Source organism: Triticum urartu, chromosome 1 (assembly GCF_003073215.2).
Source record: "Triticum urartu cultivar G1812 chromosome 1, Tu2.1, whole genome shotgun sequence".
NCBI classification, from domain to species: Eukaryota; Viridiplantae; Streptophyta; class Magnoliopsida; order Poales; family Poaceae; genus Triticum; species Triticum urartu.
The window spans coordinates 78,358,561-78,430,649 of record NC_053022.1 but is presented as its reverse complement, the minus strand read 5'-3'; the positions used below and the strand labels follow the sequence as shown (position 1 = coordinate 78,430,649).

At 47.1% G+C, this 72,089-nt stretch overlaps 2 protein-coding genes across 2 annotated transcripts; one reads left to right on the top strand and one right to left on the bottom strand.

Annotated features, from left to right (window-relative positions):
• Nucleotides 1-15,573: 15,573 nt before the first annotated feature.
• On the top strand, nucleotides 15,574-27,481 carry LOC125548972 (VIN3-like protein 1). Its single transcript, XM_048712481.1, has 4 exons — nucleotides 15,574-15,632; nucleotides 18,984-19,594; nucleotides 25,453-25,760; nucleotides 25,863-27,481. The coding sequence occupies exons 2-4, from the start codon at nucleotides 19,164-19,166 to the stop codon at nucleotides 26,969-26,971; spliced, it is 1,848 nt and encodes a 615-aa protein (XP_048568438.1). The 5' UTR covers nucleotides 15,574-15,632; nucleotides 18,984-19,163; the 3' UTR covers nucleotides 26,972-27,481.
• Nucleotides 27,482-28,390: 909 nt separating this feature from the next.
• Nucleotides 28,391-33,609, bottom strand: LOC125548984 (CRM-domain containing factor CFM9, mitochondrial). The gene is given in 4 exon segments (XM_048712489.1): nucleotides 28,391-30,991; nucleotides 31,367-31,768; nucleotides 33,131-33,260; nucleotides 33,262-33,609. Coding segments are annotated over 4 exon segments (1,830 nt in total). The 5' UTR covers nucleotides 33,474-33,609; the 3' UTR covers nucleotides 28,391-29,905.
• Between the last annotated feature and the right edge of the window lie 38,480 nt (nucleotides 33,610-72,089).

Below are 72,089 nucleotides of genomic sequence, written 5' to 3'. Positions count from 1 at the left end.
CCATAATAGTATCAACATGCATATCAGGTACCTCAGATTTAACCACTAAAATCTATAGCCAACGCTACGCTGAGCATAGCCTAGAAAGATACAATGTACTGTCTTTGGTCTCAGTTTGCATTTCTTCGGTATTGGAACATTGACCTTAGCCAAACATCTCCAAGTGCGCAAATACGAAAGTGATGGTTTTCTCCCAACCCACTCCTCATAAGGGGTCTTTTCTTTATTCTTGTTTGGAATTCTATTCAGGACATGACACGAAGTCAACAAAGCCTCCCCCCACCATGCCTTAGATAAACCAGCAGTGTCCAACATGGCATTCACCAAATCAATCAGCGTGCGGTTTTTCCTCTCAGCAACCCCATTTTATTGGGGCGAGTAAGGAGGCGTCCTCTCGTGAATAATACCATGTTCCTCACAGAATTCATCAAATATTTTGGGAAAAATACTCCCCATCACGATCCGACCTAAGACGTTTGATCTTTCTCTCTAATTGATTTTCAACTTCAGCCTTATAGATTTTGAAGTAGCTTCATCTTTAGTTTGCAACAAATAAACATAGAAAAACCTAGTGGCATCATCAATCAACGTCATGAAATATCTTTTTCCACCTTTTGTCAACACACCATTCATCTCGCATAGATCAGAATGTATGAGTTCTAGAGGTGCCAAGTTTCTCTCCTCGACTGCCTTGTGAGGCTTCCGAGATTTCTTAGATTGCACACAATTAGGGCACTTAGAACCTTTGGCAATGGTGAAATTCGGAATTAAGCTCAAACTGCATAACCGAGACAGTAGACCAAAATTAACATGACATAAACGAGAGTGCCAAACATCAGCCTCTGAATCAACATTGCCATAAATATGGTTTACTGACTTATTGCAAAATTCAGAAAGTGAAAAGTGGAACATGCCTCCGCACTCATAGCCTTTAGCAATAAATTGTCCAAATCTCGACATAACTACTTTATTGGACTCAAACACTACTTTAAACCCATCTCTGCAAAGAAGGGAGCCGCTAACAAGTTTCTTGTTCATAGTAGAGACATGTTGCACGTTCCTCAGCTGCACGATCTTCCTCGAAGTAAACTTCAGATCTACCGTGCCAACACCACGAACAGTAGCATGTGATCCATTCCCCATTAGGACGGAAGAATCCCGAGCGACCTGATAAGAAGTGAACATAGAGATGTCAGTACACACATGAACAGTAGCACCCGTATGAATCCACCAACATGGAGACTGAAAGACTGAAAGTATCATCGGAAAATTACCGTACCCATCAGTGTTGCTAGTGGTCACGACGTTGACATTCTTTGTGCCATTTTTCCCTCTCTTGTCTGCACGATCAGGACACTCCTTGAAAAAGTGGCCGAGCAGTCCACATGCATAGCACTCGAGCCCAGCTTTGTTCAGCACCTTCTTCTTCTTATTCTTGAAGGTAGTAGTATTGACATGACCATTGAACTGGGGCTTGTAGTTCCCTTTGTTCTTGTTGTTGTTCTTGACGTGGTTATTCTTCTGCACCTTGTTGGCGCTAGCCTGAATCTCACCACCTTTGTCACTCGTGTCCCTTTGCCCTTGCTTTCTCCTCAACATCAAGAGACGCTATCAGATTTTCAACCGATATCTCTTGTCTCTTGTGTTTGAGAGATGTGGCAAAGTTCCTCCATGAAGAAGGCAACTTTGCAATAATGCACCCAACCACAAATTTGTCAGGCAACATAACCTTGAGGAATTCGAGCTCTTTTGCAATGCACTGTATTTCATGAGCCTGTTCAACTACAGAGCGGTTATTCACCATCTTGTAGTCGTGAAAGCTCTCCATGACGTACAACTCACTGCCTGCATCGGTTGCACCGAACTTAGTATTCAATGCATCCCAGAGATCCTTAGCATCTTCGATGTGCATATACACATCGCACAGACGCCCATCAAGGACACTCAGAACACAGCCTCTGAAATTAGTATTGGCTTCCTTGTGCTTATTCCGATCTTCATCAGATGCACTATCGGTGTCAAAACCGGCGGATCTCGGGTAGGGGGTCCCGAACTGTGCGTCTAGGCCGGATGGTAACAGGAGGCAAGGGACACGAAGTTTTACCCAGGTTTGGGCCCTCTCGATGGAGGTAAAACCCTACGTCCTGCTTGATTAATATTGATGATATGGGTAGTACAAGAGTAGATCTACCACGAGATCAGAGAGGCTAAACCCTAGAAGCTAGCCTATGGTATGATTGTGTTGTCCTATGGACTAAAACCCTCCGGTTTATATAGACACCGGATAGGGTTAGGGTTACATAGAGTCGGTTACAATGGTAGGAGATCTACATATCTGTATCGCCAAGCTTGCCTTCCACGCCAAGGAAAGTCCCATCCAGACACGGGACGAAGTCTTCAATCTTGTATCTTCATAGTCCAACAGTCCGGCCAAAGGATATAGTCCGGCTGTCCGGAGACCCCCTAATCCAGGACTCCCTCAGCTATGTAGCCCCTGAACCAGGCTTCAATGACGACGAGTCCGGCGCGCAGATTGTCTTGGCATTGCAAGGCGGGTTCCTCCTCCAAGTACTTCATAGAAGATTTTGAACACAAAGATAGTGTCCGGCTCTGCAAAATAAGTTTCCACATATTGCCATAGAGAGAATAATATTTACACAAATCTAATCTGCTGACGTATTCCATAGTGTGACACACCACGGCCAACCTTTATTTCGTTTTACTGTCCCATCTCAGCGTGTATGCGAGGCGGTTTCCTTGGCACGTCTTGTTAAAGCAGAGATCGTGTCCCCTTATTCCGGGATTCTCATCAATACGGGCGTGGGTAACCCAACCACGCCATTGATTACGGCGCTTGGGAGATAAGCGAGTTTTACCAGGCTGGTGGGGACGCATAGTCGCATCCACCCATATAAGGGGATAAGGATCCACCTTTTCACCTACGCCTTCTTCCTCCCTTGCTCATCCATTCTCACGCACTCGAGCTCCAGCGCCCAAGTCCGCACTCCCTACCTCAACCTTCTCCAGCCATGTCCGGAGCGGGAGGCAAGTGGATGGTCTCTTCCATCACGGAGGGACACATCAAAAAACTGAGGACGGCCGGATACTTGTCTAACGACATCGCGTACCGGCTTCCCGAAAAGGGGCAGCTCCTCCCCACCCCAAGGCCCCATGAGAGGGTAGTGTTTCTTCCCCACTTCCTCCGCGGACTGGGCTTTCCGATCCACCCATTCGTCCGGGGACTCATGTTCTACTACGGCCTGGATTTCCATGATCTGGCCCCGAACTTCATCCTCAACATCTCGGCGTTTATCGTCGTGTGCGAGGCTTTCCTCTGCATCCGCCCCCATTTCGGCCTATGGCTCAAGACTTTCAATGTCAAGCCGAAGGTGGTGCGCGGCAACCAGGCAGAGTGCGGAGGCGCCATGGTGGGCAAGATGCCCAACGTCTTATGGCTCGAGGGCTCCTTTGTGGAGACCCTGAAGGGGTGGCAATCGGGGTGGTTTTACATCACCGAGCCGTGCGACCCTGAGTGGGTCGCAGCCCCCGAGTTCCGGTCCGGACCCCCAACGCGGCTCACGTCCTGGCAAGAGACGGGCCTGTCGTGGGGCAACAAAGGAGAGGTAACTGGACTGCAAACATGCATCCAAACCCTGGTGGACAAGCAGCTCAAGCTCGTCAACGTAGTCCAGGTTATGCTCATCCGCCTGATCCTCCCGTGTCAACAACGGGCCTTCAATCTGTGGGAGTTCAACCCGGCGCAGCACCGAACTCTGAGCAGGCTCTTTGACACTACGTACGAAGATGTCTGGAAGGTGCTTTTCAAGGGCGCCGAGGCTCCTGCATCCGCCACCGAGGATCGCGGATTCAGCGCGCAGCGTCACGCTAGCACGGTAAGTTGTTTGTACCTTTTTACAGGGTATTGGTTTTCCATAGTTTAACTCAATGTGGGATCTAAGCTCCCTTCCCTTTGACAGAGTTGGAAGGCGAAGTCCGGACAGATCAACTGTCCAGCCCCCTTGCCCGAAGACCCAGCTGATGCCCGCTTGGCGAAGCTGCTGGTTCCGGCACCCTATGTGGTGCCGGAGAAGAAGGCCGCGAAAAAGGCCACGGGGACTCGAAAGAGTGCCCGGTGCCAGGAGGTGTCGGACCCATCATCCGACGGTTCCGAGGCGCATTCCTCCCGTGAAGACGAGGAGGAAGAAGAAGAGACCTCTCCCCCTCCAGCGGGAGGAGAAAAGAAAAGGAAGGCCGCCCTCTCTGGGGAGGCTGGAGGGTCCAAGAAGGGGAAAACCCTTCCTCCGGACTATTCCACCAACGCCGACGACGGCGGAGAGGAGTGGCCGCCCAGGGCCAAGCCTCTGGCAAAATCGTAAGTATCCGGATACCAGAGTAATTCATAGTATTCGTTTATTGCACAGCTTTCCCTTATGTCGAATATGTTTATGCAGCCCACCCAAAGACCGGCTCGACGTGTCGTCGAGCGGCTCACTGGACTCGTCGGATGTGAACTCGCTTCCGACGGCTTCCTCCCCCCGCCCTACGGACGACACCGAAGTGTTGTCCCAACAGGTTCCAAGCCAGGAGGAGGTGGTCCTCGAGGCGCCGCAAGGCGACCTCCCGGACTCCAGGAGTAAAGGGGATGAAACCCCCCAGGGCTCCAAGTCCGGCTCTAGGCCGGACACCACTCCGGAACCTTCAAAGGTTCCAGAGTCCGGCGGGGGACCTCCTTCCAAGAGGAGCAAGCCCACCGTGCCGGTGACCCCCGTCCAACCGGAGGCGCCGGACAATCTGTTGGAGGCGCTCCAAGGCGCCTCCATCGACGAGGAGCACTGCACCATTATGAGTGCGGTGGTCCAGAAGGTTCAGTCCGCCAAGAGCGGACTGACTGAAGCTTGTACTAGCCTTTTAACAGGCTTTGAGGTAAGTAAAGAATGTGTAAATAATATTACCGCATAGATAGTAGCCCCTGATGCTCTGTTTGGCGTTCGGGAAGAAAAGCCAAATAGAGGATCAAATAAAATTCGCAGGAGTCTAACAAAAAGGAGTCAATATGCGTATGCAGGCTTCTCTGCTTGCGTCCGCCGCACTGACTGCGGAAGTGGACACGCTAAAGCAGAACCTTGAGCGGTCAGAGCAAGAGCTCGGGCGTGCCAAGAAGCAGCTCGAGGACAATGAAGGTAAGAAATACCTTGTTTCAATATATATATAAAGGTGCAATTGCAAAAAATGACAGGATTATCGTGGCTATTGTAGGGGCCACGTCTGAGGTGGCGACCCTTAAGCAAGCGTTGTTCGAGGCCAAGAAGAGAGCGACCACGGAGCGCACCGAGCGGGAGAAGTATGAGGCCGAGGTTGGCAAGGTGCGGCAAGAGATCCAGGCTCTTATGGAAAAACATGAGAGTTTGGAGCTTGACTCAAAGATGCGAGCGTCCGAGCTCGCGGTGGCTATTGAAAATGCCAAGTCTGCCAAGGCCGAATCCCAGAAGACCCTCCAGGAGTTGGATGAGGCGAAAAAGATAGCGGCGGGTAAGGCATTCTTTATGCAAAGCAAACACATAAATGTGAGTTACTTGTTACTTACCCGAATCCGGAGCTCTCCAGGAGCGTTCGCAGATCTTCCCCGGAGTGTGTCCGATGTCGCCGCATTCTATCGAGCCGAGGAAGGCAGCTCGACGGAGAAGGTGTTCTGGTCTCAGTATGCTGAGGCCGGACACCCCGTGCCCTGAGAGACCAGCTGAAGCAACTGGTCGAGCTCCACAAGGCGGCCAAACAGGCCATGAAGGGCCTCATAGTTCGGCTGTGGCCTGGAGAGGCTCAGCCTGAGAGCTATTTCGGGCTGGTGCGGCGGCTGGTGGAGGCCTGTCCAAGGCTCGAAGTCATCAAGCGCTCCGTCTGCATTGAAGGTGCCCGTAGGGCCCTTGCCCGTGCTAAGGTGCACTGGGGCAAGCTGGATGCTGAGAAGCTTGTGAAGGACGGGCCACCGCCGGGGAAAGAGCATCGCAAGCCCGAAAATTATTATAAGGATGTTCTGAAGGGTGTCTGCCTTGTGGCGGATGAATGTTCCATAGATGTAATTTTTGAGTGAAACTTGCTCGTTTTGTCCTGTGCGCTGAAAACTTGTTCATATGCGCTAAGCAATGCTGTTGGAATTTAAAATATTACCTTCTGTGCGGCTGTTTATCAATTCTGAGAGATGGCAAGTCGTCGGCTTCTGCCCCGTTGCCGCTAGTGCTGGGGTGTTCAAGGATAAACCTGAGCGCTCTTTTTCCCATGTTTGGGTCCTTCGAGGGAGGCGCTCAGCCCAACGAACAAGGCAATCGGACTATAATGCGTGAACACTCTCACTTAGCCATAGAATACTATAATTTTAAATTTCGGCGAAGCCCCTGGTATTTGGAAGACCGAGTTCGGGGCGCTATCCACGCCTTGGCCGGACAGAGCCGACTCCTCGCTCTAAGCGGCATAAGTCTTTAGGGACTCGAAAAACCTCTCGAACGGCGACCAGCTCTCGCTTCATCATGACAGTCAGTTTTAGCTTTCTCCACTGAGGTGCTCGACCCAGCTCAACTGGGGCACAATCGCAGTGGTTCTCCTAGTGCTACCTTAGCCGATATAGCGGAACATAAGGCACCAAAACATAGGAGCCGGGCAAACCCAACTATTGACCCAAGACATGATTCGGAGCCGATGCATATAATGCTATAAGTTCAAGGTGCCGCACTTGTTAAAGTGTTCGGACTTCTCACACCATATTGAGGGGTACTAAAGCCCCTGGCGTATTTTGGTCGTACCAAAGTGTACAGATGCAACATGTTGTTAAGGAACATATATTAAAAAAGAGTAATGCAAAAATAGACAAAAGCTATGCATTGTTTATTAAAGAGGGCTGCGATCAACGCAGAACGATACAAATAATGCGATAAGCAAAAGGTTGGACTATGTAACATGTCCGTTCCAGGGGCAAGCTGCGGAATAGTATGCGAAACAGGTATACTGCTCGTGATAGAGACCACCTGGGAGTTCCGTAATGCGGCGTGGCTTGTCTGCTTCTCTGGTTCTTGCATCGTTTGTGCGGCAATTGAACTGCCGAACAGGCCTTCCAAAGAGTGGAGTCCTGAAAGTAAGAGAAAATTAAAAAATCGGCAGCCCCTGGTGCGGTTTAAGCCGTGTTTCAGGCGTGCCGTGATGGTGCCCCTCCCCCTGTACCCATGGTATTTCTAGAGCGTAGTTATGTACGCGAAGTACTGGTATCGCATTTTTGCTAGGGCTGGGGTTGGGGCCGCATTGCTACGCCTGCTCGGGTCGTGCCAGGCGGTCTTGTTGTAGGTTACTCCGGGCGCGCTTGACGGTGTCCGATCGTTTAATGGCCGGACTGGAGAACTGCCTGGAGAGGCTGCTTTGTACTTCTGCTGCAAGGGCCGCCGTGTGCTCCTCCGTTCGGAGGGAGCGTTCGGTGTTTCCATTGACCGTAATTACTCCTCGACGGCCTGGCATTTTGAGCTTAAGGTATGCGTAGTGCGGTACCGCATTGAACTTGGCGAATGCGGTTCGCCCGAGCAGTGCGTGATAGCCACTGCGGAATGGGACTATGTCGAAGGTTAACTCCTCGCTTCGGAAATTATCCGGAGATCCGAAGACCACTTCAAGTGTGACTGAGCCTGTACAGTTGGCCTCTACACCTGGTATTACGCCTTTAAAGGTCGTTTTGGTGGGCTTAATCCTCGAGGGATCTATGCCCATTTTCCGCACTGTATCCTGGTAAAGCAGGTTCAGACTGCTGCCGCCGTCCATAAGGACTCTAGTGAGATGAAATCCGTCAATAATTAGGTCTAGAACCAATGCGGCGAATCCGCCATGACGGATGCTAGTGGGATGGTCCCTTCGATCAAAGGTGATCGGGTAGGAGGACCATGGGTTGAACTTTGGGGCGACTGGCTCTACCGCGTATACGTCCCTTAACGCGCGCTTCCGCTCCCTTTTGGGGACGTGGGTTGCGTATATCATGTTCACCGTCCGCACTTGTGGGGGAAACCCTTCTGTCCACTGTTGTTCGGCGGCCGGGGCTCCTCGTCGTCATCGCTATGCAACCCCTTGTCTTCATTTTCGGCATTTAACTTGCCTGCCTGCTTGAACACCCAACAATCCCTGTTGGTGTGATTGGCCGGCTTTTCGGGGGTGCCATGTATCTGGCATAAGCGGTCGAGTATTCGGTCCAAACTGGACGGGCCCCTGGGATTCCTTTTGAATGGCTTTTTTCGCTGACCGGATTTAGAGCCTCTGAATCCGGCATTAACTGTCGTATCCTCAGTATTGTCGCCGTTAATGCGGCGCTTCTGCTTGTTGCGACGCGACCTGCCACTACTGTCCCTGGTATCCGAATTACCAGGGTTCTTGGTCATATTGTTGCTACGAGCAAGCCAGCTGTCTTCTCCCGCGCAAAAGCGGGTCATGAGTGTCGTGAGTGCTGCCATAGACTTCGGCTTTTCCTGTCCAAGGTGCCGGGCAAGCCACTCATCACGGATATTGTGCTTGAAGGCTGCTAGGGCCTCAGCGTCCGGACAGTCGACTATTTGATTTTTCTTTCTTAGGAACCGTGTCCAGAATTGCCTGGCCGATTCCTCTGGCTACTGAATTACGTGACTTAGGTCATTGGCGTCTGGGGGTCGCACATAAGTGCCTTGGAAATTGTCGAGGAATGTGGCTTCGAGGTCCTCCCAACAACTGATTGATCCTGTTGGCAAGCTGTTAAGCTAATGCCGAGCTGGTCCTTTAAGCTTGAGTGGGAGGTATTTGATGGCGTGGAAATCATCGCCGCGGGCCATGTGGATATGAAGGAGATAATCCTCGATCCATACCGAAGGATCTGTTGTGCCATCATATGATTCGATGTTTACGGGTTTGAAACCCTCGGGGATTTGATGATCCATTATTTCGTCTGTGAAGCATAGTGGGTGTGCGGCGCCTCTGTACTGGGCTATATCACGACGTAGCTCCAATGAGCTTTGTCTACTGTGTTCGGCCCTACCGAATTTGTGGCCGGCGTGACGGTTACCGTCTCGAGTCGTGGGGCGCCCACGTGATCCGTAGATCGATCTTGTTTGCCTTGCCTTGTCCTCCAACATATCTCGTAAGTCCGGCGCATATTCCTGTGCCTTGGTACGGGGTGCAGCTTGAGTGGAGGGCCGAGAGGCCTCTCTGTCACGGCCACGAGGTGGCCGGTCGGCCGCATCAAGTGCTTCCTCCTCTAATCGGGGTAGCAACCTGCGCTTTGGGTAGCTCTTGGAGGGGCGTTCGAGTTTATGCTCTTCGGCCGCAAGGACTTCAGTCCATCTGTCGACTAGCAAATCTTGGTCAGCTCTAAGTTGTCGCTGTTTTTTCTTGAGGCTTCTTGCCGTGGCCATAAGCCTGCGTTGAAAACGCTCTTGCTCGACGGGATCCTCTAGCACGACGAATTCATCATCGTCGAGGCTTGCCTCGTCTTCGGAGGGAGGCATATAATTATCGTTCTCGACCTCTCTGTCTGCCGCTCTCTCATGAGGGCTGGTTTCTCCATCCTCCTGTGCTAAATCTTGCTGGAGGGGGTTTTCTTCGACACTTTCCGGAGTATTATTATCTCCCGTGCTGGAATCACCGTATTTGTTTTGGCGGGATTTTGAGCGGCGCCGCTGACGTCGGCGCTTAGGCTGTTTCTTGGAGGGGTCATCCTCCGTTGTTCCATCGCCATCTCCTTATTTTGGGGTGTCCACCATGTATATGTCATATGACGAGATGGCTTTCTAGGGCCTGATAGGCACTGGTTCTTCATCGTCTCCTTCATCGGCGTCCATACCGTCGATGTCTTCGGAGTCGAAGTCGAGCATGTCGGTTAAGTCATCGACAGTGGCTACAAAGTGGGTGGTGGGTGGGCTTTGAATTTCTTCATCGTCCGAATCCCAACCTTGCTGACCGTAGTCCGGCCAGGGCTCTCCTGATGAAGAGAGAGACTTCAGTGTCTTCAGAATATCGCCGAAAGGCGAGTGCTGAAAGATGTCCGCGGCAGTAAACTCCATGATCGGCGCCCAATCGGATTCGATCAGCAGGGGCGCGGAGGGTTTGGAGTCCGGAGAGGAGTCCGGCTCCTTGGAGTCATGAGTCTCGCAAAGTGCAGGGCTGGTGTTCGGCTCGATCGCCGTTGGGATCACAGCCCCCGAGGCGGTGTCCAACCACCCATCCTCGATCGGCGCAGTTGGCTCCGAATTAAGGGTCGAAGCCGATGCGGGTGCAGCCTCCAGGGCACTGTTCGGCGGCAGAGCTAGATCATGCTCGTTGTGACAGTGCGGCGCGCTCGACAGTGGCTCGCATCCGTCGAAGATCAAGTCCCCGCGGATGTCAGCCGTGTAGTTTAAGCTTCCAAATTTGACCTGACGGCCAGGGGCATAGCTTTCGATCTGCTCCAGATGGCCAAGTGAATTAGCCCGCAGTGCGAAGCCGCCGAAGACGAAGATCTGTCCGTGGAGGAAGGTCTCACCCTGGACTGCATCGCCATTGATGATCGTAGGAGCCATCAAGCCTGACGGCGACGACACAGAGGAACTCTCAATGAAAGCACCAATGTCGGTGCCAAAACCGGCGGATCTCGGGTAGGGGGTCCCGAACTGTGCGTCTAGGCCGGATGGTAACAGGAGGCAAGGGACACGAAGTTTTACCCAGGTTTGGGCCCTCTCGATGGAGGTAAAACCCTACGTCCTGCTTGATTAATATTGATGATATGGGTAGTACAAGAGTAGACCTACCACGAGATCAGAGAGGCTAAACCCTAGAAGCTAGCCTATGGTATGATTGTGTTGTCCTACGGACTAAAACCCTCCGGTTTATATAGACACCGGATAGGGTTAGGGTTACATAGAGTCGGTTACAATGGTAGGAGATCTACATATCCGTATCGCCAAGCTTGCCTTCCACGCCAAGGAAAGTCCCTTCCGGACACGGGACGAAGTCTTCAATCTTGTATCTTCATAGTCCAGGAGTTCGGCTGAAGGTATAGTCCGGTCATCCGGACACCTCCTAATCCAGGACTCCCTCGTGCACCTTCAGGAAGACCATTACTGATTAGGTCCCAAACTTTCATGGACTCGAGCCAAAGTTGGCATCTCACTTGCCATCTCTTAAAGTTGGTACCCTTAAAACTTTCCGGCCTCATAGCATCGGCAAAACCAGCCATGGTAAGTTCAGGAAATTGTCGATCGTTTGCAGAAGAGGTATCCATTGGAGCAGCGATGTTGTTGATGATGACGTTGGCGACGACCGATCGCAGAAGACGACGTTGCAGACGACGACGAGCAAGATCGCCCGACCTGGACGGTAGGCGAGCCGTGATGAAGACAGCGAGCAGTCGCGCGCGTGGCGCTTCCCAAAAACCTTATTCGCCCTCTCCCGTACAGGATCACAAAGGCAAGTGGTTCCAGAGACCTGCTCTCCCGTTCGCCGGTGCACGCCGACGCTCGGGATGGGGTGGACTACGGTGGCGGCGCAAGAAACAAGGCGGTGGCAATACCTAGATTGGTTTTCTGTGCGTTGCGGCGCCCGCGTCGTGTCTTTATATAGCAGTTTGGAAAAACCCTAATGGGTGCAACGTGGGAGGCTCACGTCGCACGTCCGAGTCGATTGCGGGAGCGACCCAAACCGACTAGGCTGTGACGCGTCCGTCACGACTCCAGATTCAGTTTTCCTAAGCAGCAAAAATAAAGACATAATTTGTCTCGGCTTGAGGCTCGATTCACGAGATGCGATCACGACGTGTCGTGTCGAGTCGAGACGAGCGATCGGCGGTGGAGGAGGAGTGCGCGAGTGGCTCTATTATTCTCAACGCCAAGATGGCAACCGTGGGCGATGGGGCAAGAAGATTAACTCCGACAGCGACTAGGGCTCACTACCATACAGATCTAAATAGCACTAACCCCTCATCATTGACCGTCCAATGACCATGCGTCAGTGATGAGCACTAGCTAGCACTGATTGGCCATGCGAGACGCGCCAGTGATAACACATTTGGTGCTCGGCTTGATGCTTATCGCAAACTGGCCAAATAATGACCAGTCATAGATCGTGTGTAGCTACGATCAAAATGGGCTAACAATTTTCATAGCGCAATAGACAACACATGTCAGGAACAATGCAACACGAATCTCAAAGCAAAAATCAACGACCAAGAAGTTGACAGACTCAAAATCTAGTTGGCTGACATATAGCTAAAGTGTTGAATGATAGGGTATCACTGGTTAACAAGGTATTCTCTTTTTCTTTCTGAGAAAACATAGGGTATTTACTCCAAAATCACACGGTTACAATCGTTCATGAGAAGTTTAGCTATAAAAGAGGAAGGTTGGTTAAGCCAGCATGCAATGTTATTCCAACTAGGACCATAGTTTGCTAAGCAATGTGCAATCCTATTTTGTTCACGAGATATTTTAACCGGATTAAACACCATATTCTCTAACAAGATTTCGGGAAATATTTTTTTTATGATATAGCATCTAACCTTTGTTAATAAGATGGATGCATGCATCATTTTAATGCAGGAGGATAATCTTCTTTTGAAAAAAAAGCCTCTACACTATGTTTTCTTTGAACACGATACATACGCAAGCGCGCCTCTGCACTATGTCGGGGCATACCATGCACGTATGGTAGTTGAAGTAGCCGACCCGTTCGAGTACGTGTCCTGGGACGGGGTGCACTTCACGGAGGCCGCCAACAGGCACACGGCCTGCGCCACGCTGAAGGCCAACTCGCCTGCTCTGCTCAACACGTGGACGGCAGAGGCGAGACGAAGGATTGGGTGCACCTAAGACAGCGACAAGGATTAGAGCAGTTCCGGCTAAATTAATCCTTGGCGCACGTGGAGGCATCTAACTACACTTTTTGACTAGGCAGGCTGCTGGTGTTGCCGTGTGGGGTGCATTTGTAAAAGAAAATGTGTTTCAATTAGATGCACACCGTGATTGTTTAAAGGAATTGAGAAATTCAGTGATCGTGCTTTATAAAGTTGTATCTGCATGCTCACTCATTTTGATTCATTGTATTTGTCATCAGCTTTCTTTTCTGTTCTTTTTTGCATGGATGCGAGTCATACAAAACTCAATAAAGAGACTGCAATTGGACTAGGTATTGCCGCTCATTCACCTGCACGAAATTGACTGCCAATGAAGGTTCCTAAAAGTTCATTGGTCGCCCCCCGTTTCGGTGGTGTTTCTAGCATCGTTGATGGGCGTGTGGAGTTGTGTAGATCTATTCCTTGTTTGTCTTTGTTTTTGTGTCTTCAAGTTGGATTTTTTCTGATCTACACTACTCTTCATCAGCGGCGGTTGCTGTTCTGTTGCGCTGGTCCTATGAGGGCTTAGCACGACGACTTCCCGACTGTCTACTACAACAAGTTTTGCCCGCCTCCCCCCGCAAAAAAAAAAGTTTTGCCCGCCTCCGGCGAGGGAGAGGCGATGACAGCGGCGCGCCCTCGGCTCACTTAAGTGCTTGTAGTCGTCGCTAGGTTGTCTACGGATCTGAATGCAATTTTTATTATTTTTAGTGTTCGTTGTACTATTATGATTGAAGGTGAATAGACCGTACCCCAAAAAAATGATGCAATCCATGAGCGATGAACGTTTTTAGGCTAGGGATGATCCACTAGAAGTGCAGACCGCTGAACAACAAAATCTTCGTCATAACATCAAGAAAATATTAGAACTCCACAAAGAACCAAATCAACAAAAACAACATGACAAATAAACTCATCAGATTCAAATAATTGGATCTGCAAAGACACATACCTCTCGGGCTCCGTGGTACCGCCACAAAGTACTAGAGTAATTTAATTCGTAAAACTCCATATGTACCACTAAAAGTTAACAAAGAGTGTAGCTCTCAACGCTAAGATGGTAACCATGGGTGAGGGGATAAGAAGATTCTTCCCGGCAGCGGCTAGGGCTCACTACTGCAGACCTGAATAGCACTAACCCCTCATCATTGATTGTCCAATGACCATGCGTCACTGATGAGCACTAGCACTCATCAACCATGCGAGACACGTCAGTGATAATGCATTTGGAGCTCGGCTTGATGCGCTTATCACAGATGGGCCAAAAAATGATCGGTCATAGATTGTGTGTAGCTACGACCAAAACGGACCAACAATTTTCAGAGCACAACAAACAACACATGTCAGGAAAAAACGCAACATGAATCTCAGAGCAAAAAACAGCGACCAAGAAAATTGACAGACTCAAATTCAAAATCCAGTTAACTGACATATAGCTAAGGTGTTGAATGATAACATAAGTTATTCTTAACCTTTCTTGGGGAAACATAGGGTATTTATTCCAAAATCACATGGTTACAACCGTTCGTGAGAAGTTCAGCGATAAAAGAGAAAGGTAGGTTAAGCCCGCACACAATGCTATTCTAACTACGGCAATAGTTCGCTACGCAATGTGCAGCCCTATTTTGTTCACGCTGGATTAAACACCATATTCTCTTATAAACCCTTCACCTCAGCAATAATAAACATGACCATAAGCATATCTATCCATGGGTCCATCTTGGAGGGCCGCTAGTGCCACCACAGAATAACCTTGAATCAACACTGATCGGTCCAACCGCTGAAGTAAGGCTAATACCCTCCATGATCGCATGTAGCTCTGCATCGAATGTCTCGTTGCAAATGAAAGATACGACGATAAGCAGAACAAATTACCACTCTCCATTTGTCTCTTAGAATCATTTCCAAAACCGTCGGCCCGTCCTGATTACAATAGGAGCCATCCAGTGACAACGCCACCCAGCCCGTGGGGGCTTTAGTCCATGGCATGGACGGTCGCTTCGGATTAGCTTCCTTAACAAATTCCCCTAAGATCATCGCTTACTATTATTCGATTTCATAAGCTTAGCGCACCTTCGTGGATCCACCAAATCATGGGCTCATTGGGTTGTAACAACAAAACTTTCTTTTGGTAAACATTTCAATCTGGGAATTATCTGCAGTTCTTTTCTTTGCATAATTGCATCATAAAGTCGTATAGATAGAACACATGGGTTTAGGTCTAGGACGTATAATCCGGGCAATGTTCAAACTTCAAATCACAGCAGTAACGGGGAAGGAAACCCATCCGTAAAAGGAGAGCCGCGGTGAACGCCACGCATCCCGGCCGTCCGACCAGAGAGACGGACGCCCGAGATCTCTCCGTCCCGGTAACGGCAGCGGCCCGGGCTCACCACCCCCTGCACGGCGTACGCTTCGGCGCTTCGCCTCCGCTTCGAGTTCGACACCGCGCGCACGCACGGCCGCTCTGTTTCCTCCTCCTCCGTTCCGTTACGCGGCCTCGTTGATCTCCTCGGAAGACTTGGACTTGTCTTCAATTCCTTCGCTTTCCCACCCGACTCCCCTGCCTCCTCCACCGCGTGCGTGCTGGTCGCAGCTCCGGGGGGAGACCAGACCAACCAGACGACCTCGCCCGCCCGCCGCCGGAGCCCGCCCGCTCGCTCGCCCCGCCTCACGGCCTCCTCCTGCCGGCCAGCGCCGGGCATTGGGATCTCGCGGCTCTCCCCCCAACCCTAGCCGCCGCCAGGGGACGGTCGCGTCGCGGCAGCAGGATCCAACGGTACGGTACTGGCTCCCCCGCTCTGCTCCCCCCTGTTCGCAGGTCGATTCCTCCTCGTGGGCTTCGGTTCGAGCTAGAAACGAGCCGGGGAAACGGTGGTGCTCGTTTGCTTCGGCTGGCGATGGAACCGCGGATTGTGCGGTGCTGCGTGCTGGAGGATTCTCTTATCCTAGCTACGCTACAAATTGATTGAATCCCTTGCCGCGCTATCGCGTGCTGCCGCCTCTTCTTCTTCTCTTCTTTGCCTTGGTGCGTGTTTAGCTGGTTTTGCGTGAGCAATCAAGGACATGCTTCTGCTATTGGGCGTCGAGAAACTGAGCGAGCGAGGGTAGCACGCGCGACATTGCTTTGCGGGAATCCTAGGTTGTTATTGCACCATTGATGAGATCGTGGCATTTGATTTGGTGATTCATTAATGCATCACGAAGATGGCTAGATAAAGCATCTAGCCTCTGCATTAGGTCGGGGCGTACCATGCACATATGGTAGTTGAAGTAAACAATTGTTTGTTCGTCATTTGCCTGGGCAGGCAGGCATGCTTATGTCGGTTTGATTATGATTATAGTTGCTGTTTATGAAATCGCTGGGTAGTTTCGGTAATGGTTCCCTAGGAACATTGCCAACTTCACGGATTTACAGTTCATTGTGGGTTTCCTTCTTCTTTTTGTTGTCGATGGAAATTGAAATCGCTGGGTAGTCACATGAATGGTTCCATACGAACATTGCCAACTTCACGGATTTACAATTCATTGTGGGTTTCCTTCTTGTTTTGTGTTGATGAAATCGCTGGGTAGTCACATAAATCATTCCCTACGAACATTGCCAACTTCACGGATTTACAATTCATCGTGGGTTTCCTTCTTGTTTTGTGTCGATGAAATCGCTGGGTAGTCACATAAATCGTTCCCTACGAACATTGCCAACTTCACGGATTTACAGTTCATCGCGGGTTTCCTTCTTTTTTTGTGGCATTGGCTCCCAAAACTGATTAACCTAAAACTTTTGTTGCATGGATACTTCCATGAATCTGGTATTCCCAAACGGCATATGTCTGGATGTTCCCTAACGACATATGTGGGAATAGAGGACTACTAGTTTTCCTTCTTTATCTTTTTAAAAATATGGGGTTACTTGGGGGTATTTTTGGCTAAATACATTCCAATAAGAGGCCATTTCAGGCCCAAAGCAAACTATCCCTTTGCCTCAAACCCTAGCCAAACATTGAGTTAGAGCATATCAGTTTGGAGCACGCCGCCGCCGCTGCCTGCAGCTGTCGCCGCCGCTCCACGGCTCCACCAGCTGTCGTTTGCCTCTTCTGGACACCTCCCACGCCGCTTCTTCCGGCGCTATTTCATAGGTAAGTTCTGCGGTGTCAAGCATTAAATTGTGTAATTCATAGTTACCAGATCCGCTCGTTATATGGTCGATCCCTGATCTCGATTGATAGATCTACATCAGGGTTCGAATTCGGAGCAATTCGTTCCCAAGTTGACTCCCGATTTGTGACCTTCATGGACCCAAGTCGGTCATTATGACAATAGTTCGTGCTGCTGCCATCACTGCCTGGATCTGCCGCTTCCTTTGCCGCTTTATAGTCCTGGTTCGGTCATTGTTCGAACACATCTATGACCGTCGCGTCGGTGCTTTCCTTGAGGAGAAGCAAAGGTAGTTGTCACGATGGGTAGGAGCAGCAGGGAGGCATCACGGTAGGAGCAGCATGGGCGACAGAGGTCTGCAAAGAGCTGGATGGAGGTGGAGCTGGCATGGTACATCAGAAGGGGGCAGAGGAGATGGGGGAAAATCAATGGAGCATGTGGCTGCGGGTTGAAGATAGCTCAATGCCTGAAAGCTGATGAGAGCGCTTGTTTGTGAGTACTTGTGATTTTTCGTAGCTGGTTCGGCCCAATCAACATGTGATAGGCATCTTTCTTCTCCATTTTACTCTGTCATGAAATCAATGGAAGTTTTCTTGGCGCTTGTGAGTCCATGTACTCCAGCTCCGATTTGCGGACCCAATCCTCAAGTCGTGAATCGTAGATGTATACCTTCTGATGCACTTGCTCTTTGGTCTTAAGACTAAACATGTGCAAATTCACCAGACGGACTCAAAGAAATCAGGGGAGTTGCTCTATTTGCAGGAACATCAAACACAACTCATATTGTAGTTGAGAAAAAACACATCTGAAGTAGAGTCAGCTGCATTTTTACAGGAACCAAACACAACCACATTATATCTACTCATGAGTCATGAACTCCTGCCGCTGTGGGTCTTCAACATGTCCGTATCAATCCTTAGTCCTGAATGAGGAGATCTGTATGCTCCATTTTCACTGCTAAAGTGCTAAACAACATCCAATTGGATCCTGGTGTGCTGTCTATGTAATTGGCTTTTCAGGTTCTTTGCTAGTTTCTATTGCATTGCTCTGTTTTTAAAGAATTATGGGCTTGCTATTTGTTAGTTGTTCTATAGTATGTTTGATACACAATTTGTTGATCTCTTTCCATTAGGGGTGAAGATGGATTTTTCTTTTAACTGAATGTCAATTTTTCTTTCTTTTTGTTATCTGCCACATGATAGATGATACTAAAATATTTGAGTTATTTATTAATCCCTCTGTCCCTACAAAAGGTCTTTTTGGCCTTCTCATGTTCTCCAAAAGACCTCAACAATTGATTGCAACCACAACACATTAGTAAAAGATGCTCCAAAATAATATCATGATTGTTGTTACACTATCTAGTACTTCTGTTTTCAAAGGTTTAATCTTATTATTTTATATTTTTTAACATGTGGTCAAAGTCGACTGCACGGCAAAAGGATTTCTATTTTAAGACTGGGAACTAGTGGGTTGTATCTACTACCTGACATATCTGAAGCACTGATCATACTCGCTCCTTTTGTTCAGTTTAGCTGTTGCTCTTTAACAGATAGCTTCCCTCCCTTCAAGTGGATTGTTTCAATTTCTTTCTATTATTAAATTGACCTGGAAGTCCCTTGATAAATGATCTACTAATTCTTTGGATATTGTATTCTTCTGTATAATCAGTGAGATACTTTCTTGAACATAAGGAAAGTTTGGTGGTAGCAGTCATTCTAAAGGTTTTTTGTATTCTGAACTCATTGTGTATAATGTGGACAGCTATATCTTTGGTTGCCTTTTAGATTCATATTGTATAGTTATGCATCAAAGATTCTTCCCCGAGTTAATTATTTCTGTATTTCTTTTTCTTATGGATTTCTTGCGGATCCCTCCTCTGTTGATTATGTGACATTTACTGTTGAATGCTGGATTTTGTGTTCTGAGTAGCTATTCTTCTTGCTGATAAAAAGTATACCATGTTATATTTCAGTTACTGGACATTGATTATGCTTGGTGGATGAGGATGCCACAATAAAGAGGGCGGGGGTTCGATAAGGTTCTTGTCTTGAAGCTATCCAGTGAGGGTTTAGAGTTGTTGCCTTTGAAGACTACAACCCATGCTAGTGAATAAATTGAAAAGGGAAGGTGGCTGGTGAACTTGAGTTAAGACATGTCCAAATCTACTCCTGTTAAAGCAAGCAAGAATTCTGAATTGAAGAAATCTACAGCCATCTTAACAATAGCAAATGGCCATGCTTGTAAGAAGGATGCAATTGGTGGAGAGCATCCTGTCCATGACATCAAGTCCACTGGTACTTGGATCTGTAGAAATTTGGCCTGTAAAGCTGTTGTAACAGCTGAAGATTCTTTCTGCAAGAGGTGCTCATGTTGTATTTGCCATCAGTTTGATGACAATAAAGATCCTAGTCTATGGTTGGTTTGTGCATCTGAAAATGACGACAAACAGTGCTGTGGTTCTTCTTGCCATATCGAGTGTGCCCTCCAACAAAAGCGGGTGGGATGCTTTGATCTTCAAAAAATTATTCATCTTGATGGGAGTTATTCATGTGCTTCATGTGGGAAGATATCTGGGATACTAGGGTAAGTACATGTTCATTTTATTCTGTAGATCTCGTTATCTTCATCATGCTTCTCATTTGCTTCTTGTCCTTGCTTCATTATTGCATCGTTAGTCCCTTGGACTAAAATGAAGTTACTTCGGAATATATAGCCATATTATTTTGAGTTAAATTATCTCATATCATAGTGCTGTTCAAAATAGCTAGTAGCTAATTTGGAATAGTTATATGCACTTGTTTCTTTGACAAGTCACAGGTCTTATTGTTAACCCATACATGATTTTCTCAGTTAGAAATCTGTGAAGGAAAAGGAAGCCAGATTTTCTGTATCATTATTTATAGTCAGCATGCACCGTTTTTCTTTGGGACGGTATTAACACATACCATTCAACTCAACTAATAATTGGGAACATGCCAGTTGTCTTTGCATTGGCCCTATGAGCTGGCTCTCCAGTATATGTAACATCCTTTTACTCCAGAAGCAATGGTCTCCTGTTAGTACAAATGATAAAATGATTGGGCTTGACAAATACCTGAAGCTGTCTTTTCATATGAAGCAAATCAATTAGAGCAGGAAATTTGGACGAGTTTAGTGGGATTAATACAAAGGGGTACATGACTTATATTATAACTCTAACACCCCCCCTCAAACTCATGGTGGATGAACAACACTGAGTTTGGAGAGATAAAAGCCATGTTGTGCTCTAGTCTGAGCCTTCGTCAGAAAATCCGCCAACTGTAACTCGGAAGGCACATACTGAAGAGCAATAACCTGATCCTGCACAGCAGTACGCACATAGAAAGCATCAACACCAATATGCTTGGTGAGCTCATGCTTCACAGGATCGCGTGCAATGCTGATAGCACCTGTACTGTCAGATAAAAGCAGAGTCGGTGTAGTGACAGAAACACCAAAATCCTGAAGTAACCACCGTAACCAAGTCACCTCTGCCATCAAAAGAGCCATTGCTCGCAACTCAGCCTCGGCACTCGAACGGGAAACTGCAAGCTGTTTCTTCGTCTTCCAGGCAATGAGAGAACCACCAAGAAAAACACAGTAAGCAGAAAGTGAACGGCGATCGGAAGGATCACTAGCCCACGTAGCATCCGAATAGGCCTGGAGCTGTAAAGAACTGGAGCGAGGAAAGAATAGACGGTGAGAGATCGTGCCTCGAAGATATCGAAGAACACGAAGGAGATGACTATAGTGAACCGAGGTGGGGGCAGAGACAAACTGACTCAGAATATGGACCGGATAAGAGATGTCCGGACGAGTGACAGCTAGATAGACAAGACTGCCAACAAGATGACGATAACGCGTCGGATCAGGGAGAGGATCACCATCAGTAGCACGGAGGTGAACATTGAGCTCCATAGGAGTCTCAACAACGCGCTCGTCAGTAAGAGCAGCACGAGCAAGAAGATCCTGAATATACTTTTCCTGGGAGATAAAAAAGCCATCAGAGGTAGAAGAGCCTTCAATCCCAAGAAAGTAGCGAAGAGGTCCAAGATCAGACATAAGAAACTGCTCACTAAGACGGGCCTTTACAAAGGCAATATACTCGGGGTCATCCCCCGTGATGATCATGTCATCAACATAAAGAAGAAGAAGAGTCCGTCCACGAGGAGAAAGGTGAATAAACAATGCTGGATCATGAGCACTGGCTAAAAAACCAGCAGCAGTGATCACAGAGGCAAAGCGCTCAAACCAGGCGCGGGGGGCTTGCTTAAGGCCATAGAGAGAGCGACGAAGACGACATACCATGCCATCAGGAACAGAATACCCAGGGGGTGGCTGCATATACACCTCCTCACGCAGCTCACCATTAAGAAAGGCATTCTTAACATCAAGCTGAGATATAGACCAGTGGCGTGCAGAGGCAACGGCAAGAAGTGTACGAACAGTGGTCATATGAGCCACCGGAGCAAAAGTCTCGTCATAATCACGACCATGCTCCTGCTGAAAACCACGAGCCACAAGACGAGCTTTGTGACGCTCAAGAGAACCATCGGAGCGAGTCTTGACCTTGTAGACCCACTTACAAGTGATCGGACGGACTCCAGAAGGAAGAGAAACAAGATCCCAGGTACCAGTGCGTTCAAGAGCAGCAATCTCCTCTGCCATCGCAAACTGCCATTCAGGATGAACAACAGCCTGACGGTAAGAAGTCGGCTCAAGAACAGCAGCACCAGCGGTGGGAAATCCAAAGCGATCAACAGGCGGACGAGGACGAGAACGCAAGCCATAAGTAGGCTGAGAGGAAGATGACGACCCATCCACAGAGGCATCAACTGGTCGTGGACGACGAGTGTAATGCTGAGGAAAAGATGGAATAATAGAAGGAGGAATCGGCAAGGTAGAATCAGGAGGTGGCGACGAAGAAGTCACCGGAGATGAAGGTGTAGAATCCGGTGACAGGCTGGGAGAGGAGACCGGGGAGGAAGTCACCGGAGATGAAGGTGGAGACCCTGGGGACACACGAGGCGAGGAGACCGGGGATGATGGTGGCTGCAAATCAACTAGATGTGGAGAAGGAGAGGAAGGGAAATGGAGAGGTACAGTCTCGGCGGGAGTAATAGGTGAGTCAGGAAAAGTGAGGAAAGAGATATCCTGCACTGAAAAAGTCGAGGAAGATGGGCGTGGGTAGAAGGGACGAGATTCGTCAAAAGTCACATCTCGAGAGATACGCATCCGACGACCAATAGGATCCCAACAACGATAGCCCTTATGCTCATCACTGTAGCCTAAGAAGACACACTCAACAGACTGAGCGGTCAGTTTGGTGCGTTCGCGAGGGGCAAGAAGAACATAGCAAACACAACCAAACAAGCGAAGCATCGAATAATCGGGAGAACGATCAAAAAGTCGCTCGAAAGGAACACCACCCTGTAGAGCAGCGGAAGGCTGTATATTGATAAGATAGGTGGATGTGGAGACGGCCTCAGCCCAAAAATGAGGCGAGAGAGAGGCAGCAATCATCAATGCACGAGCCGTCTCAAGAAGATGTCGATGCTTTCGCTCAGCCACACCATTCTGAGCATGAGCACCAGGACAAGAGAATTGAGAGAGAGTCCCGTGCTCAGCAAGAACACCACGCAACATCTTAGAGATATACTCGCCAGCGGAGTCAGCACGAAAAACACGAATGGGTGAAGAGAACTGAGTATGAACCATGGCAGCAAAACGCTTATAAATAGACAACACCTCAGAACGAGAAGTCATGAAATAAAGCCATGTGTAACGAGAGAAATCATCGATGAAAATAATATAGTATTTATGACCACCTTTCGAAGCGAAAGGGGCCGGACCCCATACATCAGAATGGACTAAATCGAAAGGACGCTTAGACACTGACTCACTATGTGAATATGGTAACTGAATCTGCTTGCCAAGATGACAACCCTGACACTCTAAAGAGACATCTCCTGAGACAGACCCCAGAAGGCCTCGACGAACTAAAGAAGACAACCGAGAACCACACAGATGACCAAGTCGATGATGCCACTGCTGGAAAGAACCAGTGACGGAGGCGACAGAAGCGGAAGAACTGGCGATGGTGGTGGCAGCAGAAGGAACATGAAGCCAGTCCAACTCCCAAAGACCCTGAGAATCACGGCGGCGAGGGCCAGCCCCAACCAGAGTGTGCGTGTGACGGTCCTGGATAGAACAAGAGTCAACGTCAAGGATGACGCGACAACCAGAATCCGTAAGTTGACCAGCAGAAAACAAATTCATGGTAAGTCGAGGAACATGAGCAACATCAGGAACAGAATAAGGAGTAGTAAGATTGCCTCTACTAGCAACAGAAAGTGGAGTACCATCAGCAGTGAAGACATGAATAGGAGAATCCAGTGATCGAAGAGAGGACAAAGTGGAAGAATGAGAAGACATATGAAAAGAAGCTCCAGAGTCCAGAACCCAGGGGGATGTACCTGACTGTGTAGAGGGTGATTGCTCAGTGCGGGAAGCATCAGTCATAGAACCGGCAGTACCTGTTGAGGAAGAACCTGAAGCCGCGAGCAGACGCTTAAGTCTCAAAATATCCCGCTCAGTCAAAGCAATGGCTGAAGCTGTCGAGGTAGATGACGAAGTCCCAGAAGATGATGATCGAGCCTTGCGCAGGTGTTTCTTCTTCGTGTAGCACTGAGACTCAAGATGACCATCATTGTTGCAATAGGCGCAATGTGGACGGGGGCGACCTGAGCCTCCAGAAGGAGTGGGCAAGAGCGGCGGAGCACTCGAGCGAGAAGGGGTCGGTGGAGCAAGTGGCGGAGGAGCACGAGTAGCAAGCACAGAGGGAACCGCCAGCAAACCAGCACCACGTAAACGAGTCTCCTCAGCACGAATCTCAGAAAGCGCCTCCATGAGAGAAATACGGCCACGAGCAAACAACTGAGCACGCCGGGGCTCAAACTCCTGACGGAGCCGAGACAAGAACTCATAGACGCGATGAAACTCCAAATTGGCCTGGACAGCCTGGCAACAGGGGCAGGTACGACACCCAGCACTACGAAGAGAATCAAGCTGGCGCCAGATAGCAGAACTCTGTGCATAGAAGTCATCAACAGTAGAGTCACCCTGCTGAAGAGCATGCTCCTGACGGATCACAGAGAGATATAAGGCATCACCAGAGGGCTGATAGCGCTCACGAAGACGGGTCCACATCTCAAAGACAGTAGAAAGACCCAGAAATTCAGAAGCAAACTGAGGCAGAACACTAGCAGTGAGAACAGCTGCAGCACGAGCATCATCATCAAGCCACTGGGTGTAAACAGATAGAGCACCATGATACGTCTGAAGAGCCTCCTCATAAGCCAAAATCCTCTCATCATAAGCACGATCAGCAGCCTCATCAGCAACCTTAGCCGCATCTTTGGCGGCCTGATTAGCATCCGTAGGAAGAACCGATGGAGTTGGCGGAGTAGGGGCCACCGGAGGAACCGGACGTGGCGGACAGCAGACCTCGCCAGAAAGAACACCCCAAAGACGGATGCCACGCATGTGAATGCGCATGAAGCCAGTAAACTCGGTGTAGTTAGTACCATCAAAGATCACCGGACAGCGAGGAACAGCAACATAGCCCGATGCAGCAGACATTTTTTTTTTGGAACCGACGAGAGCACCAGCGACAGCAGAATCAGGCGCGAGATACTGAAGGAGCGGGCGACCTAATCAGGCGGGCCGGCCCGGGCGACCGGATCGGGTGGGCCGGCGCGGGCGACCTGATCGAGCCGACGCTGGCGAAGAGCAGCAGCTGGCGACGGGATCCGCTAAGTGGCGGCGCCGGCAAGGGAAGTGGATCGAGGCGACCCGATCTGGAGGGCACGACCCAATCCTGACAGGCAGATGGATCGGGGCAGCAGCGGCCAGCAGAGAATCAGGTGCGGACGAACACAGATGAGCAGCAGCAGTCGGCCGGAGAGAGGAGCAGCGACAATCGACGCCGAAATTGGATCGAAGAGCACGAGTTCGCGCGTGCGAAAAAAAGGCCTAGGCTCTAATACCATGTTAGGAATAAGCAACTTAGATTCCCATGAGGCCATAGGCCAATATATATATACATGTACAGGTGTGGAACATATGCAGGAAACCCCTCATACAACGGGATTAATACAAAGGGGTACATGACTTATATTATAACTCTAACAAGTGTTACTTTCTACAATTTCACCACAAATTCTACTTCGTACCAATACATGCATGTAATAATTAAATATATTAGTTTTGTTTTGTTTGAAATAACTGTCATGTTTTATTTTTCTTAGCATCAATTTGCAGCTAGTATTCACTTGTGACATTATTGAAAATTTGAAATGCTTGTTATGTTCCATGATTATTGATCAATTTGTAAAGTTGACATGAATGCTACTGCCTGGCAGTTATTGGAAAAGGCAATTAGTGATTGCAAAGCAGGCTCGCCGAGTTGATATACTCTGCCACCGCATCTATGTGAGTTATCAGTTGTTGGAGGGTACGAGCTGTCATACAGAATTGCATAACATTATTCAAGATGCAAAAGCAAAACTTGAATGTGAGGTCGGTCCACTTGATGGAATGTCGGCAAAGATGGCACGTGGTATCGTAAGCAGGTTATCTGGTGGTAGTAATATACTGAAACTTTGCTCTCTAGCGATTCAAAAAGTTGATGAGTTGTTGAGTTCTCCATCTCCAGGCTTGCATGTTCGAGGTAATGACCTTCCTTGAATAAATACAAGGTTCTAGACTGCCATAATAATTGTCATGGTGATTCTGCATAATTGTCATGGTTCTATACTTGTTTGTTTTGCAGGTTCATTACCAGCTGCGTGCAGATTCAAATTCGAAGATATTACATCGTCTTCCCTTGTTATCATCCTAAAAGAAACTAAATTAGCATCACCGGACACCATCAAAGGTTATAAGCTATGGTACTGGAAGAGCAGAGAGCAACCAAGCATGGATGAACCTGTTATTTTGTCAAGAGATGAAAGAAAAATACTTGTTTATAACCTCGCCACATGCACAGAATATTCCTTCAGAATCATATCATTCTCAGATGCTGATGCGACCATTGGGCATTCCGAGTCTAAATGTTATACTGCGAGCAAGGAGGTATTTGTCAAATCTGTGACCCAGAAGGCCACGGGAATATGCCCGCAGACGCAGACAACGGATAGGAGCCAGGCTTGTATGTCCACTGGATTTAGGATCCGAGATGCTGGGAAGATCTTGCGGCGAGCTTGGGCTGAAGAAGGCTGTTTTGAGGATATGTACGAAGGTTCATGTGACATAAGTGCCACAGAAGCAGACCAGGCAGAGAACAGTGAACAGGGTCATATGTTATCTGGTGCATGTCGCAAACTTCAGTTCAATGCATTTTCTGTCCCTGACCTAAATGCACCCATGCCCATGGACATAGACTCTTCCCCTGAGAAGAGCTATGATTTAAATAACAGACTTTTTAGGTCAAATGACAGTGGTGGCTCAGAGGCTTGCGAGGCAGTCAGGAGCGCGGAGCCGGCTGCTGTTGAATCTCGGCCAGGAGGCAAGGCAAAGCAGCCCAATGGTGCTCAGAATGAAAGCTGTGAGCAGGATGGAGTTTCAGCCATCTGCCGCCAAAAGCAACTTCTGAAAAGGCCTAGAGTTCTGGATGAGGACTATGAGTACTGTGTGAAGGTGATACGGTGGCTGGAGTGTGACGGGCACATAGAGACTGATTTCAGATTGAAGTTTTTGACTTGGCTGAGTCTAAGATCGACTGAGAATGAGCATAGGGTTGTGAACACATTCATCAAAACACTAATCAAAGAACCAAGCAGTCTGGCTGAGCAGCTTGTTGATTCTTTCGGAGAGATGATAAACTGCAAGAGACCAAAAGTAGGTTTCGGCAGTGAGCTATGGCATTTGGACAAACAATAACAATTCAAGAGTTCGCTAACTCATTGGTATTCTATAATTTTTCCGATCAAGGGCAGTGAATTCCGGTTGCTTCTGTCGCCCAAAATGAGAATGAGGGGGTTAGGTTCATAAACTTGATAATCACCGCACCGACCCAGCTATCAGATTATTACCATACCTTATAAGTTCAGATCAGAACGTGCACAATTTTCTTGAGTGTCATCATTTCGACCATTACCATACCTTATAAGTTCAGATCGGAACATGCACAATTTTCTTGGGAGTCGTCATTTCGAGCCTATGGGATTAGGATATTTGATTTACTTAGAAATTCCTATCTTCTTGATTCTACTTAGGAAAATCATTTTAGGCGGAAAATAGATTGCATTGAAAGATTCCTGTTCCACCTGTAAGTAGTGGAAACAATTTTATATTCTCATTGGTTTAGTACTCTATATTCTGTCCGAGCCCTGGAAAAAAATCTTATATGATGTCATGTATGGCTTACATGTGCTTGGGACCTCTTTTTCAGTATGGATGATTTTTTGGTACTAGATGTTGGCTAGGATATATTTGGCTGGTATAAATGTTTGGTACTACCTGTTTTTTAGTTTACTAGAACAATGTTCGTGCGTGGCAACGGAATATAAATATTCTAGTAGGTTAGCTTATGATTTACATTGTGTAAATAAATGTTCATCAAATTCTGACCATGAATTACTTTGTATTTTGATTAGAAGTTTGGTAAGTAAAGTAAAATGGAATTGGTTTAGAATGTAAGTAAATTAAGGTGATTGATTATCTGGACGAAGGGGTGGTGGGAAGAAAGGTGAATGAAACCTTACGTTCTTTTTCAAGTAGTAGAGATTACGCCCGCGTGTATCCCTAAATCGATAATTTGACCAACATAATTTGGGTTATATATTACAAAAATTATTCCATTAGAAAATTCAGATGTTCTACTTTCTGTATAACTTTTGTGATACACTATATTTCATATTACATTGGTAAAATTGACAATCTAGGGATATGTGGAAGACCTATAAACAAAGAAGGATGGGCCATACTCCCCAAACCCTAGCCTGGCGCTTGGTGTGATGCCGTTTCCGGATATCGGGGGTTCTGGTGATAATAGTTGGTTCAGCAGGGGCTTCCTCCTCCAGCTTCACGGTTGCAAAATCCTCTAGCCATTTTCGCAAAATCATCATGTGCAACAGTTTGCTTCACGGTTGCAGTGCTCGTAAAGGTAGGTGGTATATGTCAGAGAATCTTTGCCATCAAATAGGGCATGTAGAAAGTCACGTGCAATATGGAAGTAGTGATTGAAGTCACGTGCAGTATGGTACTTCCTCCGTTTCTAAATATAAGTTTTTTTAAAAATTTCAATAAGGGACTACATGCGAAGCAAAATGAATGAATCTACACTCTAAAATATGTCTATATACATTCATATATAGTTCATAGTGGAATCTTTAAAAAGACTTATATTTAGGAACAGAGGGAGTAGCACTCATCGAAAATCACAGCCACAACACCTGAGGATCTGCCACCATACCTCAGTTAGCTCCAGATTATTAGAGTTTATGACTACTCGGTTGCAACCAGCCAATATGTGCGAGCTGGAGCCCGAACTTCATGGCTAGAGCTTGTGTTGATAGGACGTCGATACAACTATCAAGTAGACGCTCAGGATTGCGCCTGTGGCTCCTCGGAGCAAGTCGTGATCAAATGCCGCATCGACATCTAGCTTGGTGTAGCCACTCGGAGGTTTGAGCCATCCTCCTTTCTTTGCCATAGCCTTCGGGGAATAGGCAACCATGTAGTTTGACACAAGAACTACACAAGAACTCGAATGGCTCGATCCGTGTCTGCCCTTGGTGCACTAGTTCATGTCTTCCCCACTATCAGGCACCAACGGCAAACAGCCCGCGGCTGTTTCCCAGCCCGAGCACAGCACAGGCTTGAGTAGATAGGTGGAGAAGGAACTGCGGAGCAGCCTCACCCGCTCGGTCACCAGCACATGCCCTAGAAATCAATCAATTCTTCAACTCTTACCAGCCTCCAAATTTTCTTTGCCTTGCGACGCTGCAGGAGAGCTGTGACGCACGTCTTCCTGTCCCTGCCCACAAGCCGGGCATTCTAATTAGAACTGCCAGGATTTTTTTTTCAAATAATAAGATCGTGTAACGATTTATGAAATATGGTGGCTCAGACATGCTCAACACACGTCCTGGTTTATTAGCCCCCCTCATAGTTAGGGTCATATTTTAACCAGGATTTTCGCTAATAAAATATAAGTTATACATAGCAAAAATAACATCATCAGAAACTATGTTCAAATACGAATCCGAATGACATAATTCTTTATGACATGTATTAACAATTTATTAGTTAAATCTATGGTCAAAATTTGGCACAAAATACGGAGGGGACCAATAAGCCAGGATGGAAAACAAAATGGCCATTTGCGTTATGGTGAGCATCCCAATGGATGAATGAATAAATGTATATGCCTCGAGGGGGCACAACAAGTAGGGCCTTCAAATATTCCTATGTGCAAGCCTTTTTGTTCACGGCAAACCCGTTCTTACGAATGATCTCATAACAAGAGATTCAGATGTGTAGAACCACCAGACCCCTTCGACCTATCAAACTGCCGAAACACTTTCAGCCAAGGACAACATTCAACAACACCATGACCTCCTGCTATTATGGTCACGCGGCTGCTGGCAACTGGCAGACTGCTTCGGCCTTCGGGGATGCGCCAACTACATATTTGGAGACGCAATTCAAACAATTATTTATGAGCACCCAACCCAGCATGATGTCAGGTGGAATCAAGCGGCACCGTCTGCAGCACCGAGACGGATGCTCCCACGAAAAACAAGCCCAACGAACTCTCCTGCAGAAATGTGACAACATATGATGCAGGCTTGACTGTTCTTTTTCAATTTGTCAGTCACTGTCCCAGTCCTCGTCGGTATTCTTCTTCGTTTGGCTGGTTCTGCCACCACGCATCCAGTTGTCGCCGGTATCCTCCTCCTCGCTGCTGCTCTTGTAATTAGGAAAATTCACGTTCGGGGCACTCGAGCTCGTCTCTTCCTTGTAATCTGCTCCCCACACCTCATCATCTTCACTGTCTGACACATCATCCTCACTGTCCTCAGAAACACTAACTGCATTCTTTGGGGTCCGGCTGGGACTTCTGGAGGCCCCAGGCATATAATTCTGCCTGTGACTGGAACTACTCCTCTCATGTCGCATGCTGTCAAATCGCCGAGGATGTTCATCAGGTACATGCCTCTCCTTGTCGAATCCAACCATACTATCCCTGCCATCATCAATGTCCCAGTCCTCGCCTGACGCCTCGGTATCATCATCCAACCTGCTCGAACCTGATGTTCTTCGGTTGTTTTTGTTCTCTCTCCTGTGTCTTCCCTGGCTTCTATCCTCAGCATCTGAGTTATCATAGCTTCTCCCGAAACCCCTGCGCTCACCCACATCCTCACCTGACGCCTCTATCTCACTGTCATCATCCCATCTCCTTGTATCTGTTGCCCATTTATTGTTGTCGTTATCTCTCCTGTATCTTCCCTGGGTTCTATCATCGGCATCTGAGTTGTCATAGCTTCTATTGAAACCCCTCCGCTCACCCATCATCTCTTCTCTGTAGCGATACTGCAGCCTTGAAGTTTCTTCTTTCTCTGCTGCCTCCTCTTCCTCCCATTGCTTCTCTGCTGCATTCTCTATTTCTGCAATGAAGTTGTCAAGCTCCTCCTGGTCGCTATCCTCAGCTGGCTCAACATCTGCTTCTTTTAATTCCGTAGTCCCAGCAGTAGGTTGTTTATCCCCATGGAAGACATAGGGAGTACCTTGCTGCTCGTCTATGGCTCGAAAGAATGCCGAGGCAACTCGCTGGATGCTGGCCATGGCAACTGGGTCCTCTGGGTTAATACCTTTGCGACGAAGTTGTGTCTCTATTTTCTTGATATTCAGTTTCTGTGACTCAAGAGCCTGCTCATATCTAGCCTTGAATAAAGCCTGCAATAAGGATAAGGATAGCAAACTCCATTATCCATAGCACAAAGCCAACAATATACCCAAAATTAACAGAAAATGGACATAGCCCAAAACATTAAAAATCAATATTAAATTCTGGTTGAACTATCAACTGAAAAGGTCAGAGCAATCGATATTAGTTTCAAAGTTCCATACATATAGGGTGTATTCCCTCCGTTCCGAATTACTTGTCTTAGATTTGTCTAGATACGGAGGTACCTAGCACTAAAATGAGTCTAGATACATCCGTATCTAGACAAATTCAAGACAAGTAATTCGGAACGGAGGGAGTATGATCCAAAGCTAAATGAGAAGCTAAATGAGAGCTACAAACATTTTTAACTGCAAGGGACTGACCTTCCGTTTGGTAAGCGTGTTAAAAGGTATGAGGTTCTTTGGTTGACGGTAGTTCCTTCCACGAAACATGATAATTGTTTTGGTATTGTGAATGTTAACCACTATACCACCACTCAATCTTGTCAGCATTGATGCCATTTCCTTAATTTTTTCCTTTGGGAAATTGTCACAGCAAACTTGCACTGTCTCATGGAATTTCCAGTGCATGTGCATGTTTTGAACAACACCTCCAAAGACTCCACGAACTCCAACAGGGACATAGTTTTTATTTCTGAATCCAATCTTCTTGTAAGCCTGTAGCTGCTCAGCTGTTAACAGCTCTGGATCATGACGAGGAGCTGGTAGGTCTGGTAGCTCATACTTCTTGAGCTTTTGTAGAAGTAAAGCAACTTTTTTCTTGGCCTGCATAAAATTAACCAGATAACTAGGTAAGCCAGTGAATTCGCTATTATAAATTACCATCTGACTAAAATAAAATGATTAAAATCAAGACTATAACACAAGTTGAGTAAAGAGAAATATGCGAAATAACATATATTTTACTTAGCCAGATCCTGAGAGAAGGAATGGATGATGAGGTGAGTAATACCCAATTCAGATAGGATTTTGTGCAGATCAAGCACAAAAAAGGGGAAAGGTGTGGAAATCTGATTTCCTGATAGATCTAGAAAATGTAATTTCTTTTCATTATGTGCTTCAATGCAGCAACTAGATAATTGTTTTCTTTAAATACGGAGAATAATACGTTTATGACCAAAATTTCATTAAGAATGTAAGCATTATATAAGTTATGATGTGACTTCTTTTTCATCGGGAGCAGGAATGCCCCAATAGACTTATAATATCACTACATCAGGTCTAGTGTATCGATGTCAGATATTTATATGAGAACCAAACTGTATAGAATAATTGGCATAAGCAATAAGTCATTTTAGCCCTTTTACTTGTGAAAACATACAGGCGGTGGTAACCATTTATGTGCAGACATCAGGAGTGACATGGGAAGCCACAGGACTTAATTTTCTAGCGGAGTTAGCTGATGTGTTTTGATGAGAGCTAACCTTTATTATCTATATCAAAATTTCTAGTTTACAGGCATATAGTTAGATTTGACAATCATTTACAGGCGGTGGTAACCATATGTGCATACATCAAGAGTGACATGGGAAGCCACAGGACTTAAATTTCTAGCGGAGTTAGCTGATGTGTTCTGATGAGAGCTAGCCTTTATTATCTATATCAAAATTTCTAGTTTACAGGCATATAGTTGGATTTGACAATCGCAAGATAGCGACTTAATTCTTTCAGTTCAACAAAGTCCCTGAAAACATAATCTTGACTGTCAAAGTCAAGTCCCAACAACCTAATGATACCATCTTCCTTCTTTGATTCATTAATACTCCCTCCGTCCGGAATTACTTGTCGCGAAAATGAATGTATCTAGAACTAAAATACGTCTAGATACATCCATTTCCCCGACAAGTATTTCTGAACGGAGGGAGTACATCTGAACAAATTTCACAATGCAAATGCTTTTCTCACCCTTTCGTTTAGCATTGATAATGACAAAACATCTTCAACCCCTTTCAAAAAGCCACACATTGAGCAAATATCACCATAAATTACAGCAGTTCAAAACAGCATATCTTGTTCCATGATAGAAAAGGAGAGGGATCACAGCGAGATGGCGCAAGCACCATGGCCAGAGCATTTCGCCGGCGCCGAAGGGGGGCAGGGGGGAGGAGGAAATGGCGCTTCACTTACCCTCCGCATGCTGTGGATGAGCCTCTCGTCCTCGGTCATGAGCTTCTTTCGGAGCTTGACCGCGCGGCGCAGCTCCCTCTGCGTGCGGCCGGTCTCCCTCCCCATCCGCTTCTCCACCTTGCTCCGCATTCCTCCCCTTGCTCGTCGACATCAACCGCCGGCATACCCCACCGCCGTCCGTGCTCGCCGGCACTAACGCGGCTGATATTGAGGCCGCAGCCGCCTCGCCCCCTCGCCCCCTCGCCGCGAAGTCCTCGGAGCTAATCGACGGGGCGCACCTCCGGTGGAGCGACGAAGAGGTTGCCTTCGGGAGGTTCCGGCGGAGGCTTCTCAGAGCCCACATGGCTCGGTCGACCGCGTCGCCTGGCCACCGGTGGTTCTGGAAGGCGGCGGCGGCGGCAGCGAGGTAGGCGGAATGGGGGAGGGTTTAGCAGGCGGCGCGGGCGGTAAACCCTGGGCTGGTCTCCGGCTGCAGCTGCAGGAGCTTTTACCATCCGTTGGATGTGCTGCTGTCCACGTGGAGGAGCGTCCACCGTCAGCCTACCAGTTGGTTGTAAGAATATAGCATTACACTGTAGTCCTCCAAAATTATCACGATTACGTGTTTGACCGTCAAACTATTTTTCCTTAAAAGAACACCCAAAGGGAAACTTATTTTATAATTATGAAAAATATAGAATACAATGAAAGACAACAAGGCATAAAATGACCGGTAAAAATAAAATTACGTCAAAAATTACTTTCTTTGTATTGCACAAAAACAAACTTGAAAATGCACTGAACTAGCAGTAAGAGAAAAGGATTGCTATACTCCCTCTATTCCTAGATATAAAGCTTTTAGAGATTTCAATGTGGATTATATAAAGCAAAATGAGTGAATCTACATTCTAAAATGCATTTATCTACATTAATATGTAGTCCGTATTGAAATTTTTTAAAGGTCTTATATGTTTAAAAACAAAGGAAGTACTGGATTCTGAAGACCGCAATAGTCACTCACGATCAGAAACGGGATCTAACAACAATTGAAACAGGGCCGACCCTGAGAGAGGGCGGGAGGGGGGACGCCCCGGGCCCTCAAAATTCTGGGCCCACACAAATAAGTTGCAGCTCATTTAGCCATAGGCCAAGGAGCCACGTGCATAGAGTGCTACTAGCAGACATGCGACTCGGCGGCAGTCAGCACATATATACACGCAGCCTATGAGTCAAGAGTTGAAAACAGAGAACTTTATGCCTCACATTACGCAAACTGTCGGGGATCCGCATGGAAGCGTCCCCGATTGGACCGGCCCATTTACTTTTTTTGGTTTATTTTTCATTTATATTTCCTTTTTTCTTCAATTTATTTTTTTGAAAAATCATTTTTTAATGTTAAAAAATTTAAAATCTGTTTGAATTTTTTAAAATGTTCATGTTTCTGAAAATGTTTGGAAAATTCAAAAGTGTTTGCAATTTTAAAAATTGTTCCTGAATTTAAAATGTGTTTATAAAAATGTGCGTGTTTTTGAAAATTATTTAGGGATAACAAAGAATGTTCAGATTTTCAAAAAGTGTTCCCATTCTTCAAAATTATTCACGGGTTCAAAAAATGTACGCATTTTCAAAATTTGTTCAAAATTTTAATAAATGTCCATGTTTTCAAATATCATTCATATTTTCAAATAATTTTTGTAGATTCAAATATAGTTCGTTTCCACGACAATGTTTGAGTTTTAAAATTTTGGTAATTTTTTTGAAAAATATTCATGTTTCAAAAATTCACCTTTTCAACAAAATGTTCGCGCTTTATATTCTTTTGGGATCTGGCGTTGTTGTTTCAGTTCTTTAGGCTGGCCATAGTGGGGAGTATACACTATTATCATATACTACATCCATAATGCATAGTATCATAGTTTAGTAGGTGATCTCATTTTTTGGCATGCAAGACACATAGTAGCATAACATTTATTATGATACGGTGTCTACTTATGTTACTACAACTCTCTCTCTCTCTCTTCTTTAATTCTCTATCACATAAGCATGTTTGCGAGTCCCAAACACATGGTACCAGGTATGTTACCCCCACTATGGCCAGCCTTAATGTTGTAGCCCTTGTCAGCTCTAGTGGGCAACATCTCGCAGTCTCCAACGAAAGGGATGTGGTTCGAATCTTCGCAAGTGCACTTTCTTTTTAGGCATTTTCAATATGTGTTGGTATAACATCCGCTAATGAGCCTACCAGCGTGGCTCCAGTGTGTGATTTGACGACTATTTGTCACGAAACACAATATATAGGAGCTCCCGTTGAGGACCATGACCTCGTCCTGCCTATTTTGCTTCTGATCAAGCCAGTGAGGGACACGACTTCGTGATGATTCCTAGCTATTCGCATATTCCTCTAGGCCCCGTCACCTGATTGAGAATTTGCGAGCCACTGGAGGCACGAGTTGCGCCACCAATGCCGACACTCCGATCTCTAGCCCCCGACGTTGGTCGATCAGGCACAACCAGACCACACCGTCGAGCGGCTCCGCCTGATGAGAGTCCACTCCATAGTCTCCACATCGTGTCATGGTCGAGTCGCTCATGGGCCGAGTTGCTCTGATCTAGACGATCCAAGATACTCCTTATTCTCTACTACTGTAGATGACTCGTTGCATCATTAGCACAAAGACCAACCACAACCGTGAAAGTTAAGTAAGCTAAGGGCGTCACGTATAACGACATCATCATCCCGAGTCTTGTGTCGGTCGCTTTACCAGTTGTATAACAACCACTTCCCTTTACACATCAGGCCGACTAGAGCAGTAAGCGAACATAAACGACAAATGCATTCACATGCTCCCGTGGCATATGATTAAAGTAGGATGCTGAAAGTGATATGAAAATGTCGCTTATCGATAGGACACATTACCCTAGGAATAAGCTGAAGGGTAAGCAACTGCCATACGAAAGCACTGCGGCATGGATTGGTTAGGTCCGAGCCTTCCGAGCTGCCGGTCTTTATCACTCATGGATCCGGCCTAGGGTCCTCCGCATCGCTTCGATGCCACATCTTGTGCGTTGTTCCACACGTTTTGGATGAGCCCGTGTCGGACTGGCAGTGTTGTCCGCTTCCTACCGGCCTAATCTTTTTGTGCGAAAGGGTTCGCGCATGCACCCAACTCGGTGTGTGTCATGCCTAGCCTTGTCGTGTGGGGTTGTGAGGGCTTGGCTGGCCGGTTATGTTTGTGTATGCCCGTCGGCGTGCTGCATGCCCAAGCATTGCACAACGTTTTACCCGGGATTTGCATGTCCGAACCCTTGTCGTCACATGCCCTAGCTGGCTAGCGCTTGTGGGGCGCTTTGTTGGGTTGTACATAAGAGTAAACATCAACCCACTCCCTTTGCACGTTGGATCAACTAGAGCAGTTAACGGACACAAAGGACAAACTGAAAGGATCGATATGGTTGATTAGAGGAGGGTGAATAGGCAACTAAAATTTTTAGCTTTTCTTTACCAAATTAAACTTAGCATAAAAATAGGTTGTTTAGATATGCAACTAGGTGAGCAACCTATATGATGCAACAACAACAATCATACAAGCAAGCAAGAGATACAACACAATATAAGCTTGCACAAGTAAAGGTAAGAGATAAGTTAGAATGGAGCCGGTGGAGACGAGGATGTGTTACCGAAGTTCCTTCCCTTTGAGAGGAAGTGTGTCTCCGTTGGAGCGGTGTGGATGCACAATGCTGCCCAAGAAGCCACTAGGGTCACTGTATTCTCCTCACGCCCTCACACAATGCGAGATGCCGTGATTCCACTATTGGTGCCCTTGGAGGCGGCGACCGAACCTTTACAAACAAGGTTGGGGCTATCTCCACAACTTAATCGGAGGCTACCAACGACACCACGAAGCTTCACCATAATGGAATATGGCTCCGCGGTGACCTCAACCGTCTAGGGTGCTCAAACACCCAAGAGTAACAAGATCCGCAAGGGATTAGTGGGGGAATCAAATTTCTCTTGGTGGAAGTGTAGATCGAGGCCTCCTCAACCAATCCCTAGAAAATTAACAAGTTTGATTGGTTAGGGAGAGAGATCGGGCGAAAATGGAGCTTTGAGCAATAATGGAGCTTGGGGAGGGAAGAGGTAGTCTTCTTGGGGAAGAAGACCCCCTTTATATAGCGGGGGAAAAGATCCAACCGTTACCCCTTCACTCAGCCCGTGACACGTGGTACTACCGCACACGCTTGCGGTACTACCGCTGGATGGTGCGGTACTACCGCTTGCGCGGTAGTGACCAGACGAGGCCTTGTTGCGCATGGCAACAAGCGGTAGAACCGCTGGAGCGATACTACCACGCGCCCCTGGGTACTACCGCAAGGCAGGGCTCTACTGGGCTGGAAAAAGCATGGACTAAATAAATTACGTCCATGACTACTTCCGCTGAGTTTAGGACTGTGCGAAAATCCGGTACGGTACTACCGCTCGCAGGGAGCGGTACTACCGCATAGGTTACTTCCATGCCTACTTCCGCATGCGCCAGTGTCAGGGCTGGAGGAAGTGGTACTACCGCTCACCAGGAGTGGTACTACCGTTGGTCCCTGCGGTACCACTGCTCCTTTGAGTGGTACTACCGCAAGCCCCTGCGGTACTAATGCTACCTTGAGCAGTACTACCGCAAATGCACTGTCATCAATCAGCAAAACCACATAGGGAGAAATATGCCCTTACAATCTCCCCTCTTTTGGTGGATTGATGACAATACGGGATTTGCACATAGGGATATAAAATGAACATAAGCAAACCCAAAATCTATAAAATATAGACATGCTCCCGCTAGATGTGTGCACTATAAATATGCTTTGGACTGCACAACACACACCCACTAGGATCAACACTCCCACTATATTTTATGGACAAGGCAAACCTTGCAACAATAAGTGACACTAAGCATGGAAGCAAGGTATAGAAAATGAGCATGAAGTAAATGGCACAAGATAAATTGAGCTCACAATATACTAAACATACTAGACAATAAAAGATAAGCTTGAGGACATATGTCTCACACCATATGATAGAATAAGTCTCCGGGACACACACGCACACGCACACAAACCAACAAACCAAATCAACGAAGGTTCAATGAAACGGAAGCAAAGAGACACAAGACTCGGAAATCCTACACTCTCTCCCCCTTTGGCACCGAGACACTAAAAAAAGGCACAGAGGACACCTACAACACAGGTGGTAGCTCGCACTGATGTGATCACCCATCAAGCTCCTCATCTATCTCTGCTGCAGGAATGGACTCCTCATCTGACTCAGCCCAGTGATATCCTTGCTTCATCATCCAGGCAGTCGCAGGAGTGATGTTCTTCTCGGACCCGCCCGAGACTTGCTCGCCAAGCTTCCTCAAGATCCTCTTGTCATGCCGGCGACTCTCCTTCTGAGCAACGTGGGCCTTGTACTGCCCCTTGGCCTGCATGCAGAACAGAGACTTCACCTTGGCCTTGAGCTTCTTAGCCCAAGATGGCTTAGAAGAGGGAGGTGCATACCACTCAGAACTGTCCTCAGCCTCCTCCTCCTCCTCCTCCTCAAACTCATCCTCATCAACATCCATGCATGCAGCCTCGACCTCAGCCCAGGTAGTGGTGTTAGCCCACTTGTTCTTCTGGCGCAACTTAATGGGCTCATGGCGAATCCAGTTGGGAGCAAGTAACTCTTCACCTGGAAAGAGTGTAAGTGCATCTAGTGCCCCTTAGTGATTTTGGTGTATTGAAGACTTATAGGTTAAGGGACTAATGCGTTTGTGAGTGTACACAGGTCTATAAGTCTATGAGGAGTTTGATATTTACAGAGAAAGTCGACCCCTAAAAATGAAGTTCTTCGACTGAAGACTTTGGATTTCTGAAGACTTTCTGAAGACTTTGAAAGTGAAGAAATTGGTGTGACCTTGAAGACTTGGTATTCATTCGAGGAACATGAAGTGTGAAGACTTTTGTTTTCGTAGTTTCATTTTCTCTTTCTTGAGTCATAGGAGACACCACACTATTAAAGGGGGTCGAGGAAATACTAAGGAAAATTTTCCATGTGATGCTCAACTCAAAATCCTACACCTACCAATCCCTTCGAGTGAAGCCATTGGAAATCTCATATAGTCCAGTCATATTCTTCAGTGACAGAGACGAAGTTCTTCTAGTCTCTGAGGAATTTGTTCTGACTAAGGAGTTAGGAATTCGCTAGTGCGGATTGCCTACACAGTGAGGAACATGATAGCCCTGAGGATTTTGCTACTCAAAATTCCGACCGTTGCTGTGCTATGCGCCAGCTGTACCAAAATATCTATCCACCTAACGGTCATATCATTGAAGGGCATTTATGTCTTATCATGTCGGGCTGCTCCCTAGGCTATAAATAGCCGCCCCCTACAACCACTAGCTGGTTGGCTGCTCCGAGAGAAACTGACACTTGTCATTTGAGAGCAACCCATCCTCCGAGGACTTTGAGAGAAAATCATCAAGTGAGGAAAAACTCAAACCCAAACACCTACAAACCCCAAGTGATTGAGCATCACTGAAGAGATTGATCATGCGTGGATCTGACGCTGTTTACCTTTGAAGACTGTGCTTCTTCCAGACGGTTAGGCGTCATGGTCTAGAGCATCCAAGAGGAATTGTGGATCGCCGTGTGACCAAGTTTGTGAAGGTTCAGAAGTCATCTGAAGACTTACCACGAGTGATTGGACGAGGTTTGTGTGACCTTAGTTCAAGGAGAATACGGTGAGGACTTGGTGTCCTGAGCTGCGTGTTCAGGACTGGGTGTCCGGGACTGTGTGTCCTCGAGTTTAAATACTCAGCCGCTCCAACCAGACGTACAACTGAGATAGCAGTTGGAACTGGTCTACCAAATCATTGTCTTCACCAAGCTTACTGGTTCTATTTCCTCAATTCTTTCATTTCCTCATAACTGTGTTGTGTGTTTGTTCATATCTATGTTTGAAGACTTTGACTGAAGATTTTCTCAACCTCCTCAGTTCAACTTCTTCAGTCTGTTTGTCTTCATCCTGTGTTATCATGTACTTACACTTCCTGTACTCTGTGCCTGTCTTCATTTCATCATGATGACTATGCTTGTATTCTGTTATGTTTACTTTTGAGTACTTATTCCGCTGCTAGTAGTTCTTCGCTAAGGAATTTCCTCACCGGCAAATTCCTCAGTGAAGAATTTCATAAAAATCGCCTATTCACCCCCCTCTAGTCGATATAACGCACTTTCAATTGGTATCAGAGCAAGGCACTCCCTTGTTCTGTGTGATTTTGGTTTAACGCGTAGAGTTTTAGTTATGTCGACCTCAGGTATGATCAAGGTCCCTGCTGGGTGTCCTACCTTTGATGGGATGGACTACCCCTACTGGAAGAATAAGATGCAAATGCATCTTGAGGCAATTGATAATGATCTCTGGTATGCTGTGGAAAATGGTGTTCCCTCAGTCACACCTTCTCTGAATGCTGCTGATGGGAAGAGATTCAAGCAACTTGACTCTCAAGCGAAGAATATCATATGTGACCATCTGAGCAAAGGACAGTATGGCAGAGTGAGTGCTTTGGAGACAGCAAAGCTTATCTGGGACAGGTTGTCCAAAGTGAATGAAGGAGTCTCAACACAGCGTGACTCTTGAGTTGATGTTCTTCGCAATCTCTTCAACCACTTCAAAAGACTCGACAATGAAAATGTTCAACAAACCTTCGATCGCCTCAGTGACATCTCAAATGAGCTTCAAGCACTTGGTGCCACTGACATCACCGACCATGAGGTGGTGAAGAAATTACTGAGATCGCTTGATTCCTCATTTGCCACTCTGGCATTGATGATACAAGAACGTGCTGATTACAAGTCACTTGATCCCACTGATATTCTCGAGAGGCTAAATACTCATGAGTTCCAACTTGCTGAAAAAAGAGATCTCTATGGTTCAAGCTATGGCAGATCACGCGCACTGAAGGCCAAGGCAGTATCTGAGTCCGAATATGAAGACTCTGGTAGCAGCCTTGGTGATCCTGAAGAACTAAGTCATGATCTGGCTCTGCTCGTGAAGAAGTTCCAAAAGTTCTCAAGACGTGGTCGCCTTGGAAGACCCTCAAGGAGCAATGATTCCTCATCCAGTGACTACAAGAGGTGGCTTTGTCACAAGTGCAAGAAACCCGGACATTACATTCAAGATTGTCCTCAATGGGAAAAGGAATCAAAGAAGAAGAAATACAAGGATCACAGTTCTGATGATGTGAAGAAAAAGAAGAAATCCACAAAATCTTCATCATCAAAATCCTCAAAGCCTTCACATCACAAGAAGAGCAGCTCCAAGAAGGCTAGGGCATTCATTGGCAAGGAAATGGACTCTGAGGCTGAATCTGAAGAAAATGAGGAAGAGGAGACATCTGAGGAGTCCGAATCCGGAGTGGCGAGCCTAGCTCTCGCTACTGCATTCGTCAGCAAGTCTATCTTCAACACTGAAGAAAATGACCTCACCAACAAGGCTGATGAAGGCGATGATGACTATGCTCCCACCTATTGCTTCATGGCAAAGGGTGCCAAGGTACTCAAATATACCTCCTCTGAATCAAGTGAGCATGAATCTGATGAAAACCTTAAGCCCAGCTATTCTAAACTTACTAAGATTGCTGTAAAACAACAACGGGCTCTTGAAAAGGTTCAAAACATGCTAGACAAAAGTGATGATATGTTGGGTGAAGAAACGGATCGTACTAAAGCCTTGACTGAAAATCTTCAGAGACTTCAGACTAGGTTTGACAATCTTGAAGGTCATCATAACTGTCGTGGTTTTGTCACGGCAGATGTCCTAGAGAAAGGACTTAGTCGTGGAGCCATCGCGACGGGTTAGCTTGAAGGGGTTAAAGCGGACACAGGGACGCAAGAGAGTTTATACTAGTTCGGCCCCTTCGATGAAGGTAAAAGCCTACGTCTAGTTGTGATGGAATTGATGGGGTTTAGATGACTAGGGAGCAAACAAGCTTCGCCTATGTCTCGAGTTGTTGTCTATCGTCCTTGAACTGCCGCCGGGTCGTCCCCTTATATACACGGGTGACGCCCGTCGGTTCACAGAGTCCCAACACCGGTCGATATTCGTATCCGGGTAGGTCTCTCCTTATTCCTAACTTACAATACAAGTTTATACACAAATACCGGTTTACAACTACAAGTCTTAAACCGACTACGGGCCTTAAGCCCTCATCTGTCTTCCTGGGCTTTAGCACTCTTGAACTACTGATGAAGTTGACCCGACCCAGATAGGCCGGTTTACGCCCAGCAGTAATATCCCCAACATTAGGCCCCAGATTGATTTGAACGGGTTCATGTCAATCCTTTAACAAAAACTTCATCTTCAACATCTTCTCATACATTGGTAAACTGCCATGATGTCATCTTCTCTGATTGCTGTAAACCGGAGTGACGTCACCTATCATAACGAAGCTATCCATCATGCTTCTTTGTTTAATAGATCTGTGGAAATCGAGGCGACAACTCCGTTTCGTGGCCCCTTGACTGTCGCACCTGACACATGTCCTTTTGCCTTATAAATAGGACCGAAGGGTCATTTCTTTTCTCCCCTTCGTGCCTTTCTTCTACGTCTTCCTCGCGTCGCCAGCCTCGGAGCTCCGCCGCCATCGTCGACCTCTGCCTCAACCTTGGCCGCTGCATCAACCTGGGCGCACCAGAGCATCGCGGCAACCTTCCGTGTCTTCCTCAGCTCCAGTAAATCCTCTATCCTTTCCCCCGCAGATCTGCTCTAGGGTTTCACAGTTCTTCAGTGTTCATCGTCTGCCTCTTGCTCATACGATAGATCTTTAGATGAATCCGCAAATCTTTATTCTGTGCAATGGTAGTTGTTTAACCTTCGCCTTCACTTACGCATCTCAAAACCATAGATCTATATGTACGTTTTGCTCATTGATTCGGTACTGATCCTTTTGGACCTCTGAATATTTATCTCTTTTCTGAACTTGCTTCAGATCCATCGCTGTAGAGAAATCTTATGAAATCTGTTTCTATAAACTTACTCATCTGCTTCAATGTTTAGACCAGGCGGTTTAACGTTGTAGAAAAAATTGCCAAACCGGTATATACCATTAGTCCCCTTGTTGAACCGCCAGATGTTGTTGCTTCATAAAACTCCGGTTCAGATAGATCTGTCTCCGGTTTAACATTGCACATACCAATGTACCTTGATCAATGCATTTTTGAACCGGGATCTTCTACCTTGTAGATTTCATCATGGCCAAGCAAGTATATGAGTGCAATTGGGTTCCTTCTCGCGTCACCGAGGCTCAGCTGGACGATTTAGTCCTAATCGGCGCTTTAGGCAGCAAAGATACCATCCATTGGAGGGCTCCTGGCAAAGAATGTCCTCCCACACCTCAAGAAGGAGAGGTCGTTGTTTTCGTAGATCACTTAGCCCGGGGCTTTAAGCCGCCCGGTTCTAAATTTTACCGGGATGTTTTAGCCGATTTCCAACTCCATCCACAAGACACTGGCCCCAACTCTGTTACAAATATGTGTCACTTCCAAGTGCTCTGTGAGGCGTTCTTTCAAGAGGAGCCCACAGTGGAATTGTTCAGAGACCTTTTCCATCTAAACCGCCGTACTGAGTTTACTGACGGCTCCAATCCGGAGTTGGGTGGCATGGCGATCCAGAAAAGGAAAGAGGTCACATACCCTCACGCCAAACTGCATAGCCACCCCAAAGAGTGGAATCAGACATGGTTCTATTGCAAAGACACCTCCCCTGCCGGTGAGAATCCCTTGCCTGGCTTTCGTCCGGAGCGGCTCAGCAATACACACCCTTTTCCGCAAAGATTGACTGCCCAGGAGAGAAGCAAATATGCCCCTCAACTGTCGAAGCTCAGAGCTTTTATGGCCAATGGTTTAACAGGGGTTGATCTCGCTCGCTGTTGGATATCATGGAGCATACTGCCCCTTAGTCAGCGCTCCGGTTTGATGTGCGAGTACACTGGCAGTGTTGATGACCCACTGCGACATTCCAAAATCCAGCTCACCGATGAAGAAATCACAGAGGCTGTGAATAAGATGCTGAATGAACCGGAACACATCTGTACTAAAAACGGCCTGCTTCCCTTCTGTGCCACCAACAAACCGCCAGCTATAAGACTTTGATTTTTCTTTTTGCTGAATCTGTTATTGATATATCTGGTCATTGTTTAATATCAGTGTCTGTGTAATCAGGGCAATGATCCGTTTTGGAGCAAGAAACTACCGCAGGAGAAACCAGAAAAACCAGACAAACCGGAAAGAGCAACCCGGCAAAAGACTAAAGCTGTGAAGAAGACTGCCCACAGGAAAAGAACCACTGCATCCTCTAATCCGGACCCTGGTGATGATGTGGATAATCCGGACCTTGAGGTAGAACTTGACTCACTTGGCTTATTTTTCATGCGTCTTATTGATGATGATATTTGTCAGGATGATGCCGAAGCCAGCCACGCTAATGCTGCAGAGGTAATTATTCTCTCTTCCAATTCAGAACCTTTGCCTTCACTAAAAATCCGTCAGGCAAACCGGAAAGTTAAATTTTCTCATCCTCTTGCTTATTTGGATCCCAAATTTCTTATGAAGACCCAACAGCACGAAGCTCGTCGCACAACCCGGCACAGCGGACAGGTAGTTACCTCCGCCGGTTTACCGAACAATCCGGTTCGGAAACGCCGTTCAGAGGTCTCTAATTTGCTTGTCAGTGCTTGTCCTAAAGCGGGCTGCTTTCGTCAACCTCTTAATCCATCCGACTCCGATTACCAGGTTACTTCCCACTCATCTTCTGGCGAGTCATCGGCTACTCAGCTGCCACCGCTCAAAACGGTGCTTGGGTAAGCTATACTTATCATAACATTTGTAGCACATCGCCTTAGAACATATGCTGTATTTGATTTTGTTATTCCTTTCAGGGCCAAACCTAGGCCAAGCAAGAAGGCTCTCCTAGACAAAGCGACCGAAGAAGATGCCGTCCTTGAACCGGGCAAGACACCAGATCTTGAAACGGCTATTCCTGAGGATATACCCAATGATCCACCGCAGCAAGACGACGATCTTATTGCTGAAGAGAGACCTACTGATGCCTCAGGTCCTGTCAATCAGCCCACAATCTCCATCCGGATTGAGAAATCCACCGGTCCAGCAAAGCCTACTAACAAGCCAACAGCCCCAGTGCAAAATGGCGATACCAAGGACGATGAGGTTGTCATTACTGGCACTGGCCATACCGAGCCAAGCAATCCCGTTGCTTTGTCCAAACATTCTGCCAAGGAAGAATTTGCTGCCTTTGGCAAAGGCAAGTGGAATGTTGATCTGGCGACTTACGCTGCTTTGAACGCCCAAGATATCCATTCCGGCTACCTGAACCGGCTGTATACCAGTCGTGACTATGAAGCCGGTCTGGTTAACATGATGAAAGATAAATATGAGGTAACTTCCATATGCTCTTTCCTGCTTGTATGCTTTAATTCTTGCTGACTCTCCTAGCCCCCAAGGGCCGGTTTGTAATCTTCTTTCAAACCGGGACTTTACTAATATAAATCTTAATGCTTTGAAATTTGCTGATGTAGCCCCCAAGGGCCGGTTCAACTTAACATAGTTAAACCGGTACTTTAAGTAATTGAGATTGCCGCATCAGAATATATACGAGCAAATAGCCATTAGCCCCCAAGTGCCAAGTTGAATACTTGTATTGATCTTGGGACTTTGTAAGCAATTGAAAGATGAAGATCGAATATGCATTAGCCCCCAAGTGCCAAGTGCATAACTTGTTATGTGGTTGGTACTTCAATCCTTGTACCATTTTGTTGAAGCATATAACTGTCTGCATGCAGGCTGAGCTGAAGACGAAAGAAAGCCAAGTCGCCGATCTCCAAGAAAACCTGAAAACCCAACAAGCTGAAACCTCCAAAGCAAAAGAGGAATTAGCCAGCGCTTTAAGCGCCATGGAACAGCTTAAGGAGAGCTTCAAGAAGAAGCGGGCGGATTGGGCCACTGAAAAGTCTGCTTTAATCAAACGAGCAGAGGATGCCGAGGCTGCACTAAAACCGGTGGCGGATGAACTGACCAGCATAAAGCGGCACGTGCATGCCATGACCACTGCTATCTTTGGTAAGCCAATTTGACTTCTGAATTGACTCGGCCTTCTTACAGAGCTGCCGGTTTAACCCTTTACGATATTTCAGGGACACGCATTGGTCACTTAGGGTCAGATGTGTGGAAGAAATTGAAAGCCGCCTATACGTTGGTCGAACAACTGTACACTGGTGCACAGCGGATCATCTGTACCGCATCCCACAACAAACCGGCACCCACTTTGATCCAAGACACTCTGATGAAACTGTCGGTGCTTCCTGCCCGGGTTGAAGAGCTGAAGAAATCTGCTGCTCGAACCGGTTGCGATCAATGCCTTAATCCGGGCCAAAGCCTGGGTGCCGGATTTTGATCCTATTGAAGCGGCTCAGGGCTATCCCAGCTTGAAGGAAGACCAGTCAGAGTTTGGTGAAGCGGATCTGCGAGCAATAAACTGGGAGGTGCGTCCGCTAGCTTGTCAATTGGCTAAAGAAGCAGACTTGTCTCATTATCAAGCCCAATATGACAATCAGAACAAGCGAATAGCTGCACCAATTCATGAACCGGAAAATCTTATCCCTCCAATCCGTAAGCATAATTACGCTCCCGATATTGACCCGTCATTGCTGATCCATGATGAAGCTGTTTTTCAAGCATTAAAGGGAATCGACTGGACAACTGTTGATTTCCAGCCGCTGGGTAGAGAAACTGAAGCTGAAGCGGCGCAGGATGACCCACAACCATCAGGCCAGGCTGGTGACCAAGCTTGAACCGGAAGCCGGTTTAACACTGCTTCTCTTTTGCAAAAAAAAAATGATCTTATTGTGGGCACCGTGTTGCCTTGTAATAGGCTAGCTGATACTTTTGATGTTGATATGCCTTCGTGCATAATTTGCTCTTCCTTTGGGTGATGAACTTGCCAAAGTACTTTCTGCAATAAAAAAATCTTCAAGTGCCACCGCGGTTGTACCGTCAGGCGGAATATGATGTCTGCATACATGAAATCAAAACATCCGATTTTTTAAGTATATGACCAAACTTTTGAGATACATAATACCTGCCATCGTTGAACGTGAAGTTGGCTCGGCCAATCTTGAAGCGAAGTTTTATAAACCCACACTGTTGGAGGAGATATCAGCTCCCATATATATATGACGCCGGTTTACCATGTAAACCGTACCGGGTTATAATAAACACCGTGTTACTCCATAAGAGGATGTTAACAAAAAAGATCAAACCGGGCAAATAGTCTCCGGATTGAAGTGAACCGTGTTCCTTCAATTGACAGTACGAACCGGTTGAAAACTTTGTCGGTTTAAAGAACGCAATAAAAAGAAAGAAGTATCTTGCAAAGAAAAGTGTGAAGCAAATGCAATGACAAAACCGTTTGCAAAAAAGGTTTATTTGAGCTGATCAGATGGCGTTAACATGGCCGAACACGACCAAGCTCCCGTTAGGTGTAACTATGGTTCTAGTCAGCCAGGTCCCCAAATGAAACCGTTGCATTTATGCCGATCAAGTGGCATGGCAATTGTTCGGGTTCGACCAAGCCCCCAAGTGATTCTGTGGCCTTAGGCCGATCAAGAGGCATGACTGGTTCAGACGTGACCAAGTCCCCAAGTGATCTGGTGGCTCTCGCCTATCAAGAGGTATGGTATTGGTTCGGACACGACCAAACCCCCAAGTGATATAACATGATGCTTTTAAAAAGCTAACTCAAGGGGTAAACCGGAGGCCGCTTTAGAACAACTCTGTGTAACCACACATGATGTAAAAGAATAGATACCCCGCTTTAGCTGAGGTTCCAGTTTATTATATTTAATCATAATATATACATCGTCGTAATATGTACATAAGTAGAGCCAATGGCTCAGGTATAGTAAGGCCGAAGATGAGCTATGTTCCATGGCCTGTTGGTCTCCTCCTCTGATGTACGTGAGTCCTTATGTTCTCGAATATCGATCAGATAGTATGACCCGTTGTGCAGATTCTTGCTGATCACGAAAGGCCCCTCCCAAGGTGGGGATAGCTTATGCATATCAGTCTGATCTTGGATGAGTCGAAGCACCAAATCTCCTTCCTGAAAGGTTCTGGTTCTGACTCGGTGATTGTGATAACGACGAAGATCCTGTTGGTAAATCGCCGATCGGGCGGCTGCTATGTCACGCTCTTCATCCAACCGGTCCAAAGCATCTTGCCATGTTGTCTCGTTGTCCGCTTCAATATAAGCCATCACACGAGGTGAATCATGACGGATATCACTGGGGAGAACCGCCTCCGCTCCATAAACCATGAAAAACGGTGTGTATCCTGTTGATCTGTTGGGTGTTGTATTGATGCTCCATAACACAGATGGTAATTCTTCTACCCAACAACCCGGCGTTCTCTGCAAAGGAACCATGAGCCGGGGCTTGATGCCTCTCAAGATCTCTTGATTAGCTCTTTCTGCTTGACCATTGGACTGTGGGTGTGCCACTGATGAAACGTCGAGCCGGATGTGCTCCCGTTCGCAGAACTCCTTCATGGCACCTTTGGACAAATTGGTACCATTATCTGTGATGATACTGTGTGGAAAGCCAAACCGGAAAATCACTTTTTTAATGAACTGAATCGCCATGGCCGCATCACACTTGCTAACAGGTTCTGCCTCCACCCACTTTGTAAACTTGTCAACCGCCACCAGGAGGTGGGTCTTCTTATCTTTGGACCTTTTGAAAGGCCCAACCATATCCAGCCCCCAAGTCGCAAACGGCCAAGTAATTGGAATCATTCTCAATTCTTGAGCCGGTACATGAGCACGTATTGAAAACTTTTGGCAACCATCACATCGTCTGACCAGATCCTCCGCATCAGCATGAGCAGTTAACCAATAGAAGCCATGGCGAAACGCTTTAGCCACCAGAGATTTTGAACTGGCGTGGTGACCACAATCTCCTTCGTGGATCTCACGCAAAATTTCACGGCCTTCTTCAGGAGACACACAACGTTGAAATGCTCCTGACACACTGCAATGATGCAACTCGCCGTTGATAATAGTCATGGACTTGGATCGCCGGATTATCTGTCGGGCCAGAGTCTCATCCTCTGGTAACTCGCCTCGGTTCTTGTACGCCAGGTAAGGAAGCGTCCAATCCGGAATAACATGAAGAGCTGCCACCAATTGAGCCTCCGGATCAGGAATAGCCAAATCCGCTTCACCAGGGATCTTGACCGACGGGTTGTGCAGCACATCCAGAAAAACATTGGGCGGGACCGGTTTGCGCTGAGAGCCCAGCCGGCTTAAAGCGTCCGCCGCTTCATTTTTCCGCCGGTCCACGTGGTCCACCTGATAGCCTTTAAAATGACCTGCAACAATATCCACCTCACGACGATATGCTGCCATTAGTGGGTCCTTGGAGTCCCAAGTGCCGGACACTTGCTGAGCCACGAGGTCCGAGTCACCGGAACACTTAACTCGACTTAGATTCATCTCCTTAGCCATCCGGAGACCATGGAGCAAGGCTTCATACTCAGCTGCATTGTTAGTACAAGGGAACATTAAACGGAGAACGTAACAAAACTTATCACCTCATGGGGAAGTTAATACGACTCCAGCCCCCGAGCCTTCCAATTGCCTAGATCCGTCAAAATGGATAGTCCAATATGTGTGATCCGGCTTTTCTTCAGGTGCTTGCATTTCCGTCCAATCATTGATAAAATCAACAAGTGCTTGAGACGTAACCGCCGTCCGAGGCACATACTTCAAATCGTGCGGCCCAAGCTCTATAGCCCACTTGGCAATCCAGCCAGTTGCTTCCCGGTTCTGGATGATATCCCCCAAAGGAGCAGAACTGACCACCATAATTGGATGCCCTTGGAAGTATTGTTTAAGCTTCCGGCTTGCCATAAAAACTCCATACACCAGCTTCTGCCAATGCGGATACCTTTGCTTGGACTCAATGAGTACCTCGCTGATATATAGACCGGACGTTGAACCGGATGCTCCTTACCTGCCTCCTTTCGCTCCACCACAATAGCCACGCTGACCGCCCGAGCATTAGCAGCAACATATAGCAGTAACGGCTCCTTGTCAATGGGAGCGGCGAGCACAGGCGGATTGGCCAATTGCCGCTTTAAGTCCTCAAACGCTTTATCAGCAGCAGAACTCCAGACAAACTAATCCGTCTTCTTCAACATCTGATACAAAGGGATTGCCTTCTCACCAAGACGACTGATAAGCCGGCTTAACGCGGCAATCCGGCCTGTCAGGCGTTGAACATCATTTGTACACTTCGGTTTAGCTAGGGAGGTGATGGCTGTGATCTTCTCCGGATTAGCCTCAATTCCCCTATTGGACACCAGAAAGCCCAATAACTTGCCCGCCGGTACACCAAAGACGCACTTGTCCAGATTAAGCATCATCTTGTATGTCCTCAGGTTATCAAAGGTTTCCTTTAAATCACCAAACAGAGTCTCCTTCTCCCTAGATTTAACCACGATATCATCCACGTAAGCATGTACATTACGGCCAATCTGTTTGTGTAGACAATTTTGCACACAACGTTGATAAGTTGCCTGGGCACTCTTGAGCCCGAAGGGCATAGACACATAGCAGAAGGCTCCAAAGGGAGTTATGAATGCCGTCTTCTCCTGGTCCTTAACTGCCATTTTGATCTGATGATAGCCAGAATATGCATCCAAAAAACTTAAACGCTCACAACCCGCCGTAGCATCAATAATTTGATCAATACGGGGGAGGGCAAAAGGATCTGCGGGACAAGCTTTATTAAGATCTGTGTAATCCACACACATGCGCCAGGTGCCGTTTTTCTTAAGGACCAGCACCGGATTGGCAAGCCACTCAGGGTGAAAAACTTCAACAATAAAGCCAGCTGCTAAGAGCCTGGCTACCTCTTCTCCAATTGCCTTGCGTCTTTCTTCGTTAAACCGGCGGAGGAACTGTTTCACCGGTTTGTATTTAGGATCCACATTGAGGGTGTGCTCAGCGAGTTGCCTCGGTACACCTGGCATGTCAGAGGGCTTCCATGCAAAAATGTCCCGATTCTCACGGATGAACTCGATGAGCGCACTTTCCTATTTCGGATCCAAATTAGCACTGATGCTGAACTGCTTCGACGAATCGCCCGGTACAAAGTCAACAAGCTTAGTTTCTGCTGCCGATTTGAACTTCAGGGCCGGATCATGCTCCGTAGTTGGCTTCTTTAATGGAGTCATGTCCGTCGGATCAACATTGTCCTTATAATACTTCAGCTCCTCGGTGGCACAAACCGACTCTGCATAGGCCGCATCTCCTTCCTCGCACTCCAAAGCGATTTTGCGGCTTCCGTGAACCGTTATTGTCCCCTTGTGACCCGGCATCTTGAGCTGCAAATACACATAACAGGGCCGTGCCATAAACTTGGCGTAGGCCGGTCACCCAAACAGGGCGTGATATGGACTTTGGATTTTCACCACTTCAAATGTCAATGTCTCTGACCTGGAATCATGATCATCCCCAAAGGCCACTTCCAGAGCTATCTTACCAACAGGATATGCTGATCTGCCAGGTACTACACCGTGGAACACCGTATTAGACGGTTTGAGGTTTTTATCTGTTAGTCCCATACAACGGAAGGTCTCATAGTACAAGATATTAATGCTGCTCCCTCCATCCATGAGCACCTTGGTGAACTTGTAACCTCCCACCTGAGGCGCCACCACCAGAGCCAGCTGACTCGGATTATCAACCTGGGGAGGGTGATCCTCTCTACTCCATATGATTGGCTGTTCAGACCAACGTAGATAACGGGGTATGGCCGGTTCAACAGAGTTGACCGCCCGCCTCTGAACCTTCCGGTCTCGCTTGTCCAAGCTAGTGGTGAAGACATGGTACTGCCCACTACTCAACTGCTTTGGGTTGCTCTGGTAACCTGACTGTTGCTGCTGTTGGTTGTAACCACCCTGGTTGTTCTGACTATTTTGACCATTATGTCCGCCCGGATTACCATTAAATCCTGAACCAGAATTTCCTCCACCATAACCCAGCCCGGATCCTGAGCCACCGCCGGAGCCGTGATCATACCGGAAAGCATTAGAATTCTTGAACTCCTGCATAATGAAGCAATCCTTCCAAAGGTGGTTTGCTGGCGCCTCCTTCGTCCCATGTCTTGGACAGGGCTGGCTTAGCAGATAGTTTAGGCGGTCCGGGTTAGGGTTGGGTGCCCCATTGCGATTTTTCGGTTTACCCTTGCGTCGCTGGCCATTGTCTTGCGTGTTGGTATTAGCCACAAAGTCCATGTTACCATCCGCTTTACGCTTGCCTCCACCACCATTGCTTGTCCAGTGATGCTGCTGACCTTTGGAGTTGCTGTTCCTCTTTCCCTTCCCTGTCTTGTCATCATCAGATTCGGGATCTTTGGTACTATCAGAATCAGCATATTTCACCAAAGCGGCCATGAGGGTCCCCATGTCAGTGCAATGACGTTTCATCTGTCCCAACTTCAGCTTTAGGGGCCCAAACCGGTAGTTGCCTTCTAGGGTTAATACTGCGGTGTCAGCGTTGATGCGGTCTGATGAGTGCAACACTTGTGAAACCCGGTGCACCCAATGAGTCGTTGACTCTCCTTCCTCCTGGACGTAGGTAGCTAAGTCCACTATCGACATAGGCTGTTTACATGTATCCTTGAAATTGCTGATAAACCGGGCTCGTAATTGGGCCCATGAACTGATAGAATTAGCTGGCAAGCTTTTTAACCAAGTACGGGTCGTTCCTTCAAGCATCATGGTGAAGTATTTCACACACGCCGCGTCATCCACATCAAGCATCTCCATGGCCATCTCATAGCTCTCCACCCATGTCTCTGGAGGTTGATCCGCCGTGTAATTTGGTACCTTGCATGGGCCTTTGAAATCCTTGGGCAGGCGCACAGTGCGTAAAGCGGGGATAAGGCAAGGCACCCCCAAAGAACTAGAAGTAACACCAGGTTTGATTGAGATAGTTGGACAAACCGGCGTGAGCTGCCGAGCCTGATGCTGTGCGGCTAACTCGGCCTCCCTGCGCGCTCGGGCCCGGTCCACCACTTCCTGAGCGTTATCAGCACCGCCCGCCGGGTTGTTTCCACGGGGTTCTCCACTTCGTTCATTACTCGACACTGCCGGTTCATCCATATGTCTGCTATAGCTCCGGCTTGGACGGGGGGTCGAGTGGATCCGGTCGCGGCTGTACGAGTACGCTTCCTGTTGGACCAAAGCTGTCCTCAGAAGCTCCTTGACCCGTCGTGTCTCCACTGCCTGCGGTGAGTCACCTTCAATTAGAATGGCCTCCAGCCGTGCAGCAGCGGCAACGAGATTGTCCATCGGGTTGGAGTAGTGACCCGGAGGTGTTAAAACAGCCTGAGGTATAACGGTGTTTTGACGAGGCAGGTCCATCTGATGAGGCTGAACCGGTGCACCGGTCCCAGGAGCTTCCGCCCGGTTTCCCTCCAGCGGATTGCCGGTTCTTGCTCCTGGAGTGTTGAAAAGGTCTCTGGCCTCGAAAACCGGAGGCAAACGGGATCGGTGCTTCCTCCTCATGACTTCCTGCGACGCGCTCTGGTCCAACATGAGCCTGTAGGCCTATGCGTCTAAAGCGGCCCGCTCTGTGGCCATCCTGGTGTCCTCAGCTGCCAGATCCGCCTTGGCCTGGGTGATCTGTTCCTTTATCTTTGCAATCTCCGTGTTGTGGACGTCCTGATCCGCCGGATTAGCTTCCGCCATAAGCACAGCCAATGCATCAAAGAGCTCTGATAGAACTTGAGCCGGCGGGCGCACAGGGCCTCCTGCCCCGGCAGCCGTCGTCGCTGCTGAACCGGAGGTTGTTGCCACAGCGGTCGAAGAATGAAGCGCTGCTTGTGTGCCGGCCATGAATATTCCAACCCGGTTGGGCAGATCAGAGGGGTCCGGAATACTGTCGCCATCGGAACAGCCCCCAATCCGGCCGTCTTGTAGCTGATAAAGAGATTCGGTTTCTCCGGTCGATGACTCATCATCGGAACAAACGACGGTCTCGCCGCGAGATTCCGATCCATCCTCATAACTTCCTCCATGGATGACTCCCACGAAGGCACGCTTTATGGCCGGTTTAACCCGGGCGGATCGCGCACGCTGAGCCGTCTCGACGAGGTCGGTGCAGATGTCCGGCTCAGGGCCCGGTTCACCGATCTTGCCAATGAAAATGTGAATGCTACCAAAGGGGACCCGGTACCCGTACTCAACTGAACCGGCCTCTGGGCCCCAGCATGCGTCGTCGATGTAGAGCTTGCCGCGACGACTCTTAGTCATCCGGCCTACAACGTAGCCCTTGAGTCCTTTAAAGCGGCCCTCCAAGAACCTGAAACCATCATGCGATAGCCCCATGGTGGGCGCCAACTATCGTGGTTTTGTCACGGAAGATGTCCTAGAGAAAGGACTTAGTCGTGGAGCCATCGCGATGGGTTAGCTTGAAGGGGTTAAAGAGGACACAGGGACGCAAGAGAGTTTATACTAGTTCGGCCCCTTCGATGAAGGTAAAATCCTACGTCTAGTTGTGATGGAATTGATGGGGTTTCGATGACTAGGGAGCAAACAAGCTTCGCCTATGTCTCGAGTTGTTGTCTTCGTCCTTGAACCGCCGCCGGGTCGTCCCCTTATATACACGGGTGACGCCCGTCGGTTCACAGAGTCCCAACACCGGTCGATATTCGTATCCGGGTTGGTCTCTCCTTATTCCTAACTTACAATACAAGTTTATACACAAATACCGGTTTACAGCTACAAGTCTTAAACTGACTACGGGCCTTAAGCCCTCATCTGTCTTCCTGGGCTTTAGCACTCTTGAACTACTGATGAAGTTGACCTGGCCCAGATAGGCCGATTTACGCCCAGCAATAATATCCCGAACAATAACACTCTCTTATCTGATCATGAGAAGCTTTCTTATGAATTTCTTCAAAGAAAGCAAGACCTTGAGATGCTAAGAGTGAGTTATGAAGATCTTCAGAAGGAGCGCGATTCATTACTTGCTCAACAAATTAGCGCTTCTCAGGAAGAATTTGTTCCTCCTTGTTTGAAATGCATTGAACGTGAATCTGCTAATTCTTCACCTGAATGTTCAAATGCTGCTAATGTTTCAAATTCTTCACATGCCTCTGCTATCACTAAATCCTCATCTAAGGACATTGCTAGTATCACTGACGATGCAGGGCTGAAGGAATTGTACATGACAGGCATGCACAAAAGCCTCAAAGGGCATCAGACTCTTTGTGATGTGCTTAAAAAGCAGATCCTCAATAGGAACCCTAGGAAAGAGGGTATTGTCTTTGAAAGGAAACTTAATGCTGATGGTACATATTGGAAGCCTGAGCAGTACCCCAAAACTACATGGGTTGCTGCAAAGGGACCTCCAGTTGATCCATATAATTTATCTGGATTTGCATGTGAATCTCCTCGTTCTGATGATGAGTCATTTGACTCCAACTATAAACTGTTCAAAAATCAGAATGGTGAAGTATTTGCAAGATATGTTGGCACTAACTGCAGGAACGGTCCTCCTATGAAGAAAATCTGGGTTCCCAAAAGATGCCTTGAAAATCTTCAGGTGAATGTCATCATGGCGCCACCTATGAAGAATAGGAACCCTAGATGAAATTCTTCATATGGACCAAATTCTTCATATGGATCAAAGTCCTCATATGAACATCATCGTGCTAACCCATTTGTTTTGCAGGGAAGATCTAAGGATTATGGATATGTGCATTATTCTTCAAATCATTATGTCCATAAGTCCTCGAAGAATTTCTCTGCCTATTCTTATGCTTACTCTAACCCCTCTTATGTGAAACGAAATGGATTGGCTTCTATGCCATCCTTCTCGTATGGAGCTCGCGGAGTGATGAACTCTTTGCCACCCCTTCAGATGTGGGTGGTCAAGAAAAAGAACTAATCTCTTCTGCAGGGTCAGGTCTCCAGACGTACGTAATCGTCTGAAGAATTTGCTGGAGACCTGAGTATGCCTGAAAGGACCCAGGCTAATCATGAAGAAATGAACTTTCATTTCTCACGTCCTCATACTGCTTTATCTGTTCTGTTGCTTGATGAATGGATGTCATATTCTTCACTGATGAAGTATATGAGTTTGTAAGCTGCACTAATTCATCTGCAGGATGATCAACCCAAAGCCACTAAGTGGGTCCTTGATAGTGGATGTACAAATCACATGACTGGTGACAAGAATCTATTGATGGATGCTCCATTATCTCCGTCGCATCTAAAGCATATCATCTTTGCCGACAAAGGCAAAAGTCAGGTATTGGGTCTAGGTAAGGTTGCGATCACAAAGGATCGACACATGGACAAAGTCATGCTTGTTGAGTCCTTAGGATACAACCTTATGTCTGTCTCAATGCTGTGTGATCTTGATATGGTTGTTGTCTTTGGCAAGTATCGTTGTGTTGTGGTTATGGAAGCTGACAATTCCAAAGTCTTCGAAGGCTTTAGGAGAGGAGACCTGTATATTGTTGATTTCTCTACAGGACCACAACCAGCCGTGTGCCTACTTACAAAAGCTTCAGAAGGCTGGCTCTGGCATCGACGACTTGGTCATGCAGGCATGAGGAAGTTGCACACGCTTGCGAAGAATAAGCATGTCATTGGCATCGAGAATGTCAAATTCCTCAAGGATCACCTATGCGGAGCCTGTGAAGCTGGGAAGATGACAAAGGCCAAGCATCCAGTGAAGACTATCATGACCACTACTCGCCCATTTGAATTGCTTCACATGGATCTTTTCGGTCCTAATCATTATTCTGCTATTTCAAATGAAGCATCTCAATATGGCTTTGTTATTGTTGATGATTACTCTCGTTACACATGGGTACACCTTGTTACTTACAAACATGAAGTGCAGGAAGTCTTCAAACGATTTTCCTCGAGGGCTTCGACCAACTTTAGTGTGAAGACCAAGCACATCAGAAGTGACAATGGCACTGAGTTCAAGAATTCTGGTCTCTATGACTATCTTGATGAACTTGGTATTACTCATGAGTTATCTGCTCCTTACACTCCTCAGTACAATGGTGTCGTGGAGCGCAAGAACAGGACTCTTGCTGAGATGGCTCGCACTATGCTTGATGAATACAAAATGTTTCGTCGTTTCTGGACTGAGGCAATTGATACTGCGTGCCACATCATCAACAGAGTATATCTTCACAAATTCTTCAAGAAGACTGCCTATGAACTCCTCACTGATAAGAAACCCAATGTAAGTTATTTCAAAGTCTTCGGTGCTAAATGTTGGATTAGAGATCCTCATCACAACTCAAAATTTGCACCGAAAGCACATGAAGGTTTTATGCTTGGTTACGGAAAGGACTCGCACACCTACAGAGTTTTCAACAACGTTGTTGAAACTGTAGATGTGCGGTTCGATGAAACTAATGGCTCGCAAAGAGAGCACCTACCTACTGTGATAGATGAACCAGCACCTGAGGAAACTATCAAGTTCAAGGCTACTAAGGATGTCATTCCTACTGAAGAATCTGCTGAAGAATTCATTCCAGAACAAGAAGAACATCGAGCTAATGCACCTGAAGAAAATACTGAAGAAAATGGTGCTGAAGAAAATGCTGATCAAATTCCTCAACGACAACCAGCTCATCCTCGCATTGCAAAAGAAGTGCAAGTTGAAAAGATCATCAATGACATCAAAGCGCCAGGTCCTCTCACACGCTCAAAAGCTTCACATTTATCTAACTTTTGTGGGTACTATGCTTTTGTCTCTATCACAGAGCCCACTAAGGTAGATGAAGCATTTTTGGAGCCTGAGTGGATTCAGGCCATGCAAGAAGAATTACATCAGTTCGAGCTCAACAATGTCTGGGAACTGGTCAAACGTCCAGATGCTCGCAAGCACAACATCATTGGCACAAAGTGGATCTACCACAACAAGCAAGATGAAAATGGCCTTGTGGTGAGGAATAAGGCACGGCTCGTAGCTCAAGGCTACACACAGGTTGAAGGAATTGGCTTCGATGAAACTTTTGCACCTGTTGCTAGACTTGAGGCTATTCGCATATTACTTGCTTATGCTAACCATCATGATATCACTTTATATCAAATGGATGTGAAAAGTGCATTCCTAAATGGTAAACTTGAGGAAGAAGTATATGTTGCTCAACCCCCAGGTTTTGAAGATCCAAAGAATCCTGACAAAGTCTTCAGACTCAACAAGGCCCTCTATGGCATCAAGCAGGCCCCACGGGTGTGGTATGATACCTTGAAGGAATTCTTCATGAAGAAAGGCTTCAAACCCGGTTCACTCGACCCTACTCTTTTCACTAAATCTTATGATGGTGAATTGTTTGTGTGCCGAATATATGTTTATGATATTATCTTTGGCTGTACTGACCAACGTTATAGTGATGAATTTGCCTATATGATGAGTGAAGAATATCAAATGTCTATGATGGGAGAGTTGAAATTCTTCTTAGGTCTTCAAATTTGTCAACAACACAATGGCATATTCATATCTCATGAGAAATACCTCAAGGATGTACTGAGGAAATTCGGCATGCAAGATTGCAAAGGCGTCAAAATTCCTATGCCCACAAATGGCCATCTGTGCACTGATGAAAATGGTATCGACTTCGATCATAAGGTATACCGCTCCATGATTGGTTCTTTATTGTACTTATGTGCATCTAGGCCAGATATAATGCTTAGTGTTTGCATGTGTGCCCGATTTCAAGCTACACCGAAGGAATCACACCATAAGGCTGTGAAGCATATTCTTCGATATCTAGCTCACACACCAACACTTGGATTATGGTACCCCAAGGGCTCGGCTTTTGATCTCATTGGATATTCTGACTCTGACTATGCTGGTGATCGTGTGGACCGCAAGTCAACATCTGGTACATGTCATTTCCTCGGACGATCTTTGGTCTGTTGGTCCTTAAAGAAACAGAACTGCATATCACTATCTACTGCTGAAGCTGAGTACATTGCCGCTGGTTCTTGCTGTGCTCAATTGCTATGGATGAAGCAAACTCTCAAGGACTACAGCGTCAACATGAAGAATGTGCCTCTCTTCTATGAGAATGAGAGTGCCATCAAGATTGCTCACAACCCAGTTCAGCACTCGAAGACTAAGCACATTCAGATTCATCATTTTTCTTCGTGATCATGTGTTGAAGGGCGACATTTCTATTGAACATGTGAAGAATGAAGAACAGCTAGCCGATATCTTCACAAAGCCCTTGGATGAGAAGAGATTTAGCAAGTTGCGGTGTGAGCTAAATATCCTAGAATCTTCGAATGTTCTTTGAAAAGGACACTCATCCTAACACTTACGCAAAATTGATGACTTAGATGTGCAACACATGAAGAAACATTTTTCTTCAATCAATGAAGAATAACACTCTTAGTGTGAAGAAATTAACGAAGAATTTGATTCTCAGAACCCTACAATAATTGTACGCGGTGTCTGAAATCATCATTCTTATACGGTGGGTCATGCCACCACCAAAAGTTGAAATTCCTCAATTTTGCATTGTCTTCACTATTTCCGTCGTTTTTCTTCATTGGCTTTATATACATATATATATATATATATATATATATATATGAGTTTATGTCCTCTACAACATTCACTTATTGCTAATTCTTCAAGTTGGTTTTTCTGCTAAGTGAATGTGATCGGACCCTTTTCCCCTCTATGCTATACTCAACCCAATCTGTTCACAAATTCTTCATGTGCGTTCTATTTGAAACTCGTTCAAAATCTTCACTGTGTCCTTGTCAGCTGAAGAAATTGCAAACGGAACTTTAAAACCTATCCTATCTAAATTTTTGGCGTTGCCGCTCAAACCGTTCCGCATCCCACGATACACTTATCCTTTCACCCATGATCGCACACGATCTCCACCTCTCAGTACGTGGGTGACACATGTCATGCGAATGAGAAGGGTCAGGGGCACGTTCGTCCAATTACTTCGGGCGAACAGTTTTTCACCGTGGCTATAAATACCCCTCTTCCCCTTCCTCACTTCTTTTACTCCGCTCGACCTCTCTCCAGCTCGAGCTTCTCAAACCCTAGCGTCGCCGGTGAGGAAGAGCTTCACTGCCTCGACCTCGTCGCCTCCGTACTCGCACCGGCCGCGGAAATCTTCACTCCGCCGCCGCCGTAGCCGTCTTCCTCCACCGAGTTAGGGCGTGGAAGATCTACAAAGATGAACTTCACATCTCCTCACTCCAGTTCGTCGTGTTCTTCATTCAGGGTAATAAAAAGTTACTTTTACTACCCTCGTTGATTCGAATGTTTATCTACAAAATCTTCAAAGGTGTTTTTCTTCATATCCTCACACACTAAAACACCTCTCATATCACCTGTTCTTGATTCGTTTCTCTAAGCTATGTTTTTCTTCAAGATTCCTCAAATGTGTGGATTCTTGATCTACACATCTCTGGAACCTAAGACAAAGAACGCTTAGTGAAATTCTTCAAGACTCAACTGGTCAAATTCCTCAAACTTGTTATTTTTTACAAAACCTTCTGAGAACGCATATGACCTCTCCAAATTCCTCGCAACTATACTCTGTTCACAGGTACTCATGTCAGCTACTGAATCACTAGGTTCTCATCAACTTAACTCATTTGCAGCATTCCTCAAAGAAAAGTTGCATACTTCTTCAGAGAATTCAATTGTTCAAATTCCTCAAATGAAGAAAATGGCTGACGGCAAAAAGCCACAGAAAGAAGGAAAGATGGCTGAGGTCAACACATCGTTTGATATCCCTGATGATATATATGCTGGGTACTGCACACCTCCTGAGGAAGACAAAAATCAGCGCAAGGTGCGCATTCAGAAGATAGAGAGGAGATGGGCAAGAGAGTGGAGGGAGTACAGGTATGTTACTCCCAAGTACATGAAGAAATTCGCACTCAATCCTCCATGCCCAAGACCTCCATTGGCACCTGGCCAAATAGTTGATCCCACCAGCCTCAAGCGTGGTGAGGACTATCCTGATGAATGGGCCAAGCGCCAAGCCAAGTTGGCTAAGCAAGCCAGAGAAGCAGTGAGGAAATTCAATGAAGACTCTGCTGCTGCCTCTGCTGAGGCCTCTGTTGTCAAGCCGAAGAAGGCTATGTCAAAGAAGCCTGCGCGCAAGCCAAGTGCTTCACCAACAGTGCCCTCAAGGCCAAGTTCCTCAGCAATGCCCTCACGGCCAGAATCCTCAAAGCCCTCACGGCAAATTCCTCATGCTGCTCCTGTTCCTCAAAAGTCCTCAGCTCCTCAGCCAAAGTCTTCGGACGCTCCGACAAAGTCCTCTGCACCTGTGCATCTCGCCACGTGCCAAAGGACTACTGGCATCTCAATTGCCTCAGGAGCTTCAGCTAGTTCCTCAGCTGCACCAAATTCCTCAACGGGACCCTCTCTACTGAAGACAAAGGCCACTGCTGGACGAGGTCCTCTCCCTAGTCCTCAGAAGAAGCAGGTCGCCTTCCAAGTGTCGTCTGAAGAAGATGAAGCTGATGATGATGAACTTGCTGAAATCATCAGAGATAGGCAAGTCAGGGCCGCTAGAGCCAAGGGAACAAATGTGCCACTGCTTTTGGATCCCAAGTTGATCCTCGAATACATTGACGTTTGGCACAAGGACCCCAACACTCCCATGCCTGACTTCAAGCTGACTCCTGGCCAAAGTCACATGCTGACTCACTTCATTCAAGAAGAAAAATGGAAATTTGAGAAGGCCAGGCAGATCAAGAAAGCGCAGTACAAGAAGGAGCGCTATCTGAAGAAAAACGTTGTCTGTATGACAACTGAAAAACTTGTCACTACTCAATCTGAGATCAAGAAACTCAGTGATGAATTTGACGCATACCATGCTGATTGGCTTGGAGCCAAAGTTTGTTTTGTGAGACTCGCTGATAACTTCACCTCAAATGTTGCAGCCCCAACGCAACAGGAAGTTCCTCAGGCTGAAGCATATGCTTAGCCAACTGAAGAACATGCCAGCACCGCTGATGAAAATCAGGCTGCTGAAGAAAATGTTAGTTCCAGGGCTGATGAATGCATTCCAGCCGCTGAAGAAATTTTCAGGGCATCCACTAGTGGTGCGCCTGAAAAAACTGAAGAAATCAGGGCAACTGCATGAGTTGTGCCTGAAGAAAATCAACCAGATTCCTCTACTCCTCCTGCGCCAACACCAGCTCCGATCCTTCCATCTGCATCAGATGTGAAGAAAACCAAGGCTGCAGAGCGTGCAATAGTGAAGAAAAGGAAAGCATCAGCTACTTCAGATTCTTCAGCTCCGAAGAAGATGAAGCCTTTGACCAGTTCATTTGCTAATCCCATTGATGCTGTTCCAATCTCAACCATGCCATCAATGGACCTTGTTCCTTTTGGTGAAGAATATGAGACCCCTAGTGGATCTGATGAAGAAAATCATTCTGCTGCTTCGTCAGAGCAGATTGATGAAGAAATTGAAGTGGATGCGGTACCTTCAACACCTGTTATCTCCTCGCCTATGCCTCAGTTCACAGCTGAAGAGGCTGGCATTGAAGAAATGGAAGATGAAGATGTGGACATTGGCTGCTCCACACCAGTAATAAGTGATGAATTCTGGGAAAGTCAGCATCCAAACTCTCCAATGTTCACACCGTTGTAGCAAATACCTCAGTCCCCCGCACAAACTGTTCAAATGGGCTCTAAAGAAACTCACCCCACTTCATATGTGCGTGAAGAAATTCCAGCCACTAGCGCTGAAGAAACTGCTGCTGCTGAACATCTGAAGACACAGACTGCCACTGAAGAGGAACCAGAAATTCCTCAGCCTGAAGAACCTGAGATTGCGATTCCTGAGGTTGTGATGCAACTCACTGACACTCCTCTGCCCAATCCAAAGGATCCATTCTCACGCAAGCAAAAGTTCAAGGCTGATGATTTCTTCGGCGAGCACGTATTGTTCGAAGACTACAACCCATATGATTCTGCTCGTATAAGGAAGAGGCGTTTCTGGACTGCTAGTCAAGCAAATTTCTATTCCTCAGTGCTGTTCAACAAAGAGAAAATCTTCTACCATGAGCACATTCCTCACGTGGATATGGAATCTCTGTCGTGTTTCGTGCCAGTCCTCAATGTTCTTCACGACGCTAGACTGTTAAATTTTTGCTCTGACATCTGTGATTGGAATGAAGAACGGATTCTTCAATTTTATGCAACGCTGCACATCACAGGAGATTCTGAAGATGTGTATTCATGGGTGCTAGACTGGATGTCTATAAACACTCACTACACAGCACCAGCTTCTGAATTGCTTCGTGCCTTACCACTCAGTCCTCCCCTTGAAGAAGCTCATTGCATCTACAGTGAACCTGAGCTTACAAATCACTACATGCAGGTTCTGATGAAACCTTTGAAGCCAGGTCAGGCCCCACGAACCAAATTCCTCGTGAAGGAATTACTTTATGTGCCCAGAACTGTCTATCGTATTCTTACAAGGACAATGAGTCCTATCAAAGGTCACGACTAATCTGATGAGGAAATTGTTGGCATCATGAAGAATCTGGTATTCAACATCGTTCATGGCATTCCTGTCAATTATCACGATTTCTTCATGAGGACTCTGGCAAATGTTGCACTGTCTCCGTTTGAGCTGAAGCCTTATGCACCTTGGATTATGAGATTCCTCAGGACAAGGTCTTCACTCAACTACAAAGCTGATTTTCAGAATCACCTCAGCTACTTGCCCCCGATTGAAGTCCTCAAGCAGACCTATTTGTCAGTTGATGAAAAGGGCAAGGCACCAGCTGTTATAGATGAAGGCATTCGTCCATTGGATGGACAGTTTCACAAAGCTGCCTCTTATTCCACCAATGATGACTCTGCCACACATGACTCTGCCAATGCACCCAAGTCTACTCCTCAAGCCAATGCTCCTCGTGTGATGACTGATCGTGAGCTTCTGCTTAGTCTTCACCAGAAGGCGGATCGAAATCATAAATGGATTAAGCGTCAGTTTGGTTCATTTCTTCACAACATGACTGCTACACACAATGCAGTGAAGAAAAACCATTACTACCTCCATGAAGTCTTCGGTCGCACCTGGGAAATACTATCACATCTGTATGGTGAAGAAGATCTGAAGAAAATGGGTCTCAAGGAAGATTTTGACTGGTCTGCACCTCCACCGAAGAAATTCAAGAAGGTCAAGGTTCCTTCCTTGGTGGCCAGCTCATATTCTTCATCGCGCGACACAGATGAGAATGAAGACTTGGACGACACTGCGGCAGGCCCTACTACGACAAACGACCCCAACAACGCTGGCGCTCCTTCATCAACTTGATATTCTTCAGGGGCGTTAGTCCTCATATTCGATCCCTTTTGTCATTTGATGACAAAGGGGGAGAATTTTGAGTTAGTCTTCAAGCGGGTCTTTCTATATGGGCGTTTTTTTAAGTTACAACTCTCATTCTTCTGAGACTTTATTGGATCGAGTTGTAAACTTAAATCCGATGATGCTCTGATACTTTTGATATGTTTTTCTGCATGCTTATTCCTCATATATGCTAATGCACGCATGTTGAATTACATCAGTCACCATATTTCATCATGCATTTCAAATTCTTCACTGTGATATGTCAAATGCGTGTATGAATTACAAGATATAGGGGGAGATCTCCATGATTCAACTCTTCAAGTGTGCATTGCTTCAAAAGCAAATTCCTCACTATGCACATCTTCAGGGGGAGTTCTTCTATATCTTGCAATCAAATTCCTCAATTTCAGTATTTACACTTCATATGTTTATCCCCATTGAAAACTTAACCTATATTGTCATCAATCACCAAAAAGGGGGAGATTGTAAGTGCATCTAGTGCCCCTTAGTGATTTTGGTGTATTGAAGACTTATAGGTTAAGGGACTAATGCGTTTGTGAGTGTACACAGGTTTATAAGTCTATGAGGAGTTTGATATTTACAGAGAAAGTCGACCCCTAAAAATGAAGTTCTTCAACTGAAGACTTTGGATTTCTGAAGACTTTCTGAAGAATTTGAAAGTGAAGAAATTGGTGTGACCTTGAAGACTTGGTATTCATTCGAGGAACATGAAGCATGAAGACTTTTGTTTTCGTAGTTTCATTTTCTCTTTCTTGAGTCATAGCAGACACCGTACTGTTAAAGGGGGTCGAGGAAATACTAAGGAAAAATTTCCATGTGGTGCTCAACTCAAAATCCTACACCTACCAATCCCTTCGAGTGAAGCCATTGGAAATCTCATACAGTCCAGTCATATTCTTCAGTGACAGAGACGAAGTTCTTCTGGTCTCTGAGGAATTTGTTCTGACTGAGGAGTTAGGAATTCGCCAGTGTGGATTTCCTACACAATGAGGAACATGATAGCCCTGAGGATTTTGCTACTCAAAATTCCGACCGTTGCTGTGCTATGCGCCAGCTGTACCAAAATATCTATCCACCTAACGGTCATATCATTGAAGGGCATTTATGTCTTATCATGTCGGGCTGCTCCCTAGGCTATAAATAGCCGCCCCCTACAACCACTAGCTGGTTGGCTGCTCCGAGAGAAACTAACACTTGTCATTTGAGAGCAACCCATCCTCCGAGGACTTTGAGAGAAAATCATCAAGTGAGGAAAAACCCAAACCCAAACACCTACAAACCCCAAGTGATTGAGCATCACTGAAGAGATTGATCCTGCATGGATCCGACGCTTGTTACCTTTGAAGACTGTGCTTCTTCCAGACGGTTAGGCGTCATGGTCTAGAGCATCCAAGAGGAATTGTGGATTGCCGAGTGACCAAGTTTGTGAAGGTTCGAAAGTCACCTGAAGACTTACCACGAGTGATTGGACGAGGTCTGTGTGACCTTAGTTCAAGGAGAATACGGTGAGGACTTGGTGTGCTGAGCTGCGTGTTCAGGACTGGGTGTCCGGGACTGTGTGTCCTCGAGTTTAAATACTCAGCCGCTCCAACCAGACGTACAACTGAGACAGTAGTTGGAACTGGTCTACCAAATCATTGTCTTCACCAAGCTTACTGGTTCTATTCCCTCAACTCTTTCATTTCCTCATAACTGTGTTGTGTGTTTGTTCATATCTGTGTCTGAAGACTTTGACTGAAGACTTTCTCAATTTCCTCAGTTCAACTTCTTCAGTCTGTTTGTCTTCATCCTGTGTTATCCTGTGCTTACGCTTCCTGTACTCTGTGCCTGTCTTCATTTCATCATGATGACTATGCTTGTATTCTGTTATGTTTACTTTTGAGTACTTATTCTGCTGCTAGTAGTTCTTCGCTAAGGAATTTCCTCACCGGCAAATTCCTCAGTGAAGAATTTCATAAAAATCGCCTATTCACCCCCCTCTAGTCGATATAACGCACTTTCAAAGAGCTTCTCCCAAGTCTTCGAGATCAAGAGGAACAAATAAGGTCCATAGATGGGCACCTTACAATGGAACACAGCAAACTGAAGCTCACTCCACATGATATGAGAGACATCAAGTGGCTCAGGTTGTTGGAGACGCGCTTCCTCACACATGAGCATCATGTCCACAAGATAGGAACACACCTTGTCCTTGTCGCCGATGCGAGGAAAAAGAGAATTGCAGAAGATCCGGTGCATGATGTCAAGAAACGGGTTCAGCACAAAAGTCTTCTTGTCATTGGGTAACTTCTTCTCAACAAGGTAGGGCTGGAGCTTGTTCTTGGAAGCTGACTTGGGGTTGGCATGTGGACGGGCACCAACGGGCACATCAAGCCCCTCATCACGAACATGCAACAGATCCATGAGCTCCTTCCACTCAGCATTCATCCTCTTCCCATTTGTCATCCAAGTCATGGTTCGCTTATCATCCATGTGGAAGTGGATAGAAGCAAAGAACTGAGCCACAATCTTCGGGTCAAAGTCAAGGTGGAACATGAGGATCCCCTCAATGCCAAACCGCTCCACCAAATCCAGAGGCTCAGCAAAATATGCCCGGTTCTTCTTCAGATGTTCCATGTCAATCCACTGAACTAGTACATAGATGTTCTGCTTGGCCTTGATCACATCTAAGAAGATGAGATTTTGTTGCTTGGTCCAAAACAAGTCATTTCCCCTGCTGAGTTCTCTAGGCTTGACGTAGGGGTTGAGCTTTCTTCAAATCATAAACTCCGCTTGAGGCATTTCATCCATGCCGACAGTTGGCTCCTTGATCTTGGTAGCTGTGGTCTTGACGTTGAGTTGTGGGGAACTGGAGCCCTCAGGAGCTTCTTGGTTGCGAAGACGCTTGGAGCTCATGTCACGGCTAGGATTCAAGCGCCTTACACCGGAACCGGAGCCACCACCTAAGACACACAATGCAAACACATGAGAAGAGCAAGAAGGATTATTGTAAAGACCAAGGCCAAAACCAAACGAAACAAGTAGAAATGAGATTGTGTGTGACAAAACAAAGTAAATTTTTAAGTCAATGGTAGTACGGAACCATGATGCGGAAGTAAAAATTTGCATCCGCTCTAGCCGCGGTAGTACTGCCGGGTTGGCACGGTAGTACCGCGCTTAGAGCGGAACTAAATTTTTATGTCCGTGCGCCGGGCAGTAGTACCGCTCCAGTGGAGCGGTAGTACCGCACGGGGCGGATCTCACATGTGCAGGCGGTAGTACTGCTCCAAAGGAGCGGTAGTACCGCACGGAACAGATCTTCGCAAGAACGGATCTAGGAACATCCATAAAGCTAGATCGGTACTGCCGTTGATCAAAACTACATTGTTGCAACACACCAAATAGCATATCTACGGCACTAGCACTCTCCTACAATCTCCTCTTGCAAAGATTTAGCCAAAAATCACAAGAACTACACATGCATCTCCCAAAACCTAGAAGCACAACAATGGGGCAAAGAGAGGGACTAAGGGAGATACCGGGTTCCATGGCAAGAGGGCGAGGTGGGGATCCATCCCACCGGTTGGAATGCGAGGAGAGTGGCCAGAGACGGAGATCTGGCAAGGTCCTCCGTCGCCATTCTTGGGCAGGAGAAAGAGAGACGAAGTGAGGGGAAGGGATGAATGGGTATGGGGGAGTTGGAACTCCCCCTTCCCGCACTTAACCCCCACGCGCTCTCGACAGCGCGGTAGTACCGCCCGGGTAGAAGTACCGCACACTGGGTGGTAGTACCGCACTTCCAGCGATAGTAAAAAATTACTGCCGCGATTGTAACACCCACGATGCGGCTATATCTCCCACGTGTCGGGGCATGACTTAGAGGCATAGCCGCATGGTAGATTTGTCGCAACAGGGGTAATCTTCACACAATCCCATGTATTGAATAGAAAGGGATAAAGAGTTGGCTTACAATCACCAATTCACACAAAGACAAGTTAAACATACATCATCCAGAATACAATCAAGGTCCGACTACGGAACCAAAATAAAAGAAGACAACCCCAAATGCTAGATCCCTGATCGCCCCAACTGGGCTCCACTACTGATCAACAGGAAACGAAACAACACAACGATCAAGATCTTCATCGAGCTCCCACTTGAGCTGGGTTGCGTCACCTGCATAGGTATCATCGGCACCTGCAACTGTTTGGAAGTATCTGTGAGTCACGAGGACTCAGCAATCTCACACCCGCGAGATCAAGACTATTTAAGCTTATGGGTAGGAAAGGGTAGAGGTGGAGCTGCAGCATGCACTAGCATATATGGTGGCTAACTTACGCAAAAGATAGTGAGAAGAGAAAGCAAAGCACGGTCGAGAAGCTAATAGTGATCAAGAAGTGATCCTGAAGCTACTTACGTTCAAACATAACACGAGACCGTGTTCTCTTCCTGGACTCCGCTGAAAAGAGACCATCACGGCTACACACATAGTTGATTCATTTTAATTAAGTTAAGTGTCAAGTTCTCTACAATCGGACATTAACAAATTCCCATCTTCCCATAACCACGGGCACGGCTTTCGAAAGTTCAAACCCAGCAGGGGTGTCCCAACTTAGCCCATCACAAGCTCTCAGGGTCAACAAAGGATATCCTTTCTCCCAGGAAGACCCGATCAGACTCGGAATCCCGGTTACAAGACATTTTGACAATGGTAAAACAAGACCAGCAAAGCCGCCTGAATGTGCCGACAAATCCCGATAGGAGCTGCACATATCTCATTCTCAGGGCACACTAGATTGTCCAAGATTCCGGTAGGCCAACCTAGAGTTGCCCCTGGTGGCCACCGGCGGCTGACAGGTTGGACCAACACTCAGAGGAGCATTGGCCCAGGGGGGTTAAAATAAGATAACCCTCGGGCTCCGAAAACCCAAGGGAAAAAGGCTTAGGTGGCAAATGTTAAAACCAAGGTTGGGCCTTGCTGGAGGAGTTTTATTCAAAGCAAACTGTTAAAGGGTCCCCATAACACCCAACCGCATAAGGAACGCAAAATCAAGGAACATAACACCGGTATGACGAAAACTAGGGCGGCAAGAGTGGAACAAAACACCAGGCATAAGGCCGAGCCTTCCACCCTTTACCAAGTATATAGATGCATTAATTAAATAAGAGATATTGTGATATCCCAACATATCCATGTTCCAACATTGGACAAACTTCAGCTTCACCTGCAACTAACAACGCTATAAGAGGAGCTGAGCAAAAGCGGTAACATAGCCAAACAACGGTTTGCTAGGAAAGGTGGGTTAGAGGCTTGACATGGCAATATGGGAGGCGTGATATAGCAAGTGGTAGGTAGCGCAGCATAGTAAATAGAGCGAACAACTAGCAAGCAAAGATAGAAGTGATTTCAAGGGTATGGCCATCTTGCCTGAAATCCCGCAAGGAAGAAGAACGAGTCCATGAAGAAGACAAACAGACGTAGTCGAATGAATCCTCACAAACGCGACGTTATCGGAACTAACCCAAAGAAGCAACACCTGAAAGAAGCAAACAACATAGTAAACAACCATCACATCAACATGGCATGATGCACAACCAAGTATGATGCATGTCCGGTTTAATGAAGCATGGCATGGCAAAGTGCACAAGCAAACCTACAAATTAAGTGGAGCTCAATATGCAACTCCGTTGCATATTGACGAAACACCACGTGACTTATTTAGTTCTCTCCCATTTAAACTACTCAACAAAATTAAATGTTGTTTAAACATGGCAAGAGGTGGAGCATAAGTAAACTAAACATTTAGGCAAGTTTAAATGAGGCCGGAAATAACAAACAACAAGTCCGGAAACTCCTCATGTGCATATTTTAGGTTTGGTACTGATCTGCCCCAAAGCATATTTTAGAGTTGCTAAACATGCAAAGTGATGCCACCATGTTAAACTAGGCATTTTCCACCCCATTTACATATAAAGTTCATTGAATTTGGAGCTACGGTTGTTAAGTTATGAAATAAAGCATTTTAACATGGCGTTATGCAAAATAACACAAACAACATTTTAAACATTTTTGACATAGATGAAAGTAGCATTTTATAAAACTACACAAAATTCTAAGCATTTTACATGTATAACACATTTTAATATGATGCACGGTTCATGAGTTATTAAATGCATGATGTCCAAGGGTTTTTCTACAAAACTATAAAACACTGGATAATAGATAAATTTGCAGATCTAGGAAAAAACCTACACAGGCCGAAACTAACATTGGAGCAGGCCCAACAGAAGAAAAAAACAAAGGGGCGCTGGGGGGTTTCTCACCATGGGCCAAGCCCAGTCGGTGGAAGAGGCAGGCCGACGGGCGCTAGCTGGGCCGAACGAAGTGGGCTGCTTGGGTCTTGGCTGGATCAAACGAGGAGGAGGAGGGGGCGCGGTCAACACTCGAGGACGAGCGCTATGAAGCGCTGCTCGACCTAAAGCGGAGGAGATGCAGGGGAAGCAGGGCAGCAATGGTGCGGGCAATGATGGGATCCGGGCGAAGAGGGCCTTGGCGCGACACGGGTGACATGGTGGCGCGGACGGGGCGACTTGGCGCTAGTCCACGTGGGCGCTGGAACGGGTCAACGTAGGGGCTCCAGCGAGCGACGGGAGGTAGCACGGCGTGGTGGCGGTCGACGGACGGCTGGATCGAGGGGGCTTAGCGACGTGGACGCCGGAGTTGGGGTCCTCGGCCGCGGGGTGTGGAAGGAGGAGCTCGTGCTCCTGGTTGCTGCTCGGGAGGTGCGAAGCAGAGGAGGCCGGTGCCTCACGGGCTGTGCGGGGACGAGGAGGCGTCAGGGAGCGCTGCTGGGGAAGGAGCACGGGCGGCACACCAGCGACAAGGCTCGCGGTGCAGGCGGGCAGAGGAGGCCGGCAAGGGGCGGCACTCGGAGGAGATCGAGGGAAGCTTGAGGCCATGGCGGCGGCGTCCTGTTGGTGCTCGCCGGCGGCGAGGTTTGCTGGGGTGGCGGGCAAGGATGGGGCCTTGGGCGTCGCGGTTAGCAGAGGAGGCCGAGGCTCCATGGCCGGAGAACGGCAGCGGTTCTGAGAGGAGGAGGTTGCAGGCGGCCGGCGGCTGGGCCTGCTAGAGCTCGCCGGAGCGACGGTCGGATCGGGCACATGCGCGATGGTGGAGCTGCAGCTCGGGGATGGGCGCATGTGCAGGGAAGCCCTGGCTCACATGGGATTTGAGCGGCGGCGGTGGTTGGATGGCGAGAAACTCGAGGGAGGTGGCTGGTTGGCTCGATGAGAAAATTGAGGAGGAGTTGCGGCGATGGAACAAGCTCCCGAGAAACAAGGGAGAGTGGGTGGCGGCGGCTGGGAGGATTAGATGGATGGATGGGACAGCTAGGGTTTCATCTGTGTATAAATAGCAGGTGGGTTAAACTAGGGGATACCCGGTCCCTCTGATTAAAATCGAGCGGTCGAGAAAAATAGA

Bases quoted from the DNA above. Each gene is read 5' to 3' on its own strand.
- LOC125548972 (XM_048712481.1), top strand. From the start codon at position 19,164: ATGTCCAAATCTACTCCTGTTAAAGCAAGCAAGAATTCTGAATTGAAG. The intron at 19,595-25,452 runs GTAAGTACATGT...ACTGCCTGGCAG, and splicing joins AAGATATCTGGGATACTAGG to TTATTGGAAAAGGCAATTAG. The intron at 25,761-25,862 runs GTAATGACCTTC...TTTGTTTTGCAG, and splicing joins TCCAGGCTTGCATGTTCGAG to GTTCATTACCAGCTGCGTGC.